The 72,089-nt window shown below is 22.4% G+C and overlaps 3 protein-coding genes and 1 long non-coding RNA gene across 4 annotated transcripts in view; 2 read left to right on the top strand and 2 right to left on the bottom strand.

Annotated features, from left to right (window-relative positions):
- LOC145842073 (uncharacterized) overlaps window positions 1-799 on the bottom strand; it is a 19,533-nt gene extending 18,734 nt beyond the window's left edge. The window contains exon 1 of the mRNA XM_082949451.1: window positions 729-799. Coding sequence (XP_082805577.1) covers window positions 729-771 — 43 coding nt within the window. The 5' untranslated portion in view covers window positions 772-799. The remainder of the gene's footprint in view (window positions 1-728) is intronic.
- Window positions 800-4,450: 3,651 nt separating this feature from the next.
- LOC145846572 (uncharacterized) lies at window positions 4,451-25,490 on the bottom strand. The gene is made up of 12 exons (XM_082953279.1): window positions 25,389-25,490; window positions 24,587-24,734; window positions 21,436-21,578; window positions 20,608-20,700; window positions 14,407-14,493; window positions 9,823-9,932; window positions 7,617-7,707; window positions 6,939-7,034; window positions 6,130-6,627; window positions 5,249-5,279; window positions 4,817-4,898; window positions 4,451-4,623 (listed from the first exon to the last, which is right to left on the bottom strand). The coding sequence occupies exons 1-12, from the start codon at window positions 25,429-25,431 to the stop codon at window positions 4,603-4,605; spliced, it is 1,443 nt and encodes a 480-aa protein (XP_082809405.1). The 5' UTR covers window positions 25,432-25,490; the 3' UTR covers window positions 4,451-4,602.
- A 13,309-nt stretch (window positions 25,491-38,799) lies between these two features.
- Window positions 38,800-60,298, top strand: LOC145842082 (uncharacterized). Its single transcript, XM_082949463.1, has 11 exons — window positions 38,800-38,894; window positions 42,466-42,611; window positions 43,179-43,271; window positions 49,122-49,208; window positions 54,308-54,417; window positions 56,534-56,624; window positions 57,189-57,284; window positions 57,593-58,159; window positions 59,268-59,298; window positions 59,601-59,682; window positions 59,994-60,298. Exons 1-11 carry the CDS (start codon window positions 38,800-38,802, stop codon window positions 60,012-60,014), a joined length of 1,419 nt encoding a protein of 472 aa, XP_082805589.1. The 3' UTR covers window positions 60,015-60,298.
- A 10,681-nt stretch (window positions 60,299-70,979) lies between these two features.
- Window positions 70,980-72,089, top strand: part of LOC145849244 (uncharacterized) — an 11,463-nt gene continuing 10,353 nt past the window's right edge. The window contains exon 1 of the long non-coding RNA XR_014372335.1: window positions 70,980-71,029. This is a non-coding gene — a long non-coding RNA (uncharacterized LOC145849244). The remainder of the gene's footprint in view (window positions 71,030-72,089) is intronic.

Consider the following 72,089-nt stretch of genomic DNA (forward strand, 5'->3'; position numbering starts at 1 on the left):
ACTTAAAGTTATTTTTTGGTAGATTTTTTTTATAAATAACTTTTTATTTTAAGAAAATATTTTGCATCAAATCAAAATTTCATTACTTAACAAGCAAAGTTATTTATAATCCCAGGTTCAGGTTTTTTTCAAAACTTCTCAAATTTTAAGCTACTCCTGGTTTTTTCAGAGCTGGCAACACTGGCAGGTTCAATTTTGCATGTGAAATTGTATAAAAACTTGTGAAAAGATTGTATCACAAAACAAAAACTTTTACAAAATTATTACTAGAATATTGTTATTGGTTGAAAGGAACATGCTAATAAAACAAAAAAAAATATATTATTTTTAATCTAGTTTTCCTATTTTTTAATTTTTTGTGATGATGAGATTCTACAAGTATAAAACTAAGCTATATATGCTATTTTACTTTGAGAAGTACTAATTTTGTCCGATGTATGTTGTTAATAAATAGTATGTGTACTACAACTTTAATGAAATGTTATTTATTTGAATATAAACCATAAAATTTTATCAACTTAAAACTAACTATATTTTTATTAATTTAATAATAAGTAAATAGTATTTTGGCCTAGACAGTAAAAAAGTTAGTTAAAAATTATCCAAATTTTAATATTACTTACTTTAAAATTTATGCTTTTTAGATAGAACTGAAAATTATTTTTTACATTTTACTAAAACAATTTTTACTTAAAGTTTTAAAAGTATTATCAACATAGCAAACTTACTTAAAAAATAAAGATGAAAGAAGAAGAAGTAAATTTTTTGCATTTCTTGAAAATAAAAAACTCTTTAAAGTCCAACATCTAAACCATATTAGTTCAATAAACACTATTCGGTGACAAATTGCAGTTCCTGGCAGGCTATTTTAATTTCAATATTATTATTTTCTATTGTAAGCTCTAAACTTAATAGTAGCATTAGTTACTTAAAAGTTTGTTTTGAAAAAAAGTTCTCATGTAAGGGACTTTCCCAAAATACAAAACATTTCTAAATACTGCCATAACATGGGGTTTAGAAAAAATTAAATTTGTGAAAACTAAACAATTACGTTCAACGAATGGTAAGCAGAAAATCCTTTTCATCATAAACCTGCATCATTTGCTTGTAGACTATTATTTTAAGCATTCTCAGTTTTTATAACGAAAAAAAATCAAAATTATAAATTCTTTTTATTAAGATAAAAAGCTAAAAAAATTTTAGAAAATAAATTTAAATATTACCTAATAAATAGTTCTTAAAACTTAATATTTTACCTTGTTCAGAAAATCAGTTTAGAAATCTTACATGAAATTGTATTTACCGTTGTTAAACTTTGACTACAAAAACTTCGATTACTAATTTATTTTAAAGAATAATTATTTGTAAAAACAAGTAGATTATATCTTATAATTCTAGGACTTACAGAATCTACAAAAATTATTCAACGTCTTTAAAAAAATTACTTTTGTTATGCAAGAGCTTAAGGTATGCAAGCTTTAATTATAATAAAACTATAAAGTATAATATTCGCCAAAAAAAAATATCGATACACGCGTATACATTATAGTTTGTTTAAAATATTAGAAAAATATTAACACAAAAATTTTTTTGTTCCGTTAAAAACTTACTCTTTTTTATTGTTTATACGTTTCTGTTAGATAGATACTAACTAATCAATTTTACTTATAAAATAATTTTAAAAAGTTAAATGCAATTGTTTTATATAAACGTATAATTAATGCAACAAACCTCGAACAAATTTTTTTATTTGTTAAGTGTTCTTATTTTAACAGTAGTTGATAACGGTCTTATTTATAACTATAAAAATTATTCGAGCTGTAAGAGTAAAGTGTTAACTGGTAATTTATGGTATATAGTCGGTTGAAATCTACAAAACAATTTTTTTTGCAACTTTAATTGCAAGTTAAAATGTTTTAAATAAAGCAAATTAGTTACGAAAATCTAAAAAGTCAAATGCACTAGATGTTGGAAGCTCTTTAAAAGCTAGTTTTATAAGTTTTTTCTTTTTTGTTTTGTAAGACTCCACTTAAAAAAGTTTTTGTTTGGTTTAAATACAGATTTATATTCTTATTTTTAGCATTTAAGTTAATTTAGAACAAACTAAACGTGAAATGTGCGTTTTACGGGTTATTTTTTTCAATATTTACCTGAAAAGGGTTTCATGGGCGCAATAAATTGGCTTAGTTTTACAGTTTACTTTTTTTATTTTGGATCAGAATGATCTACTATTTACTTGAAATTATTAAAATGACTTGCTTTTACTACATTGTATGTTTGTAACAATTAAGTTTTTAAGTAAAATTTTAATTAGCATCAGTTATATACATAAAAAAGCTAAACTGTATTAGTTATTGCTAAACTGTAAAGTAAACATTGTTTAAAATTTTATTTTGGAACCTCACAGTTTGCTATATGTATTTAGAATGTAAAGTTTTGCCTATTTTTAATATAAAATTACATTGATCTAAACTTTTGCTAATAATTAAACTTTAACTGTAACTAACAATAAGTTAAGGTTTATCTTACAGAAGATCTATAAGGTTATTCTTAAGCTCTATAAGGTTAGGTAAAAAGAAAATTAATAATCTAAGTTTACCTTAACTTATGTAAGAAAATTAAATACAATTTAGGTTTTAAATTTTTTATTGCATAGTGAAATACCAAACTTATTTATAAAAATTAAGTATACGACCTTTGAAATAATTTATGCTTTAATTAACTTAACTGAATCAGGTAGTGTTAATGAATAACTAGTAACTATGTTTTGCTACTTAACAGCTCTATACACATAAAAAGACTAAAAAATAGTTTTAACGTCTTTAACTTAAGAACAGCTTATGAGAAATGATTTTAATGGTAGGAACATCTCCTAAGTGAAACGGAAAATGATTGCAAGGAAAACAAAAGTGAATGTATAAAAAAATCGATATTTTCTTACAAACAAAAGTTACTTAACAACATTATGTATTTTATGCATTTGCATAATTCACTCTTATGTAAAACTCGAAACAAGTTCTCATTTATACTTGTACAAACTTTATTTTCTCTTCTTGCAATGTTATAAACAAAAATTTCTACTTTAGTTATTGTTTTACTTGAAAACTACTTTTCTTATATGTTTTGTTACGCTACTAATTTACTAATTTTTAAAACTATATGTTTAACCTTTTTCTATTTAAGGTTTAAAATAGCTCAACATATTTAGTCTAGTTACTATATTTGTAAAAACTGTAATTCTTCTATTTACGCTTTCAAACTTGAAAAGACTGTATAATAACTCTTACTCGCATATTTAAACTTCCTGTAATATTATCGTTAAAAAGTTACAAATAAAAAGGAATAATTTAATTTTGCGTACAAGCTTCAATATACTAAAGTTTACAAAAACAAACTTTTGGATAATTTAAACAATTAAGGTCAAAGAATTTATTTGCAGCAAAAAACAAAAACATTTTAAAAACGAAAATACATAAAGAAATAACTTTTAACATAAATATAACTCTTCAAATAAAATAAAATAACACTAAACGAAAAAAAATTAATCATTATACATTTCTCTCATAATTTTAAACATAAATTTTACATTTTATAAAATATAAACCTCAACTGAACATATTAAACACATATGCATAGATTGTAAATGTATTTTCAAAAACCTTCTTAATTATATTAGGCAGCAAAAATATATAAGAAGGCAAAACTTATAAACATGTTTTTAAAAATTACAGTATAAATTCAAGCTTAATAGGTAGTTTTTCTTATAAAATGAACTTTTAATAAACATTTTAGAAAAGTAGTATTAACATTAGAAAAAGTTAAAACCATACAAGTGTTGTTATAAAATAAAATAATTATATAAACAGGTTTGTAATACTTTAATTAAATTGTAGACTTTTTAAAATGCCTTTTATAAAAAGTTTTTGTGAGATTGATAATACCTAAATAAATTCAAGTAACCATAGCTTAAACTACTAACTTAATTTTATAATATAAAATAATTTTAAAAAATTAACACATTTTACATCTTTATAAGTTTAAAGCAAAATCTATAGCAGTATCCAATTTTAGTTCAAATACAAAATTCTGGAAATGAATTTTTGCATTCAAGTATCGACAAGATAGTGCAACTAGTATTTTATATGGAATGAGCAAAATATAAATTGAAGAAGTAAAAAGCAATGTAAGTCGAAAGAATTGCAACGAACTAGAAAAGGAATTTTGTGTAAAGTTTAACAGTGTGTTTATGAGTAGAAGCATTTGTTACTATCATTTTCAAAATTAATTACTTGTTAGTAAAAAACATAATCTTGCAAAGAACTAGATAAAAACTGTTTCATTTGCTACTATTTATTTCAGTTAGAACTTGTTTTGTAAACTATTTAATACAATTTAAGTATTTTTATTTACAACGCAAATGCTTATTAACAACAAATCAGTCTATTTAAGTTGAATTTTAGAGTTTTAAGTTAGTCAAGAAAAGCAACTTAATTGAAGCAAATACATCTCATTATGATTGAACTATTATGACGTCATGTTTACAGCTTTCAATCTTCACTGTGATGTCATAATAAAAACCTCATTTCCATTTTGATTTCATAATCAGATTATTATCGACTGTTTCTGTTTTTTTCTTGTTTAAGTTATTGTTAATTTTTAATGTCAATGTTTATTAAATTAGTTTAATTAAACTAAAATATTTTTTATTAAACTTATAATTATTTAAACAACTATTAAATGTAATTAATGTAAAAGGTTTTTTATTAACAAGTAGACCATAAACTATTTAATATTTAACAAATTTAATTAAACTAACAGGCTTTTTATTAACAGGTAAACTTTTAATTATTTGAGGTCCACTTCCGTCTAATATGACGTCATTTCCTCCTTCGCTTGAACTGTTGTGACGTGATAAACAATTTAGTTTTAATATATTAAAAAAATCTAAATATCTAAACAAATGTTTAGATTATTGGTATAAAATGAAAATTAGTCGTTAAATAGAATTAAAAAGAGATTTGAAAAATATCTAATAGAATTTTACGAGTAATAATACGAGACAATAATGAATGTGACATACTGCTTTAACAATTGATGTTAACTTAAGGATGAACAATTATCAAATTTTTAGTAATTGACTAAAGTTAGCTACTCAAAACTTTTTGAAAATTTATCTAATGTTTTTGCAATCTTATATAGCTAGGTCACTTTTAAATATTTTTTACTAATAAATAAAATGAATAATAACCTGTGCATTATACTTTCACCTCCCGGACATACTGCAAAAATAAATGTTTGTTTATAAAACAGTTTTATTGTAAAATAAAAAGAAACTAAATTATAGAAATTATTGTATTTTTTTTTAATATTTAACAAGAGAAATTATTTAAAACACATTGCTATATAGGTTGTTTCAAAGTTTTTAACATGTAATTTACAAAGTTTTCTAAAAATAAAATGCTAAATAAAATAAAAAAAATAGTGTTTTATTTTCTAACAAAAACATTTTTTTATTTGTTTGTTACAGAAATAAACTACCAGACTGTGTTTGGAAACATTTTACATATATTTTAAAACTTAGTTTTTAATAAATAAAGTTTTATTAAATATTAGCAAAATTGATCTTTATTTAAAGCTAATTGTAAAGTTTTATACATTTTATTATATTACATAATGTGTTTTATATCTTACCGTGTGAATAACATGCTATCAAAAATACTTAATCTAAAAATCATAAATATTTTTTAATTAAAACAGGTTCGTTTTGTATAACAGATAACGTTTTTATATAATTGTAAAAATATGTTGATCTTAAATTAGAAATATAGAAGTTTGTTACTTAAAAGCAAAATTAGATAAGTTTAAAAAGTTAATTTAAATCTAAAATTTTATTCTAAAGTTTCAAGACATAAACTTTGAATTAAACATTACAACAACAAAAACAACATAAAATTTTTTTACAACAAAAAACATCTAGAACACCTTTTTAAAACACTAATGTGTTTGCAACTTTTTATATTGAAATATTAAAGTTTGCTAGATACATATACAAAATTTAAGGATTATTTATCAAAAACTTCAATTTGAATAAGATAGGTTTCTTTAAATACAAATAATTGAAAAATTTACCATAGGAAATATTATCATGACATCTATTATCTCCAACTTTTATATTTGAATAATTTATATCATTCAATCTCTGCTGACCCAAATAATTTACGTCACCTTTCGCATATTGACCCGAATTAAACTCATCGTGACTTACATAATTCTTTTTATCGTGACCTACATACTTGTAATCACCAATGTACTTTTCGTTCGCATATTCTATCTCATTCAATTTCAAATCACTTCTATTATCAACTGTTTTCTGTTTTCCAATGGCGAAAGAATTAACTTTATATTTATGAACAGTTCCAGCTGAACTTTGCTCGCTATAAACTGATGAATTTTGGCGGGAAATATCGGAATAAGAGCGGGAATGTTCGTCATTCTTGATTGATTTTGTGTTGTCATGGATGGGTGATTTTGGCGCGTATAATTCAAGATCTGCAGCTTCAACGTAATATGGTTTTTCTACAAAATCTGACATTTCAGCCAATTGTTTTTCTTTTTCTATTTTCTTACCTGATGATGTATATACAATGATGTTACAACAGTTACATGCAAAAGAAATGAACTAATATTGATATACCTTTAAGACAAATGGTTCTATTTATAGAATTATTTTTTTTTTTGAGTTAATAATTTTTGATAAAAGTTTTATTATACTAGCAATATGCTTAAAATTAACTTGTATAATTATAATTTAAAATGTAGTACTTTTTAAAAACCATGAATATAATCCTTTTAAAAAATCAACTCATAAAAAAACCAACTTAAACAACAAACATTTTCATGACAGTAACATAATTAAAAAAAATATTTTGTAAACTTACATTTTCTCCGATAGAAGTAGAAAAACACTAAAATGAATATCACAAAAATTGGAACTAAAACTGAAGGTAGGATTACTGCTAAGGAATTATGTTTTTCTGTAATAAAATAAAATAGGTTATTTGTTTTATCAATTTTTTTACATTATAAACATAAAAGCAGTAAAGTTTTTTAACTATCCTAATTATCAACTCTTAAAGTAAATAAAAATATATAAATTTAAAAAAGTAAACGTTACTTACGAGTTTATTGATAAGTTTTAGACAAAAACTAACTTAATAAAAACCTTTGTTGTTAATAAAGCTTTTATGCTCTAAAATTTTAGTCGTCGTAAAATGTTCCCATTTATAAGCTTTCTCACCAACTTAATTACCAGATATTTTAGTCGTAGATTAAAATACAAAATTGTTTAGAAAATATTATCAAGCTGGTAACAAGCTTATTAAAAAAAAAAGTTTTAAAAGATGCGAAAGAACATAAACTTTTTAAACCTGATTAACTAGTATTTTTAACACCTCATTAATTATAAATCTACTTTTTGCAATATCATTTCATAATTACACTGTCGAAAATCAGTTGCCCCTTTACTAAATATATATATATCCCCCTTTTACTAATTAACTACCCTCACTAGTTACAAGTAAAAAAAGTTATAACTAGAACAATTTAAATAGACTAACTTGTATTTAATTTGAAATAAGTAGAATAAGAACTGCCAACATTATTGTGAGCTTTACATCTATATACACCTGCATTTGATGGGCTTGTATTCTGAAAAAATTAAAATTAAAAAGTATTAAAATTTATTTTAGTTTAAGTTAACAAGCAATAAAACACAAACAAAAACAACGGAAACTGTTTTATACTTTATTTTAAAATCAGGTTTTGTAAATTATCTATTTGTTGTTTTTCTACATTTTTGTAGATATTTAATTTTGATAAAAACAAAACTTTTAAGCGATAAATTTTATTTTTATCTTTATTGATATTGATAAAGAAAATTGGTATTTTCAACGGAAATCAAAGATAAAGTTTATATACGTATATGGATATCTGTTATACTAAACAATGAAAACTTTTTATTATTGCGACATTAAATTTTAAAAAGTTGTTTTGAAAATAAATATTTATGTTCATAGTTTGTAAACTTAATTTGTTTTTTTAACTGTTTTGTACAAAAAACATTTTTTAAGCGTGAAATTTTTAATTTGTTATTGTTACCAACAGCTTAAAAACAAAAACTTAATTTAAAAAGTACAATGTATTTTCATTATACGTTTTTGCTGTTAACATGCATAATTAAACCTGCAATGATTTAAAAAATGTAACTTAACTTAAATTGTTTTTCTGTATTTTTTTACTATATAGTGCTAAATTTAATTTTTTTTATTAAACATACCATCCACGAAAAAATATTTATTTTGACATACTTATCTGGTTTAATTTTATATGATTAAGTCTATTCATTATTACAAAATGCATTTATATTAATTATTTTTATTTTAGGACAAAATTACAAAAAAATAGTCTTTAAGGACCAAAAGCAGAAGCAAAAAATTCAAAAAGTTGATTACATTCTTGCAAAAAAGTCCTACATAATTTTATTAGTTATTTCTAATAAACTTAATCAGTTTAAGTTATGTTTATAACTTTAATATCCATATCTTTTTAACAACAAATCTGCAATAAAAATGCAGACATGATAAAAACTTAATCGTTTCTATTTTAATCACATTAAATCCCTTATAGTCTGCAAGTTTAACTAAAAAGGTGTAAATCTTGGCACAAAAATGTTATAAGAACTTACAAAAGTTATTTAAAAGTTCAATTTAATTAACAGTTGAAGTTTATTAGTAAAATGTGAATCTAGTGTGTATGTTGTAAGTAATAGAGTTTATTTTATGTTATTTAGAAACGAATCATTTTAGTTTAGATAAATCATTATCTCTAGTTACTTATAAATTATTTTAAAAAGCTTATTTAACAACAGAAAGTATAATTAAACAAATGTTTGAAGATTTGGGTAATAAAACTAAAATCCACTAAAATACTACAAACTATTTCTTTAGCAAGTGTTTTAACACTAAGAATAAGTTTGTATATAAACAATAAATTTTTCGAAACATATTATTTTTTTCTAACATTAATTGAGCACTAAAAAAAATAATTTTTATCAACAAAATACAAATAAAAGTTGTCATACTTTTAAAAGAGAACTTTTAGCAGACTTTAACTAAACTTATATAAAAAAAAATCTATATTGAGTAAATATTTTGTTTGATAAAAATTGAAGTAAATGTTTGGTAAATGGCAAATAAACACTTTAAAATCTGTATATAATATTACAAACATCAAAACTTAATTTCTAATGCATCAAAGCACTTATAAATACTTGAATATCAAACAAGTAGTATTTAAAAACCATCAAACAAAATACTGCATAATTATAATGCACTTACATGAATTTACTACGTTTTATCTGCATTTTATACGCACTTATTAAAATAAATTCATATTATCCGCACTTTTTAATCAATTTAGTCAATCGCACTTGAATTAATTGAGTGCTTTTTATTGAACTAGAATTAAACAATTGAGTTTTTAATTTTTAACGTTTAACACGCTTTTTAAGTGATAAATTCTTGTAAATTAGTTGTTAATTGATAAAACTACAATATATTTTAATTTAATTCTTGAAAGTATACCTTTAAAAAAAATTTAATTTATAGAGTGCATATTTCGATAAACACTAAAACAGAAAATTTTTGAAAAATGCTTTTTTTTTTATTTAAAATTATTTTACATGCTAGTTAAAACTTAAAAAAAATTTTTAAGCAAGCCTAAACAGATTCATGCATTTATAAAGCATAAAAAAAAGTTACAAACCTCAAACAGTAGTACTCCATTATTTTTTATTTGAATATTATATTTTGTTAATAAATTTCCTTTTAATTCTACATCATCTTTGTACCATTTGTATTGAGGAGATGGATTTGCTGTGAAAATTAAACTTGTTTATAATGCTTTATGAAAAAAAAGTATTATTCAACATAAATCAAAATGAAGTTCTTTAATGTTTTAAGAAATAACTATTTACAATTATTTTATCGTTTTACTATCTTATTTTTAAAAGTTAAACTTAGTTATTAAATTTAAGTTTTGAGAAAAGAAAAGATTATTTAACATAAATCAAAATCAGAATGTCGAATGTGAACAGCAAAAGTTATTTACAATTCTTATAAGTTATAGCTGTCTTAAAAGAATATTTGGAATAATATTTTATCTGCATATTTTAAACTCAAGTAAAGTTTAATCAATTTAAGTTTCGTATGTAGTTAAATTAAATAATCAAACATTTTAATTCAGTTCTAATACGTAACTTAAACAATTAGTAAAGAACTTTAGGTATCTAGTTTTAAGAAACTTTATTTTTATTTAAAAGAAAGCAAATAAAAACAAATGTAAGTGTCAAAAACAACAATTTTCTTTTATTTAATGTTTTTTTTTAATTAAGCTATAAAATACCAAAAGTGGACACAGAATAGTGTTTGAACATTTCATATGGTACATAGTTAAAAAAGAATCATCAAAAAAATAACATATATAACAGTAACAAATATTTGAAATACCAAAAAAAAAACAACTAAACAGAAATATAAGTACCAGCTAACTAAAACAACAAAAACTCCCAAGTACAAAACAAGTATAAAACAATAACAAAACAAACTTTACAAGTTTATAAAGGAAATTCCACTTGAGTTTTTAATATGAAAACATTTTATACAAGTAAGTTTTCCACTCATAAAAACTTTTATGAGGTATTTTTCCCAAGAAGATTGCCAAACTTAGCTTTTAAGAAAAAGCTTTCGAATAACTTAAATTAAAAAAAATTATTTAAAACTCTTTATTTTTTTAACTTATATAATTTTCTATCCACACTTATAAATGTTATTAAAATTGAATAAAACTTTAAATGTTTTTTTTTAACAAACATTAAACAAAAAAAAAATTAATGATGAATAGAAAATACCGATGAACTGATTTGACAAAAATAACGTACTAACATTTAAAAAATACTAAATAGTAAAATTATTTGAGTTATTATAAATTCAAGAATATATTTCCAAATGTATAATTGAATTTGCAAGACATTATCACCTAAATTATTTTAAAAACTTATTTAAAACTACAAACTGATACAAAATAATATTGTTAACAAAAACTTCGAAACAATAACTCATTTTAGCACTTCTATTATACAGTACATTAATGTAAAATTTCTAACTAATTTAAATTGTTAATAGTTTTTCAATTTTTAAAATAGAGCGGAATTTAAGGTCACAAAACGAATAATTATATATATATATATATAGGAAAAACAAGTTTTTTATGCAAATGCAACAGGAATACATTTCCACAAATCGATACTCACCGGTTGCTTTATTACGTCATAATAACATTATTACGTCATAATATAACCCTGATGTTACAAATGTTCAGTTAATTGAGTATTTGTTAGCGGTTTAAATAGCAAATCTTTAAGTTTTATTGTAAAGTAAATTTTTATTTTTTAATAATCTAGCTATGTTTGCAGAGTTTTTAAGCACTTAAAACTTTAAAGTACAAAAAAATCTATTTTTCTGTATTGATCTGGGAATTGAAAAGTTATATTTAGTTATACAAACAAATTTAAATAAATAAACAAAAAATAATTAAATATTTGAAATAATACGAAATAATGTTACCCTTATCTTACAAATGTTCAGTTAATTGAGTTATCTTTTAGAGGGGATTTCGAGAACTTAAAATTTTATCTTAAAGTTTAAACTTAAAAAAAAAATTTTTGTACTTATCAGAGTTTTAAGGCTATAATTTAGTTTAAAACACTAAACTAAATAATAAAACAAAAAGCATTAAATTTCATTTTGTTTTCGTTTTCAAAATATATTATATAATAACACAATTCAAACAGTAAGAATTGTTTTTACAACTGGATCTACAATTTCTAGTAGAAGTGGTTTAAAAAGGAATTTGAAAACATACCAAACTCAATGTTAATGGAATTCATTAAGAAGCTGTATTTTGTTACAACATTTAAGTCGTAATTATTTAGTGTAATTACAATTTAACTTATAAGATTACTGTAGTTAGATTCTAGTTTTGCAGATTTCTTATCTTAGGAACGCAACAAAACACTTTAAGTTCTTTTTTTTATCTATTGTTGGCTAAATGAGTTTATAAAAAGTTTTGATCGACGATTAAGTAAATCTAAATGTTTACAGAAATATAAAATGTAATATAAAAATCGAAGTTAATATTAAATATAAACATGTTATACATACATGTGTTTTAATTAAAATTTATATTATTGATATTCTTTTCTTTGTATAAGTAGTTTGTCTAAAACTTCTTAAAGTTTTTAACACTTTTAATTAATTCAACTACATTTGAACTTGAACTTTTTCCTTAATAAAATTTCACTGAATAAATTTTATTAAAGAAGTTAACTCAATTAGTCTGTAAGTAAATTTAACTATAAAAGCTCTGGCAAAACTCGACAAATAGAAAATAAAATTAGAGGAAATGTTCACTAAATTACATCAAATTCAAGTCAATAAGGTAATTTAATGAAGCCGAAATTAAATTTATTTTCTAACTTTTATAAACTCAAAATTTTAAAAATGATGTAACATAGGTAAACCTAGTAATAAAGAAAAATTAAAAAATAAAGGTAAATTAATGGCTTAAATCTTTTGAATTTTAAATGTGTAACGATAAATTGAAATGATTAACTATAATTAAATTAATAAAATATTTTTTAAGTTCATTTGAACTTAAAGAAGCTTAGATATTATTTTCAAAATTTTTGCAAATTTGCTGCGTTTTTTAAAGATACTTAAAGCTGATTTCTGATTTTACAAAAAAAAAAAAACAACCATAAACTATGATACAAAACATCAATTATAGACTTTAATTGTAAACTTTGATGAACATGCTACTAAATTCTATAATCAATAGGTTAGAAGTTTTGGAATTTTTACATTACATGCATCGCATATGTTTAAGTTAATAGCATTTTAGTATATTACTTCGATGATATTCTAACATTATACGCATTTATCTAATACAAATAAATGTTTATCTTTTTGGACTACAACAATATTCATTATGTTCTTCAGTGATTAATTATACAACAAAATTTAAAGATTAAAAATATATTTGTTGTGTTTTTTGCAGGTTTTATTGATTGAGTCTATTTTTATTTTGTCAAAACATGTTGTTCTAAAATGCTAATGTTTCCAGCAAACACAACAGCAAAAAATTTAAACAAATTCTTATAGTTTAAATTTTTCCTATTGTGTATACAATTGTTTAACTTGTTGTCTTAATTTTTGATGTTCTTGTTGTCTGAAATGTTATGTTTATTAAAAACAACGATCACACTTAATATTTTGAAACAAGTTTATTAACATACTTAACAATATTTTGTAAAAATTAATACTATTTCGACAACTATATTTTTACAAAGTCGATAAAAATGACAAGTTTTATTATTCACTTAAAATAATTGATTTAAATTAGTTTAAATACTTGACAGTTCATTACTATTTTAGGCTAAATACTTCAATAAGTTATACATTGACTTTAGGTTAGAAAAAAGTATTTAAAATATACTAAAAAGTAAATATTCCCACGGACTTTTAGCTTAAATTGTACAAATAAGACTTTTATTATTATTTAAACTACACAAGGTTTGATTGAAAGTATAAATTTTACTATAAAACGTTTACGAATTATATATTAAAACCTTTTCAAAAAATTTAAAACACAGCAATTTTTTATGTCTTTCAATCATTTTTTAAATGTTTAATCAAGATATTTTGAATTTATTTTTATTATATATTTTTTAATAGTAAATGTAAACTAAATTAAAAAATATTAAACAACAAATGTAACTTACAAGCTTATCTATATACGTTTAACTTTTAGTTGGATTTAAGTATTATAAAAAATTCGATAAACCAATTATTTTTATAAGTAATATGAAAACTAAACAGCTATATTATTTAGGTTTAATTTCCAGTGTAAATTTTCAGTTATAAAATGTGCACCATCAAATACTGATACTAAATAAAATTTAATATAATTATAACCAAAAAATAATTTTTTAAGGGTGGGCAACGTACAGCCAACAAAGTATCTTATTTTGTAAATATGTTGTGCTAACCAATTATTATTGATCTTTTTGTTAACAATTTTTTTATGTGCTTTTAATCAATAGTCTTTTGAATGAGTTTGTCATTGCAATTTTTTCTTAACAGTTTTGTTCAATTTTCCATTTTACAAAGACAACTTTTTTTACAATTTCAGCAAAAAAGACTTGACTGGTTAAACTGTGGAGCACAAAATTTGCCCCTGTCTGTATTCTAATAGCTGATAACTTCAATAAAAATAATTAACAAACCATACCTTCAGCAGTGCATGCAATTTCTTCTTGATAACCTTCTTTAAGATACCTGCTTTTGGGATATTTGCAAGTAGGTTTAGAAGGTGCATCTGTTTAAATATATTAGTTTAATAAATAATAATAAAAAGAATTACCTAAGTTTAAACTTAATTATATTAGCATACAGGCTTGGATGGTAAATCTAATAAAATTATTTACCATAAGTTTTTATATAATTATAAATATGTAGGTAAACTTATGCATATAGGTTAAGAAACTGCATCTGTTAAAATTAAATTTTTTACTAATAAAAAAAAATTTATTATCAATATCTATACTTATACTGAAAAGACAATTAAATATCGGTATATACAATAAAATAAAGTTTATAAACAAATAACTATATTTATACTTGAACTATATTTGCATATAGGTTAGGTGTATGTGTTAAATTTATCTATTTTAAATAATTAAATCATGAAAATTAATATATTTTTCTAACTTTTATCATATTTCCAATGATACTTTTGTTATGGTTTCAATAAGTTTTTATTAAACTTATTAGCTATATTTTCAAGCAAGTATTTAGAATATAAACTAATAACTATCTTTTCTATTGTAAAAGATCTAAAACTATTAAAGTTATTAAAAAATGACAAATTAATTTTATTTAGAATTAAAACATTAATTTAGGAAGTAAACATTTTAAAATCTTTAATACTACTAAGTTTAAGGCTAATCAAAAACTTATCATGTTAAACAAAGGGATTGTTTTGTTTGTAACATAAAAACAAAGTTTATATCTATGCTTTTTCCGAAAACAGCATAAAATTAATTTAAAATAATCTTAAATGCAAAAATAAACACTTTATCTAAAAAATACACTCCAGACGAACAATTAGTCGCTTAGAAACAAAATAATTAAAAATACATAAATTAGTCGAGTATTTGGTAAAATATATAAATCTGAAAGTGAATAATAACATTAAAAAAAACAAACACATTGACAAAAGATTTTCTTAAACGTTAGCTTTCACATGAATCAATATATTTACTTAACATGTAATTTTGCAAACAATATATTTTCATACATTTATTCTAAATACTAAAAATGGTCTTGAAGCTAGAATACAAATGGAACAATTAAAAATTTATGTCTAAACGGAAGATAAACGTCTATTTAAGCCAGAAAATTATACAATTTAAACTAAGTCAATAAAACTAAACATGCTTCTTAAAATACTGCAATAGGAAAAGAAATGTCAAACAATAAATTTAAATTAATTCACAAACCACTATACAGTAGAGTAAATAATCAATATAATTGTACAGTTACTTACAAATGAGTTAGTTGTTTTAATTTGGACAGCTAAAAAGCAAAAAATGTTCAAATAAAATAACTTTTAAATTTTATTTATTGTAAAACAACCTTTTAAAAAACTGTAAAATAAACTAAATACTAAAACAATTTTTCTAACTCAACTATGATATAAAAAGACTATTGAAGTATTGTAAAATAAAGATGGAGTAGCTTGTAAATATTGTCTAAAAACTTTTTGATTTTAGTTTTTAAAATACTTTAGAAAAATATATATTTACACTTCCTTACTGAAAAACAGTACTTATTTTTTAATACTTAAATGAAGCAAAACGAATATATTATTGTTGTAGTTCTAGGTTTTGTAAAAAAAATGATTTGTTATTTTTATTTTGTAAAAAACACAATGATTTACCATGTTTTATGTGGAGCAAGTAACAAATTAATAATTAATTTATTTTAAAAATTGAAAACAGGCCGTTTTAAATATTTTATTTTTGTTGCAAAATATTGATTATTTTTTAGCTTGAAGTATTCTTATAGCTTTCTAATCTATATTATAAGACTTATGTAACTAAACTTTTTCATTTTCTAAAAAAAAATAATAATAATTGTTTAAATTTTTGTGCTTTTAAACTTAACATACTGAAAAAAACAAAAAAGAAGATTATGCATTGATGCTATATTTTTATTGATTACTTTATAGCTAAGTTGGTCATTGTAGAATCAAAGAAACCATTTTATTTAAGTTTTAATGACTTTTTTTCGTCATTAATTAGTTACATAATTAATCTATAAAAAAACTGTTGATACCACTTTGTTCAAACAGCTTTTTTTAGTTTAGAAACTTTTTAATAAATTAATGTTTATTTATGTAAACAAAAAAGCTTAAATACCATGTCTTGTTTTCAAATATACTTTTGTGGTTTAAAAAATCGCAGTCAAAACTTTTAAATCGTTGGAAAATTTTAGATTGCTACAAACACTGGACAATTAGTTCTTTTAAATTCTTAATAAATATATAGGTCAGTAAAAAATTAATTTTTAAAGAAAGGTGCTAACTCATTGACATTTAACGTATGAAAAGCGTAAAAACAAATGAACAAAAGTGCGACTAAATCGCATAAGATGAGCAGAATTTGCAAAATACCAAGCACAACACAACAAAAGTAAAAAGAATTTTCTGAAGAAAATCAATAAGACTCGTGAAAACCAACAAATATCAATTCAACAAAATTTTATAAGAATGCTTTGTACTGTGAGTTTATATGAATATTGAATATGTATTAAAATTTTTTTGTAAAAATACTTGGACTTTAAAGAAAAAAAATCTTAAAGTCTTGTGCAAATTTTTTTTTACTCGAAAAACTTTTAAAGTTCACTATTTGTTTTCATAAAACTATAAAAAAATTGAAATTGAAATTAAAAAGAGTTAGTTGAAATACTTTTAAGTTGCTAAGATTACCAGTTTTTAAAGTTTTTTGTTTTACATTTATTCAAAAATTTAATATAAAGTCATGTTGAAATTTTTAAATACATAAATATTTAAGTTTGAAAGATTAAGTGAAAAATTATTTAGTCTATATTAATATTTCATTGATATTATTTTTTAGTAATTAAGGATGAAAATTCAAAAATAAAAACATGAATTTCTTTACAATCCAATAAAGTTTATTTTAATAGCTTATCTAAGAGCGAATTTTAAGTTTATTGAAAATAAGTTTACAAAACAACACTACAACTTTCAACAACAAAATTAATTTTTTCATGACTATAAGTTTATTTCTTTGAAAGAACAAAGTATTTTAACCTATTTCGTTAAACAAATGTTAAAACTTAAAGTACTTCGTATTTTAGAAGCCCTTATTGATAGTCAAACTAAGTTTAACAACGGATTTTTTTTTAATTTATTAAACGTCAATTTACCTCATAAGACTTTAAATAAACTATAACACATTAACAACATAAAGTTTTAACCATATTTAGCTATTTCAGTTTATGCAAATTCATAAAACAAAAAACAACATCGTTTGAAGTTCAAAGCAAGTAGTTATAAAAACTATGTTTTAAAAACTTTTATAGCTGTCTTGTAATACTAAACTAAAATTTTAAAACCTTCGAATTTTTTTTTAATATAAATAATTAATACAGAGCACACTTACAAAGGTTGTAAGTACAAATGTATTATAAAAGTGACATTGAACTCAATTTAATTTTAAGCTATTTTGTATACTATCACAAAAACTTTATCAGGTATTGTAATGTTTTTTTGTTTGAAAAATGTATTAATTAAAAATAAAATTACATAATCATTATTATCTTTAGAAATACCTATGATTAGTTAAGTCATTAATTTTATACAAAAAACTTTTTAAATTATAAAATAGTATTACACAATATGCAAACCTAGAAGTTAATTTTTATATTAGTTAATTTTGTTTTTTTTTCTTAAAACCACAGTTTTTCCAAATATTAAATCAATTTTAAAGACGCAAGTAATACAAGTATTATATAGAAACTTAAGAAATAAGATATCGATTTTAACTGGAAAATATGAACTTTATTAAGCAAACTGATTTAGTTTGTTCTAAATAAAAGATTGGAAATTTTTCAAACTAGCTTATGAAAAAAAAACAAATAAAAATTAAGTGATTTAAATTACAAACTTATTTAACACAAAAAATCTTGAATAGTAAAACTAAGCAATAAAAACTGTTGTGAAAATTCGAAATGTCAGATTGATAATGCTAAATAGGTATGGTTATTAAATTATGCTTGTATACTTGAAAATACTTTTTTTTCTTATAATAATTGAAATATATACCTTTAGTACAACAAGTTGTGAACTTAAACAAACAAGTATAAGAAAATATCCAATTTAAAACTATATTAGAAATTAAAAAATAACTAATCAGATAAAATTATAATTATAAAACAACAACAATTTTGAAACAAGTTTAAGTTACAACATAAATAATATAGAAAATTTGTCTAACATAGACTTTTCTGATAATACATAGATATTTAATAAGTGAAAGTTTTCTAGTCGTTTAAAAGTAATAAAGAAGCTTATAAAAGTTAATTTGAAGCTAATAGTATTCAAAAGTGCTTCATTAAACTTTTATACTTTCAAATTGTTAATCAATAATACAGCTGTACCATTTAATTTAGTGGTTTTTTAGTTTATAGCTTATTAATAAGTTTTAACCGCATTATACAAATGCAATAAATATTTACAATACTAACTTTTAATTTGTAGACTTAATTTTTACTGGTTTTAATCAAAAAATAAACTAAATAGTATAGCTTTAAGTGTGCATATGTATAGGTATATTTTTATAAGTTTTTAAAAGTCGGAATGATCTAATATCTTTTTTAACTAATTTATAGGAATTCTCAAGCTTTTTGTAGGCTTAATTTTAGCTTTTTTATTAGTTTCTTTTTTTGTAACCAATACAAAACTATTTTGTACAGCTTTGTATTTTTATTTATAAATTTTATACACACCTATAAAAATATGACACCTTTTTGGCAAGTATCTTCAAACTGAATTAATTTTGAAAAGTATTTATTGCAAAACAAATTGTTTGAAAACATGCCAACTTTTTATAAATAAACTCAACTATACTGAAACCGGCTTTAGAATTTTTTTTGTTTGAAATAAAAATACAGTTTATTGATTACAATTGTAGTGAAGATAAACTCTAAAGAATAAATTATACTATGTGATATAAAGTCTAAAAGGCCTACAAATTTATAAAAAAGTAATCTATAGTATTTACATTAGGGCCATAATGATTTTTTATTCAAATTGAAATTATTTTGTATTTGTAAATTTTATAAAGTATTACCAGGTTATGTTTTTGTAACAAAAAAAAATACTTAGCCTTATGACATATTAAGTTTTAACAGACAGTTTTAACTTGAGTAATAACTAAAAAAAGTTATTTAAAAAGGTCACAACAAGCTTATCTTGACAGTTAGCTAATACAAACTTTAATTTTAAAATAATTTCAAAAAATTATGATAGTGTTTCATAGAAAATTCATAGAAAATTTAGCACAGCTTTTTTGTGACATGTAAATCTAAAATAAGTTTCAAAAAAAAAACTGAATTTTTTGGATTGCTTTCCATAAGCTAAAATATTAAAGAATATAGTACTTTTAATCTCATGGTGATGTTTACTTAAAATCAATATTAAATTCTTTAGTATATTGTTGAAAATTATTCAAATTTTTTCTTGTTCTTAAGAAACTCTAAAATGAAACAATAATTTATTTTTATATCACACTTTCCACAGCTTTTTCAATAAAAAAATAAAAAGCACTTTGAAAAAGTTAGAGGATAAGAAAAGTTGTTGGAAAACTTACTACAAATAAGTTCAACTGTATAAAATTTAATGTGTTATCCTATGTTGTTTACTAAGCATTAATAATAAATTTATAAAGCTTTTGTGAATTTTGTTGGAAAACTTTCAAAATTTTCTTGTTTTTAAGAAATTTTTAAAATAAGTAAAACATCATATTTTTCTATCAATTTTTATGCAGCTTGTCGAATGACAAGCACTTTAAATAAATTTAAGTAGAAGAAAAAGTGGTGAAACAAATAAGTTTAACTGTATAAAATTTAATGTGTAATCCTATGTTGTTTACTAAACATCAATAATAAATCTGTAAAGTTTTCGTGAGTTGGTTGGAAAGTTTTCAAGATTTTGTCGTTTTGTAAAAATCTTCTTTGCTAATGTTTTAACAAAAAGTTCAAGGGTAAGATGTTGTTTTTGGCCTGACTTATTTTTTAATGTAAGTTATATTCAAATTTGCAGCTTAAACTTTTCAAGCTCATATTTTAAGATTATAACTGTATATATTATGATATATAATACTTGATTTTTTTAAATATAACTAACATTGTACATCAAGTTTATAATAAGCTTCTGGATGAATATCATTGTATTTTCCACTAAACCTTGAATTTCCACTGATTTCACAATAATAATATCCTGCAAAGTAAATTATTAAGACTAAATAGTTTTTATTAAATAATTACTTTTTGAATCTTTTAAATACTTTTTATTTCATTGAAGGTGTAGTAAAACTATTAATCTCATAGTAAATACTTCAGTTTTGAATACTAAGCAAAGTACTTGGTTTAAGATAAAAAAGTCACAAAAACTAAATATTTACTTTAAGTATAAACAAAACTTTCGGTAAACTTCAATGTATTTTTTATATAACAAAGTTATTGAACTAGATTTACAAATCGAATCTAAATTTATTGCACCAAACTTTAAAAAAAACTTTAAACTAATAGTCTAACGTAAGAAACTGTAAGATAAAAAATATTAGTAAATCATTAAAATATTTACATATTTTGTTATTAATTTAACAAACTTTAACAATAAAATTAATTTGTAAAATTTTAAAATTGTTTATTTGTAAATAAATAAAAAATAAAATTAATTTTCATTCAATATTTCAAACCTAAAGCCTGACTACTGAAGCTGTAGCTTGAAATAAAATTTTAATTTAAATAACAGATAGCTTGAAAAACCTGCAAATCACTTAAACTTTATTTTTGATTTGTCTTTTTTTACGTTTGGGTAGGTGGGTTAAGAAAAAGTGTACAAATATTTTTTTTTTCTAATTCTGCAAATATGCTAAAAATTTGCATGCTTTGCAAGTTACCCAAAATAACTGTAATATTTATAATTTTCACTCTTTATTTAACTACATACCAGCGTCATTTCTAGTCGGATTTTGTATAATGAGACTTGATCCTCGCAAACTGTACTTTGTACTTTCTTCTATCCGGGAGTTTCCTTTAAAAATAAACTTTACATCATTATTTTCCCGCCTTTTCTTGTATTTCCAAGTTGCCCTGCTAACATTGAAAGTAAAAAATACAAAACAAACAGCAAATGTTAAAAAATAATTTTCTTAGAAATTGTGAAAGTAATACACTGATTAAATTTGAAACTTGCAGTTAAATACTTCAAGACCATAAAAGAATTTTACAAACAACTTATTAAATATCTATCTTTGTTCATTTTTAACTTAAAAGTTACTTTTAGTTTTTCACAACAGTAAATAGCAGATATTTGGTCAGTAACTAATGTAAAAAGTATGACTAAATTGTTTCAAAACGACTTATCCTACCCCTTATGGCCTTAAATCACAATATAAAGTAAATTATGTTTATAAACTATTTTATAAAACTGCTAAATTTGTAGTTTATTTAAAAACTTAATGTTAAAATAAGTTAATAAGTTTTTAAAAAGATAATTTAAACATATAAAATAAAATTTATCTAGGTATAACTCTATATAATAACTAAAACAAAAAAAACTTTTTTGGTATGATTTATAAAAAAAAGTTATATGTATTGTTACTTTTATTTCATCAACTTGTTTTTTTCTAAATTTAACTACAAAAAACATCAGCAGAAGTACTTCAATGTTAGTGATAACTAAAAAAAAACAAAACATGTTCAAAATTTAAAATACTCCCATAAAGAACGAATAGCACACTAAAAAGATTAACAAAATTTTCTGTTGTAAGTTCAAGATTAACCATATGCTGTAAGGCATAGTAAAAAGATTTGTAGTGTTTTACGTTAATTATATAACCAGACAGAAACATGTAATCCATGTTAGATGTCAAAATGCTTTTAGAAGAAAAATTTTACTACATAAATCATAGAGTAGCTTTTAAAATCAAAATATTACTATATAAATGATAAGTTGCTAAAAGTTTACTAATTCTCAGTTGTTAACTTTTGTAATTAAAATTTCTTCAAACTTAAAAATGCTTATGTTTGCTGTCAAAAAGTATACCAAAATGCTTTTAGAAGGCATATTTTACTATTTGACTTATAGTGTAGTAAAATTTTACTTATTCTCATTCGTTAGCATATTTTGTGTTTAAAATCTTTAAAAGTTACTAAAATATTAAGAAAATATATTTGCGGTCTCTAAGTATACCAAAATGCTTTTAAAGGAATAATTTTACTACATAAATGATAGGCTGTTAAATGTAAATTTTTGGCAGTCAGATTTTTTGAATGATACTTTTTTTAAGATTAAAAGACTCGAAATTTACTTATGTAAGCTGTCACAAATCATATATAAGATTTTAGAAAGAAAAAAAAATTGTAACAGAATCTCGTTTTAAACTTGTATAATACTTTTAGGAACTGTAATTATTTATTTTTACTTTAAGAATAAAAACATTTAGCAGTTATAGAATTGTAAATTAAGCGTAATATAATATAAAAGAAGTTATTTATTTTTAAATAAAATTAGTAGTATCATATGTCACCTGATTTTAAATGTAAGTATGTTTGTTTTATTTCATTTTTAACATACCCTAGAGAAAACTGAAAATAAACTGAAGTTAAAAGTACATTTTTCAGGTCAGAAGTTAATTTTATTGTGAGTGTAAGTAGTTGTATCATAGAGAAATACATTTTTAATAATATTTGCAAAAGTTTGACAGTAGCAATTATTAAATCATACTTAACATACAAGTATGGTCATTAAAAAACAGATAATAACTAAAATTATACAAAGAATTGATAAGAAGTTGTAAAAATTTTAATAAATAAAAAATATTTATGTAATACAACGAAATATAATACAAAATCATGAATAAACAAAATAATTCACAATGTTTAAGCTAATGATACAAAACTATACGTATAAAGAAAATAGTTTTAATATAAAAAGCTTAAGTTTAACAAAATATTAACTATTAATGTTAAAATAAGTTAATAATCATGATTTTTTTAAACATTTTGATATTGAGTATATATACTCAATCAAGCTTAGTACAACTGCTGTATTAGTGTACACTTACACTAAATTTTAGTGAAAATCTATGAGTTAAAACTAGTTTAACAAATTTTATAAAAGTAAGAATTTATGAAAAGCTGTTTCAATTTTTGATCGCTTATAAACCACTTTATAAATATAACCAGAAACTTTTTATGTTAGCATAGTAAAATATTTTTAAGACTAATATGAATAATTAGATTAAACGACAATCTTGGACATTGTTATTTAAATAACATAGTCCAGTGCAAAGATTAATAGAAAAAGTGTAATGTAAATGTATATATTTAAGGGCATAGGAGGGGGTTAAACACCCTTTTTTGGTTTTTGATCTTATTTTATATAGTTTTTACTAAGCTACAAGATGCTTTTTACAGATTTAAAAAATTCAAAATAATTTTTGAGATATAGCCGGTCAAAGTCGGAGGCAACAATAGGATCCTTATGGGAGGCGCAAACTAAAACGGCAAATAACTAGAAATCACTAAAAATCTATCTCCTCCTATGTTTTTTGAGATAACTACCTCAAATTTTCAGGAAATGTTCCTTTCAGTATTTAGAAAATTCTGTCGGAAGGAATTTAAAAAAAATTATTAAAAAAAAAATTTATAATAAAAAAACAAAAAAAAAACTGTTTTTTTTGTTTGTTTTTTATATAATATTTTTAATTTTTATTTTTTTTTACATTCCTTCTGACAGAATTTTCTAAATATATTAAGGAACACTTCTTGAAATTTTGAGGTAGTTTTCTCAAAAAACGTAGGAGAAGATAGATTTTTAGTGAAATAGTCTATTTTTGCCGTTTTAGTTTGCGCCTTCCATAAGAAACCTATTGTTGGCTCTGACTTTGACCGGCTATATCTCAAAAATTATTTTGAAATTTTTAAATCTGTAAAAAGTATCTTGTAGCTTAGTAAAAACTATATAAAATAAGATCAAAAACCAAAAAAGGGTGTTTACCCCCCCTATGCCCTTAAAATTGCTTGTTAATGATATACAAATATACTATAGTCATTTATATTGACAAAAAAACTTTACTTATTTAACAAAAACAAACGTGTAGTGTAGATCATGGATACTTTTATCTTCAACATTCCAATCTGGCTGGCAAACTAGTTGAACCAAGTGACCTTCTTTTATTATTTTAACCACGTGGTGGCGTTGTTCTCCTTCTAATAACACTTGTAATGGTGTAGTGACACGTACTGTGGGGTGTAAATAAAATTTAATTTGTTATAAAATTAAATTAAGTACAAAACTTTCTAAAATCTGATTATTAGATTAAAATTTAAATGATAATTTATTTTTTGCAAAGTGATAAAATAAACAACTTATTAAACACCAGTAATTATAAAACTTTTTTAGCTTTAAACTTAGACTTCAGGTGGGTTTGAATAAAATTCAAACATATAAAAAACTTTCTGTTATAAAAACTATGCTAGCATGTTTTTGCACTGCATCTACATTACATTGATTTCGATGTGTGACAGATAACTAGTAGAAATAAGTTTCAACACAAGAAAAATTAAGATATTTTTATGAAACACTCATTTGCCACCTTTTGCATTAGATTATTACTGTTTTGAAAATACTCTAAACTCCTTTGATAACTTTAAAATTCCGTAATATGTTATTTTCCAATCTTTGCATTGTTTTAAAATAAAATACTCTCATAGTACATAAAGTTTAAAAACAGTACAAACAACAGCAGCATTTGTAAACACTTAAAATATGAACATTTTATAACACCACAATCACTTAAATAAAAGCAAACATTAGAGTTATTTTGGCTTTTTTTGACTAAGTGTGTAAAAAATTGGTTATAATTTTAAATAAAAATCAACAAAACAAAAACTTACTTAAAAGAACAAGAGGTAGTAGAATGCTATAAAATTTTTCCATTTCTTGAACAAAACATTAGAGTCTGTGTACACGAGTTTCAAAAAATATTAATAAACCTGAAACTTTTTTAAATTACAAACCTTATATAATATGCTTATAACTATTAAAGTATAAATTAAAGTTTATATATTGTTTTGTTACTAAAATATTTTAAATAAAATTCAAAGCATTTGTTTATATCTATGGGAAAACTTATAGTTCTAGAGAGGTGTGTACTACTTTCGCAAAATATTCTTAAACCTAGAACTGTAAATTTATATGGACTTTTTTTATAAAATAATAATTAACCTTTTAAAAACATTTGCTTGAAAACTTTAGAGCAATACAATTTTTTTGTATTTTTTTTTACTGCTCTAGTTTACTCATTTTATTATTATAAATGTTTAATATTATTTAATAAACATATGAATTAAAAAGAAAAAATATTAAAATGTAATAAAGCAAAAACAAATACTTTTCTTATGCTAGAAACTTATGTTACAAAAATAAAACAATAGTAAAAATAAATTCAGCAAACTAGATATAAGCAAACACTAATTATAATATACTAAGTTTAATTAGCACTTAATAGTATAATTTTATTACTACTAATATAAAACAGTTTACTTAATAATTGAATAAGTGTGTCTTAAATTTAAACAGTTACTTTTAAATTATTTACAATTTGTCCTGAAATTTAATTACATTTACTTAAATTTACAAATATTTGTTAATGAAGGCATGTTAAAGAACTATATTCAAGTATAAAATTTTAAAAAACTTAGCAAGTGCTTAATAAACTGGTTTTACAAACAATCTGTTTTCTAGATATAATTTAATTATTTGAGTTTTAAGTAAATTAAATGTGGGTTAAAATCATCCGAAATTTTTTGACAGTTTCCACATAATTGCATTATTGTTGCAGAGTTGGTTTCACTTGTTTTGGTTTCAATTTTAAGGATTTTCTAGCGGTTTTTGACTTTTAATCATGGGATTTTGACCTTTCAGGTATTTGCCAAATTGTAAGCCATCAAGGTTTAACCAAAAAGCAGTTGTTTTTTTATTGCTTGTATTTAAATAAAAAATTAAGTGGATAGAGTCAAACAAAAAACAAATCAATTTATCATTGTGTAAACTGAATCTTATACAATTTTTTAATTTTTAATAATTCCATTATTTTAATGCCTTAGTAATAACTTTGGTAAACTTGTTCTATAAAACTTAAACTCAAATACTGATAAATAAGCTTAAGGGCATAGGGAAGTCCAAAAATTTTTTACAACAGTTAACATTGACTTTTAAGCAAAGCTTACAATATACAACTATTAGATACTTTTTATATGACACAAAAAATCAATTAACTTTTGAAATATAATAAGTTTAGTAAAAAAATTGTGATACAACCTATGGGATCAAAAAATTTCAAGGCCAATTTCTCAAAATTATGAATCTTTTTTATAAAAATCTATCTCCTTTATAATTCTAAAGCAACTAATTAAAATTTTTAAGAAATGTACTAATGTACTTTATAATATTACAATTGAAGGAATTGGATTAAAAAAAAAACCTATAAAAATTTATGATTAAAATTTTTAAAAAACATTCTAAAATATCTGTTTCCTACAAGTTGTTTGAAATCTATCAAAGGTTACTCTGAAAACTTTTAAAACAATTGCTCAAAAACTGAAGGTGGAGATAGATTTTCAGTGAACCTATCTGTTTTTGCCCTTTAAGTCTGTGCCTCCTATAAAGAACCTATTGAATGCCTTAACTTTGATCTTGTAAATCGCATAAGTTACTTAAAAAGTAATAAGTAGCTTATTTAATTATGTAAAAGTAAGACTAAGTTTAAAAATTTGTTTTATCTCCCCTATGCCCTTAAATGCTTAATCTTACTTAAAGTTATTATACAAAATATATTGTGCTTTTGAATTGGTTACCACTACACTAACACTGTAGTGCACATTAATAACTCTTTCAATAAATTTTGAACAAAAAGAACTTCTTTATTAACATTGTACAATTTATTTAAAAAATATTTTTTGTAAAAGTAACGCCTGCTATGATTTTTATTTTTTGAAAGGCTCTCAAAATATTTTTAGATAAATCTGGCCCACTAACTAGAAAAGATCCAGCTCTTTTTTTGGGATGTAAATATTTTTTTTACAAAAACTAACACTAGATTATTTTTAAAATTAAATGCATGAACTATAAGTCATTTTTATAAAAATACTAAAATTTCAATTAACTTTTAATAAATAGTCAATTTTTTGAACTGTCCCAAACAAAAAATAATTGAACATAAAATGTTCTTGTTTTATTTCAAAATATAAAAATAAAGAACAATTTATTCAAGTATACAATTTTTGTGCTATAAGGTTCAAATAGAAAAGTAATGATAATATAAATGAATTTTTATGTAGCAATTTGTAAATTATTGAGAAACTGATTTTAAATTAGTAGTTTACAAACCTAATAAGTTTAAGTTAATTGTTATAAAATCATCCAAAATTAAATTTCATTAAAATAGTCTTTAATATCTCTTTGGGTTTGCACATTTTTAAGGAACGTATAGAGCTCCTTATCTCTGATCTCTTATATCTTAGACTATACTATTCTGAACTTTACTATGTGATAAATTTTTTTCATAAACAAAATAAAACTTCAATAAAGATGGACCACCATGTGGCCATTAACACATTTAAAATAAGTTTACTGTGTATTAAAGCTCTCATGTAAGTTTTAAAACATTTATTCATTTCAGGCTTTTAGCACGAAATTTCTTTATTAAAATGTTAAAAAATTCTTTAACATCACCAAGACTTATAAACTTTCAATCAAATGTATTACTTGATACTAGAATGACATATTAAATTATCTTGTCACTATTTGAAAATTTAGAAATAAACTATTAATTTAAAGAGCACTTGACTTAAAGATACACTTAACACTGTGTTTCTAAGATAGTGATAGTTATTTTTATTAAGCAGGGTTACCATTCTTTGAGTTAAAAAACTATCCTCAATGACCTTAAACTGTCCTGTGGCATCCTGAGTTTTTAAATATTCTTTTAAAAATGTAAAAACCTCCTTAAAATCAATAAAAATCAAGCTTTTTAACGAAATTGGTTATGTAATAACAAAATACTGTAACTAAATAAACTATATCTCATTTAATATATTAAAAAAAACTAGCCAGATATTTTCAAATATCTTCAAACTTTTTTGAGTTTTTTATAAAAACAAAACCTACCTGAGTTAGCCTGAGTTAAAAAAAAAAAAAAATTCAAAACATCTTAAGTTATTTTCTGAGTATTCTAAGTGTGTGGCAACCCAGATTAAGGTGAATAAATTTGTATTGAGGGAAAAGGGGGGTCCACCTTAACTTAACTATATACTATTATATCCCCTTAAGAATTGTGAAACTTTTACAACTGCTCAACACAGGCGTTACATGTATTTAATGACTGCAAGTAAAACTTAAAAAACAGTAGTTCTACTTTTCATTTCTTCACAATATCTAGTGTAAGTTTCTTTTATTTTTTTGTAAATTCTACCTGAGGCTTTATTTTTGCTTCACTTAAAACCTCAGAGTATCAAGTGCATGCTACAAAAAATTTTGCAAAGTTTGCATACTTGTGGGCTGAATCCAATTTAAAATAAAATTTGTTTGTGGACCACATTTTTAATATTCATTGGCTGCAGTTTGCTGACCCCTGGCTTAAATGTACCACAAAGAACCCTCCATATTTATCTAAACAAAGTATTGTTATTTTTTACATCTTCAATTGTACAATGTGTAAATAGACATGTTTTTGTTACAGTAAAGAAAAACATTGGTCTTAAACTCTAGTCTTTGCAACATAAAAGTTGTTATTAGTCAAGAGAGTATTTTAACATGTAATTGTGTAAATTTTAGCTTTGTTTATTTTAATGTAGTTTGGGGACAATAAATTCACTTATGTTTAATTTCAAATACCTCATTAACATTTATCACTTTAGAACAAAAAAAAAGCAAACTGCCAAACATTTATCAGTCTGTATTTTAAATTTGTCTGTAGTTTATTCATTTTGTATTTTATCTAACCAGTGTTGCTAATGGGATTTATGAAATTTCGTCCAAGTTTTCGAAAGTACAATTTTTTTGGTCTATTTTTAGTATAAAGTAAAATTTAAGGAGAAAATAACTGTGTTAAATTGGATATTAACATTAAAAAAATACTGTAAAGCTATTTTGAAAGTCTTTTTTTTTGTAAAAAAAATTATAACAACAAAAAAATGTTATTTTTATTGATACATCTATTGATTAAAATCAAAATTTCAAAGCTTCAAATGAAAAAACTTATTTAGAATTCCCTGTTTTTTAGTGATTTTTGTTTAAAATTCAATTTTTTTTTTTTTAATTTCTCAAATTTAACATCTTTTTAGCCTGATTTGTCAAATTACAGGTTTTTCTTGCAGATTTTTTGGCAACCCTGTATTATTCTTTCAATAATAATTTATGTTGTTATTTTAATGGCTACTATTTTGTTCACCAAAATTATAATAATATCATTTCTATTTTTATTTCAAAAGTTTTCATTTAAATTAAGTATTTATTTTATTTTATTTTCAAATGCTTTCAGTGAGTTTTTAAATATCTTTAAAATGAACCAAAATTATTTTTTAGTAAAATGACAAACTAAAAAAAATAAAAATGTTTCCTAGTAGTTACATGGCTGATAGTTAAAATTGCATCATCAGCATTTAAAAATAAAAACTTTAAAATATGAGTTCAAAAAGATACTTCAGAACTGAAAAATTATGAAAATCACTTTTTAGAAAACAGAATTTCTGAAATGTGAAATCTGCATTGTATACCACCCTCACAGTATATGCATATAGCATACTAATCAACATGGTAAACTTTTATTGATTTTTTGGGTAATTCCCAGCTCTGTCTTTGATAAATACTTAAGCTAATGTAACTATAAACTTAAGTTTTTTTACTTAGGTTTTCATTTAACTAATTAAACTACGATTTCATTGTTTACACATTCAAAAAATATTTGATACAAGTAAACTACATAAACAATGCGTAAAATAAAAGAACAACAAAGTTTTCTGAAATTTTTAACTTAGGTCGAAACAAATAACGTAAACTAAAGTAAATTGTTTAGTTTTAAAATAAAAGTATCTCTAACTTGAATTTAAAAAATATATATTTATTAGAACTTAAAAATTAAATCTAAAAAATTAAAGTATCAGGTATCTGTCAATCTCGAACTGTTGTTTTAAAGTTATCGGGTTTTAATTGTTTTTTGGAAGTTTTTTAATGATATTTCTTAACTTTTAAGTCAGAAGTTATTAATTATAACAGTAATTTTGAACATTTTTTAATTTAAAAACATTTTATCGGTAAAGTTTATGGCATTTTTTTTAACTCCGTATTTTGAACGTTTTTTGTATAAACATTAATTTTTGCATTTACGACAAAAATAAATTGTTTTTGACATTTCTTACATTTCTCATTTTTAATAACAATCTTTAACGGTAGTTTTGTTTTATTAGGCCAAACTAAGACTATGACTTTTGTCTAAAAGATATAATAAATAAGTACTTGTTAATATTTTTTAAACCTTAGTCCTATGATTAAATCTTTTAAGTGTCATATTTTATCGTTCAATAAATTATATTTAAAAAAAGCAAACAATTTTTTTTTGAATTTTTTATCTTACAAGTATTATTAAAAATTATAAACATGGGCATACCTAGCTATTTTTTGCCAAGAAAGTAAAGATTTTACAAAATACTTTTAGTTTTTCATTTTAATACAAACACGTTTACACTACACGACTTAAAAATTTTTAAATTTAAAAAACGAAATAGTAAGACACCAAAGTTTTTTGCTAAAAAAAAAGCAACTCTCCGAACCAGACATGTTAAAAAGCTCTGCTTTGTTTACTCAAGCGTGAAATTACTAACTTAAAACAAACCAAAAATAAAACACTTCATTGCTGAATTACCATAGTAACTTTTAGCATTTTAACATCTCTGCTCCGAACAACAATTATCATAATTGTTTTTTTTTTCAAGTCATTTCAGTTACTGAAGAAGCTTTAACCTTATTAAAAATATGTAGTACTTTTTATATTACTTAAGTTCAAAAGTTCTTAAGGATAACTTATAAAGCTAAAAGTAAACTTTTTATTATAAGAACTAAAAAAGATAACACACTTTTTACCAACTTGAATATTAAAAGCTCTGAAAAATTTGCTTTGTTTCTATGTAAATAAAATTGTAATGCTTAACATGCCTACTGTCTTTTTTTTTTTTCAAACCAAAACACTAAGTCTATTTATTTGTAGTTCATGCTTACCTATAAAATCTTTTTTAGAGTTTTTGAATTTCAATATTGGTACAAACTAATTAGAATGAAAATTTATATATTAACACACGATAGTTTGCTTTAACTTTGTATAAAACTATAAGTCTTATTAACTTACTGTATGTTAACCTGGAAAAGACGTTCTAAGTCGTGTGCGACTCGATAACCAATTTTTCGTGCAACAGGTCCCAGAACCGAATATTTTGAGCGATTTTATTTTTGTCTTTTAATAAACAACATTTGATGTTAAATTAAAAAAGACATTATCGTATTTTTAAATTTGGGCTGAATATTCTACACATGTGTAGCTGATTGGCTGATCTGTTTTCATAGAGATAAAACTATCCAACCGTAAATATGATGCTATTTATCATATTTTGGAGCTATAAGTTGTTACAAGCTAGCAAAAGACTTAGTTTAAAATTCAAAAGTCTGTTCTCAAGTATTAAACCTTACTAGCTTCAGAATTTTTTTTACAATTTTACTGTAATACATCTGTAGGATGAGAAAAAATTATTTAATAATAATTTAACTTAGGATTATTTATTTTTACTGCTAATATAAGATTATGAGTGGTGGGGTTCATTATTTTGGTTTACAAATTCACAGTAATTACCTAGGATGAAGTTGCACCAATGTCAACCTGAAATTATATTGAATTTAATGTCTTTCTAACCATTATTTTAGGCTAAAAATCAATGTTTTATGCTAACTATGTTTAGCCTAAAATATACTTTGTTTTAAACAAGATTTAAATACATAGTGAGAATAAAATATTTATTTATGAAAAACTAAAGTATTCGATTGATTATGTTTTACAATATCATAATCAATATAAAAAATTGAAAAGATTTAATTGCTTTATATTGTTTAATAAACGCAACTATATATTTAAGTTTTATTAATTTATGATATATAACTCAATTTATGTGCTTATAAATATAAATTTTTAGCCAAAAATTATAATTAAGAATACATCAAATACAATATAATTTCAGTTAGATATTGGCGCAAAATCATACTAGATAATTATCAAATTCACGTTGGCTTTTATGTAATAAAATATATATAGGATTGTCACACACTAATAAGCTCAGAGAAATTTCAAATAATAGAAAATCTCAGGGAAACTCACGAAATTTTTAATTTTCTTAAACTCTGGGAAACTCAAAGCAGTTTTGAAATTTTTAAGAAAACCTCAGGAAATTTTTTTAAATAGTTTATTAAAAGTATTTAAGGATTTAAAAAAACTCTGGGAAGGTTAAGGTTACTCACAGAAGATTTTATGACTCAAAGGATGGCAAACAAGTATATATTAGAATTAATTTATATCATTTCTTGAAGTATTAGCTTATAATTTTTACAGTTATAGTTAGTTTTAATTAAGTTCAGGTTAAATGTATAAAGTGAAGTTCACAGGGTAACTTAGGCCTGTGATTGTTTTTATAACTTTGTTTTGGATCTAAAACTTTGTTTGAACAACAGATATCTAATTTGCCACAAGAACTTTTTTAAGGGTATAGGGGGTTGAAGCCAATCACTTCCATGTTTTTGTTTATTTATATAACTATGATTCTTTCATTAAATAAGCATAAGGAAATTACAGTTGAGGCCAGGGGATTACATCCATGTACGATACTCACTAAATTTTTAAAACATATATGTTTTATATTTAAAGGGTATCTTTAAGAAGTATGCATCCGTGTAAGGTACGCACAAATTTTTCAAAATTTTTATCTATTACATTCAAAGAGTATTTTTAAGAAGTATGCATCTGTGTAAGGTAAGAATAAACTTAGGGGCATTGGGGGGTTAAAACACTTTTTTTAGAAATAAATATTAGTTAAAGGTCAGTTATTCATTAAGAAAAAGTGTATCCCCCCAGTAAAAATAAATTTAGGGACATAGGGGAGTTAAAACACTTTTTTCGTAATGTGATCTTGTTTTGTATAGTTTTTAATAAGCTACAAGCTTCTTTTTACAGACTTTAAAAATTCAAAATAACTTTTGAGATATAGCCGGTCGAATTCGGAGGCAACAATAGATTCCATATTGGAGGCACAAATAAAACAGCAAATAACTAGTATTCACTAAAGGTATATCTCCTAGCATTTTTGAAATAACTATCACAAGTTTTAAGAAAAGTTCCTTGCAATATTTAAAAATACTGGTGCAAGGAATCATTAAAATTATTAAAAAGATATATATAAAAAATAAAACAATTTTTTTTTGTTTTATTGGTATAATTTTTTTTTATTGCAAATGACTTTTCTAAACATTGCAAGGAACATTTCCTAAAAATTTGAGGTAGTTATCTTAAAAAACCAAGGAAAAGATATATTCTTAGTGATTTCTAGTTATTTTCTGTTTTAGTTGTGCCTCCCATAAAGAACCTATTGTTGCCTCCGACTTTGACCGGCTATATCTCATAGATTGTTTTGAATTTTTTAAATCTGTAAATAGCATTTTGTAGCTCAGTAAAAACTATATAAAATAAGATCACATTCTAAAAAAAGTGTTTTAACTCCCCTATGCCCTTAAACTTATCCTTATCTTACACGGATGCGTACTTCTTAAAGATACTCTTTGAATGTAATAGATAAATAATAATTGGCTTTTTATTTATTTTTTATAATTATATGTGGTTACTTAAATAGTTATATAAATAAATAAAAATATGGATGTGGTGGGCTTTGAACCCTAACACAGGTGTTCCTGAGCAAAATTGCACAGCCTTAATCACTCGTCCATGTTACCTGAGGTACAGCAGCACATTTTGCGTTTATTAATGTAAAAATTTTAGCAATTTTTCAAAAGTTTTTGCATTGAAATTTATTCATAAATACTAATTCAATAAAAATATGATAACATAATTGCTCCTATTTTGTTAACATAACAAAACAACTAAATTAATATTTAAATTAATTTAATCATTATATTTCATCAAGTATAATACTTGCTATTTAAAAAAATACAAAACAACAAAACAAAATTATACGTAATACACACAACAAGTTAATACATAAAACACACAAGATAATTGACTTTATTAAATTAAATAAAAGTAATAGTTACTTTAATTTAAACTATTATGCCTAAGTATAAGCTTAAAATTTTAACCTACAATTAATAAACTTTTTTGAATATTACGCCCACCCCTTACACTCATTTTATTTCTAAACTAAATGGATCTCATAAAATTTACTCCTTTATTAAACTAACTCTTAATTATTTTTAGAGTTTTGTTTTTTAATAATTTTAAAACTTTTTCAACTATACTTTTATGTTTATTTTCGTCAAAAAAAACTATTTTAAGTTTATATCAAAAACTTGCTTGAATATTTTTTTTACTATTTTTCGTTTATATGTGATAAAAATCTCGTATCAAGATGTTTTGTAAGCGTTTTGTGTTATTTTTTATTTAAAAATTTGTTTTCTCTGAGTGTTTTCAATAAAAACAGCTTAAATACAAATGAAAAATATTGTTTTAAAGAACAAAGAATTAATAAAATTCATTACTAAACGGGTTATCACCAATGAGAATTTAAAACAAAGTTTTTGGTTGTACGAACCTTGATTTAATTCCTTTGGTAAACCTGTTCTGACCATATATTTAATATTCTGTCATTTATGTATTAAATGGTTATAAGTAGAATTCAAAATGTTTTTAAAGTGTATTCTTGTCTCTTAAAACGTGAAATTTTATAAATACTTAATTTTTCTTTAAACTTCTCATCAAACCATTTTTTAATAATATTTTGATATTTACATACAAAAAATTGATCTATATATGACGTTTAAACGACGTTTTATTGTTTATTTTATTTACAAAATGTACTAAATACCATTGGTTTTATTGAAACTGATTAAGTTGTAACGTTTTTAGGTTTTTCTGAGTTTTAACATAAAAATTTAATCACTATTGATTATTTTATATTTTTTTACCCAAAAGTACGTTTCTTTTAATTGTTTATTTTAAAGTTTACGTAAATTTGGTTTTTTATAGGTCATTATTAAAAAAGTCATTAATACTTAGTGGTTTATAAAAACACTAATTAAATTATTAAAAACTTACTGTTTTATGTTATTTTACTTAAATTAGTTATTTTTCAAGTTAATCTAATACATCTAAGTTTAAAATATTAGAGTTGTTTTAGATTTTTTATTAACTATATATTTGTTTTTTTTAATGTTATCGCATCATTTTGTCCTGGTTTCGTCATAATTAAAAAAATTTAAACTTTTTTATGCTCTTTAGCGCTATAAATTTTAAACAAATCAGCGACGTATTGGTGGAATATTCAGCAGTTTAAATTTAAGTAAAACATGTCTTTAAATTTTAAACAGTAGTGAAACAAAGTTGATTTATAAAAACAACTATGTTTTATTTTTTTACTATTATGTGTTTGGTTTAAAAAAATTGAACGTTTTTGATCTTTTTCTAATAAAAAGCTGTTTTCAATTGTTATGTTTGATTTGAATATTGACTCTTTTCTAAACTTTGATAAGAATTTAGATAACAATAGGGATTTATTATAACTCAAAGTAGTCTGAATTTAATAGAATAGTATTAATTATATAATATTTGAAACTATGATGGTCGGTTTTTTAAATTGTATTTTCTTATTTCAATTTACATTTTTATATCAATTAAGTAATGAATTTTGTTACTATGCTTAGTTCTAAAACTGAAATTTAGAGGGATATTAAACAAATAAAAGAATCTTTTAGAGATTTCTCTAACAATTTTAGCTTGTTTCTACTTTAGTTTTGATATAAGTATTAAATGCACAATAAATTTTAAAATATTTTATTTACTTATTAATATCTCACCTTGGTTCTCTATTTATAAGGATTTAACTTTATGGGACTTACCCTAGTTTGCAATTTTTTTTTTCAAAACAAGCTTAAAATTTGTAAAGATGAAGTTTTCAAATTGCTACAATTGAGGAATATTACAACAAAAAATTTTTAGTAGGAGGAATTTGAATTAGACTTCAACAAAAATGGTTTATTATTTAGAATTTAAAGATCAATTTATTTCCTAAAAATGAAAAATCTTTACAGCATCTTACTACTTCTTTATTTACTTAGTAAGTTTGTTGTTATTATAAATTTCTCAAAATCTTTACTAGCCCTAAGTAAAACATAAAGTTGAGCATTATATTTAAAACAGTTCCATAACAAAAAAAAGATTTATTGTTGTAAAGCTGTATTACTGATATGTTTTTAGTAGGGTTATCTGTTTGAATTTAAAAAATAAAGTCAGACTTAATTGGGCCTATTTAATTTTTTTTTGTGAAAAACTCAGAACAGATTATACTAATTTACATCAAAGTTAGTCAAAAAATATATTTGCTTCATAACCTGAAAATAATTAACCTAAAAACATAGAATACTTAAACCTTTAAAAAAATCCTGAAATTTTAAAATTTGTTTTTTTAAATAGAAAATTCTAAAATTTTGAGCAATTTTTACATAAAAGATAAAAAAAATATGATATGAAATGAAAAATGTTTTATAAACTATGTATGAGATTTGTTTAATTTAAAAAGTTCAAGTACAAGGTGGTGTTATAGTTTTTATTTTACTTTCCTGGACAAGAAGTTGAATAATATCTATGGTGAGCAACCCAAAAAGTTTTTGTGCACCAGGATTAACTATTCTGAGCTTAATTTTTGTTGTTCAATAAACTATATTTTATAAGTTTTACATTATCTTATACAGTTTCATTTCATTAATTTAAATTTAATACTAAATATAAGCATAATTTTTCTCAACTGAAAAAACTCTGGAGAAAAATAGATAACCTAAAAGAAATTTCTGAAAACCAAGTAATCACCCTGAAAAATTGAAACTTTAAAGTATTTTTTTAATTATCTTTAAAAACTTTAACCATATAATTTATATTTTATAATGATTAGTTGCAGTATTATAATACTTATAAGAGAAATATTTTATAGAAATTTTAAGGCCCTGGTTAAAAAAAAATAACACTTTTATAAATCCTTTAAATTCCAAAGAAAAGTAACATAAGTATGTGGTTCTGATGTTTAAATAAAAGTATTATAATTGAATAACTATATCTCAAAAGTTTAAGAATGTTTCACCTTTTTTAAATTTAGAATTAGTTCATACTTTTATATATAAAAAAACCTTTTAATTAAAATCTTCCTCACACATTGTAACATAAGTTAGTTGTCTTTATTAAGGGATGGACCAAATAAAAAGTGTTTTTTCAAGACCATTTTAAAATAAGGTTGCTTTAAACAGGTCACTTTCAAGAATTAAGATTGTTTGGCTCTTTTTTTTTGTAACTATGAAAGTTTTTTTTTATATAGCTTAGTGTTTAAATATCTTTGGAACAATTATCAAACAGTATTAGGGAAACTAATAACAATTTAAAACATTGTATGTGTTAATTAAATAAGTCAATTAACTTCAAAGGTATGTGTTTTTAAGGCTAAATATTTAAATGTTTAAAGTTTATAAGTAAAGTTTTAACAAAACAAGATAACAAAAGTAGCCAAAACTTAAAAAATTGATGTCAACTAACTAGTTTTCTTGAAAAGTTGGTATTTAGTTTAAGTTATTTTCTAACAACAAAAATTTTAAACTTATTGTTAATATGTTTCAACTTATATTTATAAAAATTTCTATATTTTTTATGACTGTTAAAAATATATTCACACAATACTATTGTATTTTATTACAGTGCAAGTTTAAAGAACTATTACCAAACTGTATTTAAACTTAAATATAATTGATAATAATTTTAATTCTATTTAAACTCAACATTACATATCACTACTTTATTAAAATTTGTTATTAAAAATGTTTTATTATTGTTAACTTGTTATTGCTATAATACACCTTTATTTCTAACAGTTCACAACAATACTATTACAATTATAAATGTTTTATTGTTATCAATTTATTATTTCACAAATTAATATTTTTTTTCTAACAGTACAGACAACAACCTCATTACAAGTGTTATTAGAAGGAGAACAACGCCACCACATGGTTAAAATAATAAAAGAAGGTCATTTGGTTCAACTGGTTTGCCAGCCAGATTGGAATGTTGAAGATAGAAGTATCCATGATCTTCATTACACGTTTGTTTTTTGTTATATACAATTTTGACAATGATGAAATTCATTTTTTTTTAGTCTTTATTATTCACATTTATCTTAAAATATTCTTGGGCAAAGTCAGGCTGGCAGAGCTAAAAAAATAATTACAATGTATAATAGTTGCAATAAATAGTTGCAATGTATATTTTAGCTTTTACAAAACTTATGAAGAACAAACATGTAAAATGAAAAAAATGTAAGTGGTCTGAATTCTATAAATGTTGACAGTTATGGTTGTCAAATTTTTAACTTATAACAATTTATTATTTTCTTAGACTTTATTAAAGATGAGAATTTCCCAAACTAAAAAAAAGCTATGACAAGATTTCTCAAAAATACTACCATTAAAAACGCCTGAAACTTTTATTTTGCTTTTATCATCAACTCTATAATGAATGTTGTATTCTCTAAATTATGACATCCTGGCTCCGTGTGGCCTCTTGGCCGGCCCCTTGGCTGCTAAGCTAAATTGACCTACTGTGCTAAATTTCTGTAATGATTCCTAAGAGGGCCACTTGACTTACTTTGGGAAACCCTGTTATAGAGCTTTTCAAAATAGTTCTGCTTGCATAGACTTGAAACAAGTTGGTTGATTTTAATTTTTATCATAAGTTGTTTAAGCTGACTTGAAATGTTTTCTGATCAAATTAAGAGGTTATGTTAATATTTTTCATATAGAAGAACTGATTTGAAACATGGTTTTATTTCATTTGTTTTCAGCTATAAATTTAGTTTAACAAACATAAATTATAGTTTCACAAAAAAAGTACATCCTAATAAACAAGTCAGCAAAGTATAATAGTGGAATAAAGATTTTATTTTTTTAACTTACAATATACTTAAGAGCTAACACTTTTTAACTTGTTTGTGTTAAGACAAAATATTTGTTCAAGGTTATTATTTTTTTTAAATTTGAGTTGTCTAAGCTGTTTTTTGAAATCTATCTACTACCATTAACTATTATTGTTGTAATTTGAAATCAAGTGTATATTGGTTTATATAACAATTTAATTTAAGAATATTTATTTTAAATGAGTTTTTTTTTGTTGTTTTGAAAGTTGTGTGGTACATCAATTAATTTTCTAATTTATAAATTGCATATGTGTATGAAAAGCTGCTTTTTAAATATAAAAGATAAACTTATGCTGTTCAACTTTTGTCATGATTGTTTAAAAAGAACTTCTATATGCTCGATTTAGTTACACATTATTACTTAGTTTACAAAATAATTAACTTTTGACCTTAATAGTATTCTATTCATTTAAAGTTAATGTTTGTCATGCAATACGTTAAAAACTGCATTAAATAACTACAAATATTACATTTAATTTATCAGAACTTTAATATTTTTTACATAATAGTTTACTATGATCATCTACTAACTATAAATTGTATTTCAAGGTTGAAACATTAAAGCACTTTTAGCCATTAAAAAAAATATTTTGTTCATTTTTATACATATTTTTACTAATTTAAAACCTTCTGTCACTTATAACAAATATTAAGTACACAATTTTTAATCATATTACTTTGTGCTTTTAAATAAAGTATATTTCTTCTTAACCATTTAACACAAAATTTCATTTGAAAACAAAGCCATAAGAAATAGTATACACTTGAAAAATTATTAAGTTACTTATTTTATATGTATAATGGGAATTCTATAAAAACAAAATGTTTTAGACTTTTATCAAAGAAGTAGATTATTAACTATGTCAGAAAAAGTATAAAAAGTTAGAAAAAGTTCTTTATCTAACGCAACATTCAGTTTACAAACTTCAGATTTTCTTTTGAAAGTATCATATGTATACTTTTTATTTTTTTACAGCAAACCTTGATATCGTCATAACTCTACTTAGTTTGAATAAATTCAAAGTACAAAATAAGTAAAAGATTGAGAAAAAGTAAAGTTTTAGCATTATATAGTTATATTATCCCTTTAATAGCTACTCTATGATTTATTTAGTAAAATTTTTCTTCTAAAAGCATTTTGGTAAAATTTTTGACAGCTAGCATGCATTACATGTTTCTATCTGGTTATATAATTAGCGTAAAATACCACAAATCTTTTTACTATACAATACACCATATGGTTAATCTTGAACTTACAACAGAAAATTTTGTTAATCTTTTCTGTGTGCTGTTCGTTCTTTATGAGAATGTTTTAAATTTTTTACATGTTGTGTTTTTATTTTGCAAGTTTTATATCTTAAAACCAATTATGTTAAAATAATTTAGCCATGAGTCGGGAATGTTTGCAATTTTGTACTAATTGTGTTTTTATTTTACAAACTTAACAAGAATTGTTGAAAGTTCAAATACACTTTAGATAAATTTGCTGAGAGTTTTGTTATTTACTGATGGGAGATAAAGTTTAAGAGAACAAAAATAGGAAGTTAAATTGTTTACTCCAAGTTCATAAAAAATTGTTTTAATTTTCTTCTCATAGACATCAAATGTAAAACTTTGAAAACTTTTACTTAAGTATTTTAAATTGTTTTTTTTAATTTATTTAATTTAACATTAAGTATTAGAAGACACTGTGAAATATTATAAAAACAGAACTTAATTTAAATTGTGGTTTTATGTATTAAAGCCATGGTAGGTAATAATTTTACATGCAAGTAAGTCTTTTTTTCATGTTAAGGGCATAGGGGGGTCCACATTGGTTTTTACAAGTTGATCTTATTTAATAGAGTTTTATCTGAGATATCAGACATTTTTAACCGCTTATAAAAATTAAAAGTATTTCTTTGAGATATGAGCAGTCAAAGTTGGTGACCTCAATAGGTTCCTAATAGAAGGCGCAAACTAAAAATGTGTAAAAAGACCATTTCACTAAAAATCTATCTCCTCCTTCATTTTTCAACCAATCTTCTTCAAATTTTCACAGAAAGTGTATTATTAAATTTTAAAAAGATTGAATGCAGGAATTTTTTTAATTTTGAAAATAAAATTTTTATTAAAAAAAACAACCTTTTTTTTTGTTTTTTTTAGCTAATTTTTTTTTTTTTTAATATTTATAAGATTCCAACATTCAAAGTCTTTTAAACTATAAAAAGAACGTTTCCTGAAAATTTGAGGTCTCTATCTCAAAAAATGAAGGAGAAAATAGGTTTTTAGTAATTTTTTAAATTTCCAAGAAAATTGACCTCAAAAAACTTGCGGTCCACACGTTAGTAGTGGAAACTTTTTATAAAAATTACAATATTTCAAAGATTATTAAATATTTTTTAATTCTATAAAAACTGGCTTATAGTTTGTACTTTAAGCTTTCTTATAAAATCGAATGTTAGTAAAAAAATGTCGGACCCCCCTATGCCCTTAATCACTAACCTACCAGTTAATTTTTACTGATTTTCAAAATTTAAAGCAAATTTTTGAAATACATGCAATCAAACTTAAAAATTCCAATAAGTTTTTTTTTTAATGCCCCATACGACTTTAAAGTACAATAGAGTAAAGCTGTGTATGTATAACTTAATCAGTGTACTCCATTGACTTTTATTTGTCTATTTGCTGATATTTTTGCATTTTGATCTTTCATTGTTAGCAGGGCAACTTGGAAATACAAAAAAAAGCCCGAAAATAATGATGTAAAGTTTCTATTTAAGGGAAACTCTCGGATAGAAGAAAGTACAAAGTACAATTTACAGGGATCAAGTCTTATTATACAAAATCCAACAAGAAATGATGCTGGTATGTTTAATTCATAACAAAGAAATGTGTATATACATTATAATTGTAAAACTTAAATTTTTAAATTTACAGTTTAAGTATTCAGGTTTTAGGCAATTTAACAAAATAAAATAAATTCAAATGAATTAAATGCTTTATTTTTTTATATTATGTTCCAATAATAAATGATGCTGTAATGCAATTTCTTAAGTTAATAAAAAAAATATAAATATTATAGTTTCCTTTATACTTTATTTTAAAGTTACAGCTTCATCAATTAGCTCATTAGTGTATAACTTCTATTTCATGATTTTCAATTTTCAATTTGATTTGTAAATATATTAAAATAACTCCTTAATATTAAAGATATAGGTTTGCTGAAAGTTTTGTTTATAATTGAAGTAAATGGTTAATTTTTGTGATTTAATTTTAAAACCAAGTATTTTTCTTAATTATCAAAACTCAAGTAATTTTCTTATGAGGTTAACAGTTTAAGTACCCTTACATTGGAATAAAAAATATTAAAATGCTTCATAACATAATTATTTTTTTAAAGTATTACTCCTTATAGTTTAATTTACTTTGCAGGATATTATCATTGTGAAATCAGTGGAAATCCAAGGTTTAGTGGAACTTATAATGATATTCATCCAGAAGCTTATTATAAACTTGATGTACAATGTTAGTTATTTTATTATAAATTAGATTCACATTATTAGTTTATTTTAAATATATCTTAACATATAATGACATCAAAACTTTTTGTACTAACTTTATCATTTATAAATTTGATATATGTTAGTTATTTCGTTTTTAAAACAAAATATTTTTAACTATAATAAATACAATATAATCTTTTATTTTGCGCTTGAAAAATTTGTAAATTAAAAGTTGTCTATTTTTTAATCATTTGAATTTTTACTTAGCTTAACAAGCATTAAGCAGTGGCAACGAACAAATAATTAGATATGAAATGTTACAAGTTGTTGTTATGTCACATATAATTTATATTGTGTACAAGTGCTTATTATTTTGTTTATAAAAGGAAAAAATAAAAGATGCAAGTTTCAATGTTATAAGTTCCATTAAAAATAAGTCTGGCCAAAAACAACGTATTACCCTTAAACTTTTTAATAAAACATTAGCAAAGAAATTTTTCTCGAAAGAACAAAATTTTGAAAGTTTTCCAACAGAATTCACAAGAGCTTTATAAATTTATTATTGATGATAAGTAAACAACATAGGATTACACATTAAATTCTATAGAGTTGAACTTATTTTTGTTATTCAAAACATTTTCTTATCCTTTAATTTACTGTAAAGTGTTTTCAAAAAAGCTGTGTAAAGTTTGATATAAAAATAAGTTTTTTTCTTTCAAAGTTTTCTTAAAAACAACAAAGTTTTGAAAAATTTCCAGCAATATACGCAAGAATTTATTATAAACTTAATATTGATTTTAATTAAACATCACCATGAGATTACAAGTAACATATTCTTAAATATACTAACTTATTTAATCCAGTCCAAAAAATTCAGGTTTTTATCTTGAAAATTTTAATTTTAGATTCACATGTCACAAAAAAGCTGTGCTAAATTTAATATAAATCCACACCATCATCATTAATTAAAATGAACATTTGTATTAGCTAACTGTCAAGATTAACTTGTCGTGACCTTTTGAATTTTTTTTATTAGTTGACAATCAAGTTAAAATCTGTCTATTAAAACTGAATATTCAATAAAGCTTAATTAATTTTTTGTTAGATGAAAAATCTGGTAATACTTTTTTAAACTTAGAAATAAAGACTAATGTCATTTAAAAAAAAAACCTTAGGCCTTATTGTAAATATTTTCAGATTACTTTATTTTCAATTTGTAGGTCTCTTTAGACTTTATATCATAGATATAAGCTTTAAAATAATTTATTCTGCAGAGTTTATCTTCACTACATTTGTCAATCGATAAACTGTATTTTTATTTCAAATAAAAAACTCTAATGCCGGTTTCAATATAGTTGAGTTTATTTATAAAAAGTTGGCATGTTTTTAAACACTTTGTTTTGCAATAAATAGTTTTCAAAATTAATTTATTTTGAAGATACCTGCCAAATAGGTGTCATATGTTTATAGGTGTGTATATAATTTATAAATAAAAATGAAAGAACTGTGAAAAGTCATAAGTTTGTTTAGGTAACAAAAAAATTATAGCAACTTACAAATAACTGTATAATTTCTACAATTAGTTAAAAGTTGACAGTAATTCATTTTAATTTTTAACTTTTTGAAAATAAAACTGATGCACATTTAAAGCAATACTGTTCTAGTTCATAAATTAATCAATGGAAGTAGAAATTAAGTGTAGTAACTAAAAAAACTGGTACTATAAAGTATTTATTGCTACTGTATAATCTAGTTGAACCTCATTTAAAAGTTACATACTAATAAACCACTAAAATTTAGTTGTACAGCTGTATTATTGATTAATAATTTGAAAGTATAAAAGTTTAATGAAGCACTTTTGACTACTATTAGCTTAAATTTAATTTTTATAAGCTTCTTTATCACTTTTAAACGAGTAGCAAAATTTTCAATCATTAAATATTAATTATGGTAAAATCTATCTGTTATAGACTAAGTCTTTAAATTAAACATGTTGTATTTAAACTTTTGTGTTAAAATTGATATTATTTTGTTAGTATTATTGTATCTAATTAATTTAATGGAATATTTATTTTTGTTCCAGACTGGATGTTTGAAACGTTTAACTTGTATAAATTAAATACTTATTGCACTAAAAATTGTTTTTAATTGTTTTAAGAAGAAAAAGTACTTTTAAAAAACAAGTATAATTTAATAACCAAAGCTGCTTTGCATTGTTATACTCATATTTTCAAATATTCACAACAGTTTTTATTGTTTATTTTTAGTAATTAAGATTTAGTTTTTTGTTTTACTTAAGTTTCTACGCTTAATTATTTATTTTTTACTTTGTTATACATAACATATATTTATGGTTTATTATTACTTAGTACCATTTCAATTATTTTTTTCTTGTAATTAAAGCTTTTAAACTATTCTTCAGAACAAGTTAAATCAGTTTGCTAAGTAAAGCTCATTTTTACAATTTAAAATCGATATCTTATTTCTTAAATTTTTTTTTAATACTTGTTATACTTGCGCACTTGGGAATTTGAATTGATGTTTGGAAAGTTGTGGTTTTTAACAAAAAAAAAGATAACATGGTTTAGTTAAAAAAAATTTTAATTTAGATTTGCATGTATTATAAAATTTTTTTATAGTTTTAAAATCTAGCTGTATACAATGAAATTATTTAAATTAATCACAGGCATTTATAAGGACGATAAAAGTCATATATATACTTTTTATTTACAGTTTTTATATTTTAGACAAAAAAACATAAATAAAACATAACAATACTTACTAACGTTTTATAAAAATCATACAAAATAAAATAAACTTTACTTGAGTTCAATGTCACATTTATAATAGTTTTGTACTTACAACCTTTGCAAGTGTGTTCATATTAATTATTTATTTGTCTTTTGAAAATGTTGTGAAGGTTTAAAATGTTAGTTTAATACTGCAAAACAGCTATAAAAAATTTTTTAAACACAGTTTTTTTTTTATTAAATTTGAACAGCTATAAAAGTACTTCGAAACAAATTATTTTTAAAAACATGGTTTTAACTTCAAACAATGTTGTTTTTATGTTTTATGATTTTGCATAAGCTGAAATTGTCAAAAGCAATTAAAACTTTATTGTTATGAATTACTTAAGATCTTAAAAATTATTCAGGCTTTTATTAAAGTTTACAAATAAACTTTATTGGATTGTAAAAAAAAACTTTTTTTTGAAGTTTTTGTCCTTAATTATTAAGAATAATGTCAATGACATTTAAGTATAAACTAAGTTGTTTTGTACTTAAACTTTAAACCTTAAAAATTTGAGTATTTTAAAATTTCAACATGCTTTTATATTAAATGTTAGAATAAATGTAAAACTAAAATTTTTAAAAGCTAGTAAACTTAACTATTACTTTAAAAAGTTTAAACTAATTCTATTCAGCAGCCTTCTGAACTAACTCTATACAATTTCTATATAAAAGAATTTGCAGTCTTATGAAGTTTAATATTGAACTTTAAAAGAGTTAAAGCAAAAGAAAGTTTAAACACAGAACTTTCAAATTTTATTGATAACCAATTTCTAATATAAATTCAAATTCCGTATTAATTCACATTATTAAGTAATTACTTAAAAAAATTTTTGGATCAACTTATATTCCTAGTTTTTAATAAATAATTTTTATTAAATGTTTTAAAATTCCGTATAAACTAATATTGCAAAGTGTTCTTATAAAACTTTATTTAATTGATTTTGTTTGTTGGTTTTGAACGAATCTTACTGATTTTCCTCAGAAGTTTTTTTTACTTTTGGTTTTTCTGCTAATTTTATGTGGGTTAGTCACACTTTTGTTTATCAATTTCTACGCTTTTTGAGCGTTAAATGTCAATGAAATTGATTTAAAAATTACTTTTTTTCCTGTAAAATTTTTAAGAATCTAAAAGAACTAGATGGAAAATGTTTATAGTTGTCTAAACTTCTCCAACGGTAATGTTATCAAATAAATTGTGAATTTTTCAACAATATAGTATATTTGAAAACAAGTAATTAAGCTTTTTGTTTTTTCAGTTAAACTTTGGTAAGCATTTAATTAAATGTCTCTTTATCAAAAAAAACTCTTTAAATAAAGTAAATCGTTATTTTATTTTACACTAGTATTGCAATAAAGTACATTACCTTTCATGACATAAAGTATTGGAAAATTATAAAAAAATAAATGCATTTAAATTTTGATATTATGTATTCGTTGATTTTATAAGAATCTACTTATCTTTAAAGTAATCATTTAAATGCAAATGCATAAACGTATAATCTTCTTTGTATTTTTTTTCAGTATGTTAAGTTTTAAAGCACAAAAACTTCAAACAATTGTTTGGTGTTTTTTTACAAAATGTATAAATTTAGATACATAAATCTTATAATGTAGATTAGAAAGCCATCAGAAAACTTTAAACTAAAAAAAAATCAATAACTTCCAACATAAATAAAATATTTAAAATGACCAGTTTTCAATTTTTCAAATAAATTGATTATTAGTTTATTACTTGCTCCACATAAAAACATTGTAATTTATTTTGTTTTTTACTAAAAAAAGAAACAATGTTTTTTTTACAAAATTAAGAGCCACAACAATACTATTGCTTTACTTACGTTAAAAAAAAAAAATTACATATTAATTTACGAAAGGAACAGTTTTTTTTCTAAAGTGTTTTGAACATCACAAATTAAAAAAATTCCACCAGTAATTGCGAGTTATTCTAGTTTTTTTATGCAATATTTCGATTTTTGTTTTATATATTAAAATGTTTGGAAAACATTCTTCTAACACTCAATTTAATTAATAACATTAAAAGGTTGTTTTAAAGTAAGCAAGTTTTAACAGCTAATTATTTTGAACATTTAACCAACATATTTTTTTCTGCATTTTAGCTGTCCGAATTGAAACAACTAACTCATTTGTAAGTAACTGTACAAATATATTGATTATTTACTCTACTGTATGGTGGTTTGTGAATTAATTTAAATTTATTGTTTGACAGATTTTTCCTAATGCAGTATTTAAGAGGCATGTTTAGTTTTATTGACTTAGTTTAAATTGTATAATTTTCCGGCTTAAATGGACGTTATTTTTCTATTTAAAAATATTTTTTCAACTCTTTGATTAATATTTTTTGTTTTAAAATATAGTTTAGTTTTCTGTATTTAAAAAATAGATATGGAAAAATTTATTTTTAAAGCTACATTTTCAATTAAATATTGGGTCAAAAAATCTAATGCAAAAAAGTTGTTTGTAAATTTCTTATTTACTGTTTTGAATTGTAATTCACTAGTTAAGTTGTTTTATTTTTTCTGTTACAAGCACTGAACTAATTAATTATACATGTATTTTTTTGTTTAATTTATTTTGTTGATTTAAACTACTAATTATTCGTTTTAAGTGTTTTTTCAAAACATATGTTTGTGTTCGAAACTAAAAAATAGTTAAATTTATGTAGGTTTTTAGAAAAAACAAAGATAGTATAGTAAAGCAGTTGATTTTTTTCTTACCTTAACAATGTGTGCTTTTTATTACTTTGTCATTTATTGTAAAGATTCAATAAAAATATGGCTTATTAGCCAATAGTGTTATAGATTAAAAAAGTTCATAATTCAGATATATTTTTTAAGCTATTGTTTATAATTTTAACTAGATACTTATTTAATACTACATAAAAATTTAAAACTTACTTATATAAAGAAAACAAAAATATTTTAATGATTATAAATCAAAATGATTGATAGTTTTATCAAATACCTCATTTTAACATATATGTAAATATCATTGTCATGTCAACTAAAGCTAATTGTTTCAATAATATTTTTTATTTAGTTGTATTTAAATCTAAACAGACGCACCATCTAAGCCTACATGCAAATATCCTGATAACAGATATCTTACTGAAGGTTATCAAGAAGAAATTACTTGTCAAGCTGAAGGTAATGTTTGTTTTTTATAATTATGAAAATTATCTCTTATTAGTTACTAAACAAGTTGTTAGGCTACAGACTAGGGGTGACTTCTCGGCAGGCGAAATATACCAGTAAAGTCTTACTGGCCTTGCATGTCAAAAATTGTTTTTTAGCTTGTACTATGAAATTAAACAAAACTTTTTGAAAGCAATGTTTAAATTGTTAGGCTACAGACTAGGGGAGGTCAAATATTTAAATTGGCAGGCAAAATTTATCAGTAAGGTCTTACTTGCCTAGCATTTCAAAAGTTGTCTTTGTTAATTCTTCTATGAAATTAAACAAAACTTTTTGAAAGCAAAGTTGCAATGATATACTTACTCAGTAATCACTAATGTGCACTAAAAGTAAAACTAAGAGCAAAATTTTAAAGATTTGTTATTAAACATTGCAATCTTTATTGATTTGCGCAATATATTTGCAAACAAAAATTTATCTTTTGTATGTTGCCCACTCCTAAATTTATAGTTACTTTTTGTAAATATTTATATAATATATATTTATTGAAATATTAAAAGATAAATTTCAATGAATTTTCACATTGTTAATTGAATTTAAAAATGTGTTGTTTAGTTTCCATTTTACTTGTAAATACATTTAGTTTATGAAACCTTCTGTATTGCCAAAACGACTATATGCTGAGTAGCTAGTAAATTACTTACTAACTTACTCACTAACAAAAAGCTTATAAGGAAAATTTTACTCACTACCAACAAAGTAGTAAATTAAATAGAAACTTTGTTGAAAAAGTATATCTTTTTACATACTTTTGTGTACAAATATAATGCTTTTATTTAAACATTATAAACATTATTTTATGACATTAAAAGTCGATTTGTTTCAAATTTAATTAAAACTACAAATGTTTGTAAACGCATGAGTGAAAAATTTACAGTGTCAGTCAAATAGTAATGTTGCATATATTTATTTGAAATATTAAAAGTTATATTTGGACAGTTCAAGTTAAACAACTAGCGTGGGAATATTTACTTTTTTGATTTTTGCAACTAATTTTATTCTAAACCTATAGTTATATTTAATTTCTTTAAGTATTAGCTTTAAAAATAATGAACTGTAAAGTATTTAGACTTATTTCACAAATTTTTTCTGAATTATTTCTAAAATTTATCGATTTTATGGACTTGAAGAAATTATATTTGTTCATATTTATAATTATAACTGTTTAAATTGTTTTTATACATTACTATAAACTTTATTTTTTATTTGAATATAATCATAAATTAAAAAAAAATGTTATGTATATTTATTGTTTGTAATAACATTTATAGACTTCAGTTACTTAAAAACTAACGCAACAATTAAAACAACTGTTAAATACGTAAATAAATAAGTAATATTTCAATAATGGAATATGTTTAGTTATTTTTATGTTGTGTTTGGTTGAAAAATTATCATTTTAGAACAACATGTTTTTACAAAATAAAAATAGACTCAATCAATAAAACCAGCAAAAAACACAACAAATATATTTTTAACCTTGAAATTATCTCAATATTGTATAATTAATCACACAAGAATATAATGAATATTGTTGTATTCTAAAAACAATGAAAATTTGTCTTGTATTTCAATGTACATAATATATTGAAATTTTATATGCTATGCAAACATATGCGATGCCAGTAATCTACAAATTTAAAATTTGCTAATCTATTGATTATAGATTTTAAAGAATGTTTATCAACATTTTTATGTTTAAATAAAAGTTTATAACTCTTGTTTTGTATCATAAATTATGATGTTTTTTTGTGTAAATTAGTTAGAAATCAGCTCTAAATATCTTTAAAAAGTGCAGCAAATTTGAAAAAATTACAGAATAATATTTTGACATTTTAAAGTACAAATGAAAAAAAAAGTTTCAGTACTATAAATGTAGTTAATCATTTGAATATATAGTAACACATTAAAAAAACACAGTTGTTATTCAAAGATTTAAAAGCATAAATCTACTATATGGATAATTCTTCTCTATTACTGAGTTTACCTATGTTACATCATTTTTAAAACTTTGAGTTTATAAAAGTTAAAAAATAAATTTGATTACGGCTTCATTAAATAACCTAACTGACTTGAACTTGATGTAATTTAGTGAAAATTTCCTCTTAATTTTATTTTCTATTTGTCGAGTTTTGCCAGAGCTTTTATAGTTAAATTTACTTACAGACTAATTTACTTAACTTCTTTAATAAAATTCATTAAATGAAGTTTTATTAAGGAAAAGTTCAAGTTTAAATGAAGTTGAAATAATTAAAAGTGTTAAAACTTTAAGAAATTTTAGACAAACTACTTATGTAAAGAAAAGTCTATTATAAATTATCATTTTAATTAAAACACATGGAAAACATGTTTTATATTCAATATTAATTTCGAGTTTTTTATTACAATTTTTATTTCTGTAAACATTTTAATTTACCTAAGGGTTCGATCAAAGCTTTTATAAACTCATTTAGCCAACAGTAGATAAATAAAAATACTTGAAGTTTTTTTTTGCGTTTCTAAGATAAGAACTCTGTAAAACTAGAATCTAATTACAGTAATCCTATAAATTAAAATTAAAATCAAACTAAACAATCACGACTTAAATGTTTTAACCAATATACAACTTCTTAATGAATTCCATTAACATTGAGTTTGGTATGTTTTCAAATTCTTAGTAAAACCACTTCTGCTAGAAATTGTAGATTCAATTATAATATCAATTCTTACTGTTTGAATTGTATTATTATATAAGATATTTTGAAAATGAAACAAAAATGAAATTTAATTGCTTGATGTTCAATTATTTAGTGTAGTGTTTCAAACAAAATTATAGCTTTAACACTTTGATCAGTACAAAAAAAATTTTAATTTAAACTTTCAAGTTCTCGAAATCCCCTCTAAAAGATAACTCTATTAACTGAATATTTGTAGCATCAAGGTAACATCATTTCGTAATATTTCACATATTTGATTATTTTTTGTTTATTTATTTAATTTTGTTTGTATAACTAAATACAACTTTTCAATTCCTAGATCAATACAAGAAAATAGATTTCTTTATACTTCAAAGTTTTAAGTGCTTAAAAACTCTGCAAAAGTAGCTAGATTATTTAAAAATAAAAGTTTACTTTACAATTAAACTTAAAGATATGCTATTAAAGTAGAAAAATACCGCTAACATGTAACATCAGGGTAACATTATGACGTAATAATGTTATTATGACGTAATAATGCAACCGGTTGATATTGATTTTGTGGAAATGTGTAACGATTGCATTTGCATAAAAAGCGAATTTTTTTTGTTTGTTTGTGATTATTCGTTTTGTGACCTCAAATTCCGCTCTATTTTAAAAGTTGATAGATTTAAGTAAGGTGAAATTTTGTATTGTCGTACTGTAATATCGTAGTAATAAAATGAGTTTTTGTTTCAAACGTTTTGTTAACAATAATAGTTTGATTGTAGACTGTATCAGTTTGTAATTTTGAACAAGTTTTTACAATAATTTAGGTAATAATGTTTTGCAAATTCAATTTTACATATTGAAATATATTCTTGCATTTTATAAGAACTCAAATAGTTTTTACTTTTTGTTGTTTATATGTTGTTTTTTGTTGAAATCACTTCATCAGTACCTCTATTTATCATTAAAAATTTTGTTTCTTTTAACTTGGTTTGTTAATATAATTGTTTAGTATTTAAAACAGGATTAAAACTTAAAGTTAAATATTGTTAAATTTGTAAGTACATTTTATGGTAGTTTAAAAAAATGGTTTGAATGAGTTTTAAAATAAGTTTTTATAATTTAAGTTATTCAAAAGCTTTTTTCAAAAGCAAAGTTCAGTAATTTTCTCGGTAAAAATACCTCGTAAAAGTTTTTATGAGTGGAAAATTCACTTGTATAAAATGTTTTCAAATAAAAACTCAAGTGGTATAACCTTCAGAAACTTGAAAAAATTGTTTTGTTAATGTTTTATATCTATATTGTTGTTGGGAGTTTTTGTTGTTTTCGGCTGGTACTTATAATGCTGTTCAGTTGTAATCTTTATTTTTTTGTATTTCAACATTTGTTACTTTTATATATGTTTTTTGATTCTTTAACTATGTAGAATATAATATTTTCAAACTTTATTTTGTGTCCACTTCTGACATTTCACAGCTTAATTAATAAAACATAAAGTAAAAAAAAATGTTGTTGTTAATTGTTTGATATATTTATTTGTGTTTGCTTTCTTTTCAAAAAAAAAATGAAAGTTGCTAAAACTAGATACCTATCATTTTATACTACTTGTTTAAATTGCTTATTTGAGCTAAATTGTTCTGTTTTTTATTAAAGTTAATGAAATGCAAAACTTGATTTAACTAACTTTTTCTTGAATTTAAAATATTTAGCTAAAATGTTATTCCAATTATTATTTTAAGATAGTTACAACATAAGATTATTTTTTTAAAATCTTTTCATTTAATTAGACAACGTCAATTTGATTTATGCAAAATAAATTAACTTATACTTGAGTTTAAAGTAAACAGCTAAATTATTGTTCTAATTGTTGTTATAAGATAGTTACACAATAACATAAATATAAAATAACATTTTCATTTAACTAAGCAATGTAGTTTTGATTTGTATCAAGTAATTATATTCTCATTAAAACTGAAACTTGATAAATATTATCTTTACAGCACTTTACACTTTGATTTTCAACAGCTTATTTTATAAAACATAAATTTTAAAAAAATGTTGATTTTGTTAAGTATATCTACTTGTATTTGCTTTCTTTTAATTAAAAATAAAAGTTGCTAATATACTTAACATTTTATACCAAATGTTAAAATTACATATTTGAGCTAAGTCAAATTGTTTTTATTATATTATTTATCGAAGGTCAAAACTTGATTTAACTAACTTTTACTTGAGTTTGAAGTATTATTCCATTTAAACTTTTGAGATAGTTACAGCTTAAAACACATGTAAATATTCTTGATATTGAAATTAAACAATGTAATTTTGATTAATGTTAAATAACTTTGTTTCCATTATACTTAAACTTAATAAATAAAATTTTCACAGCAAATCCAATTCCTCAATACAAATGGTACAAAGATGATGTAGAATTAAAAGGAAATTTATTAACAAATTCAAATATTCAAATAAAAAATAATGGAGTATTACTGTTTGAGGTTAGAAGCATTGTTTGTGTTTTATTTACTTACACATGTTATTTTTTAATTTTTATGAACCTGTGTGATCGAAATATTTGCTAGAAATACATTTAAATTAAATTTGAGACATTTAAAACACAAAAAATAGTTTTCTGTACCATTTATATAAAAATATTATTCTTGAATTATTAAAAACTCTTTTAGGTGTATACTTTAAGGTACTCAATAAAAAAAATATTTATTTTTATCAATTTATCAATTTACAAAAATATATCACATAAAAAGCGTGTTAAACGTCAAAACTTAAAAACTCAATTATTAACTACAATTCAATAAAAAGCACTCAATTAACTCAAGTGCAATTAACTAAACTGATTAAAAAGTGCGGATAATATGAATTTATTTAATAAGTGCATATAAAATGCAGATAAAACGTAGTAAATTCATGTAAGTGCATTATAAATATGCAGTATTCTATTTGATAGTTTTTAAATACTACTTGTTTGAGTACTTTTTAGTGCTTTGATGCATTAGAAAATAGGTTTTGATGATTGTGATAAAATATGTTATTTTTAAAGTGTTTATTTTCTATTTACCAAACATTTTACTTCAGTTTTTATTAAACTAGGTATTTATTCTAATTAAAAAAAGTTGTTTTTATATATACATTATAAGTTTAGTTAAAGTCTGCTAAAAGTACATTTTTAAAAGTATGATATACCTTAATTTGTACTTAGTGGGTAGAAAATTATATGTTTTTAATAGTCAATTAATGTTAAAAAATGTATAATATGTTACCAAAAAATAATTGTTTATTTACAAACTTATTCTTATTACTAAAACACTTGCTAAACATATAGTGTGTAGTAATTTAGTCGATTTTAGTTTTATTACCCAAATCTTCAAACATTTGTTTAGTTATTGTTTTTGTTAGACAAGCATTTTAAAATAATTTATAAGTAACTAAAGTTGATGATTTATTTAAACTCAAATGTTTCGTTTCTAAACAACACAATATAAAACTCTATTACTTACAACATACACACTAGATTCACATTTTACTAATAAACTTCAACTCTTAATTAAGTTGAACTTTTAAAGAAACTTTTGTAATTATTTATTTAATTTTTGTGCCAAGAATCACACCTTCTTAATTAAACTTTCAGACTGTAGCGGATTTAATGTGATTAAAATAGAAATGATTAAAATTTTATCATGTCTGCATTTTTATAGCAGTTTTGATTGTTAAAAAAATGGTTAGTAAAGTTATCAACATGATTTAAACTGATGAAGTTTATTAGAAATAAGTAATAAAATTCTGTATGATATTATTGTAAGAGTGTAATCAACTTTTTGAAATTTTTGCTTGTGTATTTTTGTCCTAAAGTAATGTAGTTAAAATAAATGCATATTTTAATAATGAATAGACTTAATCAAATAAAATTAAACCAGATAAGTATGTCAAAGATCATCTTTTTTCGTGGATGGTCTTAAATGTTTAATAAAAAATAATAATTTAACACTATATAGTAAGAAATAATACAGAAACAAACAATTTAAGTTTATTTATATTTTCAAAATTATTATAGGCTTAATTATGCATGTTAACAGCAAAAACGTGTAATGAAAATACATTGAACTTTTTTAATTAAGTTGAAGTTTTTGTTTTTAAGCTGTTGGTAACAATAACAAATTAAAAATTTCACGGCTAAACAAAATGGTTTTCCTACGAAACAGTTAAAAAAACAAACTAAGTTTACAAATTGTGAACATGAATATTTATTTTTAAAACAACACTTTAAAATTTAATCCTGCAATAAAAAAGTTTTCATTGTTAAAACCGATACACATATACGTATATGGACTTTATTTTTTGCTATCTGTAGGAAATACCTATTGTCTTAATCAATACCAATAAAGATAAAATTAAAATTTATTGCTTATAATTTTCTGTTTTTATCAAACTTAATTATCTACAAAAACGTAAACAAACAACAAATATATAATTTACAAAGCCTGATATTAAAATAAAGTATAAAACTTTTTCCAATCTTTTTATCTGAATAATATTACCTGTTAATGTAAACTAAAATAACATTAAATCATAATTTCAAATTTTTTAACTTTTTTTCAGAATGCAAGCCCATTAAATGCAGGTGTATATAGATGTAAAGCTTTCAATAATGTTGGAAGTTCTTATTCTACTCATTTCAAACTAAATACAAGTTAGTTTATGAAACTACTTTAGTTATAACTTATAACTTATTTTACTTATAACTAGTGAGGGTAGTTAATTAGTAAAAGGGATATGTATATATTTTAAAGGGGCAATTATGAAAATGATACTGCGAAACCTTGCTTAAGAATTATCGAAGTGTCTAAAATACTAGTTAAACAGTTTTTAATATTTTATAATCATTCTTTTTTTAATCTTTTTATGAAATAAACTTGTTACCAGTTTGATAATATTTTTTAAACATAAAATTAATATTTTAATGTACAACTAAAATATCTGGTAATTAAGTTGGTGAGAAAGCTCATAAATGGGAACATTTTACGAAGACTAAAATTTTATAGCAATAAAGTTTTGTTAACAATAAAGTTTTTTATTAAGTTTATTTTGTCTAAAACTTACCAATAAACTCGTAAGTAACGTTTACTTTTTAAGTTTATTTATTTTTAATTATTTTAAGAGTTGACAATTAGTGTAATTTAAAATTTTTGCTGCTTGTATGTTTATAATGTATATAAAGTTTGTAAAACAGATAACCTATTTTATTTCATCACAGAAAAAGATACTTCCTTAGCAGTAATCTTGCCTTCAGTTTTTGTTTCAGCTTTTGTGATATTCATTTTAGTGGTTTTCTACTTCTATCGGAGAAAATGTGAGTTTACAAAATAGTTTAAAAAATAGTTTTATTGTTGTGTAAATGTTTGTTGTTTGAAATGGTTGTTTTCAGTTTTGATTTTTTGAAATGGATTTTATTTAATTATAAAATAATATTATATATTAAATTCGAAATATACAAGTTAATTTTCAGCATATTGCTAGTATAATAACACTTTTATCGAAAATAATTAACTCAAAAAAACTTACTTCTATAAATAGAACTGTTTGTCTTAAACGTATATCAATGTTAATTCATGTCTTTTGCATGTAATTGTTGTAACAACATTGTAAATAAATCATCAGGTAAGAAAATAGAAAAAGAAAAACAATTGGCTGAAATGTCAGATTTTGTAGAAAAACCATATTACGTAGGAGCTGCCGATCTCAGATTAGACGCGCCGAAATCACCCATCCATGACGACACAAAGTCAATCAAGTATGAAGAACATTCCCGCTCCTATTCCGATGTTTCCCGCCAAAATTCATCAGTTTATAGCGAGCAAAGTTCAGTTGGAACTGTTCATAAATACAAAGTTAATTCTTTCGCCATTGGAAAACAAAATGTTGACAATAGAAGTGATTTTAAATTAGATCATATAGAATATGTAAATGAAAATTCCATTGCTGATTACAAGTATGTAGGTCACGATAAAAAGAATTATGTAAGTCACGATAAGGATGATTTTGTAGGTCACAATAAAAAGGACTATATAGGTCACGGTGAGAAAGAATATGTAGGTCACGATAAGTTTTATTCGGGTCAATATGCGAAAGGTGACGGGAATTATCTGGGTCAGGAAAGATTGAATGATGTAAATTATTCAAATTTGAAAGTTGGAGAAAATAGATGTCATGATAATATTTCTTATGGTAAGCTATTTAAAGTTTTCTTAACAAAAAATTTTGAAATAAAAACAGTATTATTTTAAATAGTTACTTTAAAAAGACCTTTTTAATTTAGTACAAGGTATTTACTCTAGTTTTACATTAACATATTTGTTTTAAAATCAGATATAAATATTTACTAATTACCAACAACTGTAATTTTAGTTCAATATTATTAAAAGTACACAAACAAATTTTCATTAAACTTTTACTTAAGATACTCTACTATCTATAAGTGCATAAAGTACTATATCTATTCCTACATATTTATAAAATTAACCTTCTTTCTTTAAATGGATTTAGTTCAAAGTGAAATTTCTAATGTATTCTAGCGAACTTACAAAATCAACATAAAAAGTTGTAAACACATTAGTGTTTTTATAAGGTGTTCTAGATGTTGTTTGTTGTAAAAAGGTTACATGTTGTTTTAGTTGTTGTAATGTTTTATTGAAATTTGTAGCAGTTTGTCAAAATAGTTTAAAACCTTCATATAACTAGTATTTTTAAAATATCGAAATTTGGTTTTTAAGTAATTGAAATGTAATAGTTTTAGTTTAATGTCAATATTTTTTTTTCAATATATGAAAGTATCATATGATGTAGAAAAATTAATACATGTATGTTTTGTTTTAAATACAGTTAATTTCTTTTTCAAGTTGATAGTGTTATAATAGCGTGTAGTTTTACATGATAAACTTAAAATCAAATTATGTAATATCTTAAAAACTTGATAATGCTTATTTATAAACGGTTTATAAAAAAAACCGACTTTTCTTTGAAGTAATATGACTTAATGTTTTTTATTTAAAGTCATGGGATTATTTAACATATGAAAACGTAATTTGAGAATTTATTTTTGTAACAGATAGTATTTTTAGAAAACAAAACATTGTTTTTAATGTATACTATTTTATTTTTAGAAAAACTATAGTTTTCATGTTAAAGTCTTGAAAACAAGTTATGTAATATCTTTAAAATATTTTTATTTTTCAATGTATTCAAATAAATCAAGACAACTTATTCTGATAACCTTGTTTAAATAATATTTTAAAAATTTTTGTAAAGTATTAAAAACTGTTATATTTTTTTGCAGTATGTCCCGGAGGTGAAAGTATAATGCACAGGTTATTATTATTTTATTTATAAGTAAAAAAATTGAAAAGCTAGTTTAAGTATTGTTTTTAAATAAATAAATGATGTATCACTTAGAAAATTTTAATTGTTTGAATCAAATATAATTTTTCGTAATATTTTGCATAAATTTTAAGCATTTTTTATCTTATCTGACATGTGTTAAACTTCTCAAATTAATTATACTCGATATTCAACAGTTTAATTATTTGTTGACATATTTAAAAATATTTATGAAATAAAAACTAAATTTCTATATTACGTCACAACTAAATTGTTTATTACGTCATAACAGCTCAAGCGAAGGAGGAAATGACGTGATATTAGACGGAAGTGGACCTCAAATAATTAAAAGTTTACCTGTTAATAAAAAACCTGTTAGTTTAATTAAATTTATTAATTATTCAAAAAATTAAAAGTTTACCAGTTAATAAAAAACTTGTTAGTTTAATTAATTTTATTAACTATTCAAATAATTAAAAGTTTACCTGTTAATGAAAAACATGTTAGTTAAATTAAACTTATAAATTATTAAAACAATTAAAAGTTTACCTTCGAAAAAAACTGTTAGTTTATTTAAAATTATTAATTGTTTAAATAATTAAAAGCTCATCTCAAAATAAAAAATAGAATTAATTTAATCAACATTGTAACATTAAAAACTATCCATAACTTAAAATAAAAACAGAAACAGTCGATAATAATCTGATTATGAGGTCACACTAGAAACGAGGGTTATATTATGACATCACAGTGAAAATTGAAAGCTGTAAACATGACGTCACAATAGTTCAATCATAATTAGATGTATTTGTTTCAATTTAGCTGCTTTGCTTTATTAACTAAAAACTCTTCTTATCTAAAATAGACTGTTTTATTGTGAATAATCATTTTCGTGGCATATAAAAATACTTAAATTGTATTAAAGCCATAGGGGGTAAACCATGTATTTTACAAGTTGATCTTATTTTATAGAGTTTTTTCTAAGCTTCAAGATGCTTTTTATTGTTTTAAAAATCCAAATTATTTTTTGAGATATGACCAGTCAAAGTCGGGCCGCATAATAGGTTCCCAATAGGAAGGGAATACTAAAACAGCGAAAAAAGACTATTTCATTTAAAATTTATCTCCTCCTACATTTTTCAAGCAATCTTCTTTAAACTTTCACAGTCTAATCTTTATACAATAACAAAAAACGTTACTTTGGAATTTAAAAAAAAAATTGTAAAAATATTTTTTTTTTGAAAAAGAAACATTTTTTTTTTAATTTTTGTTAAAAATTTTTTATTTTTAAAATTATAAAAATTCTAAAGTAGAGTTTTTTCCTTATACTATAAGGAATGTTTCCTGAAAATTTGAAGAAGATTGCTTGAAAAATGAAGGAGAAGATAGATTTTTAGTGAATTTTAAAATTTCTGAGAAAATTGACCCCAAAAAATTTGCGGTCCATACGTTTATATTGGAAATTTTTATAAAAAATTAAATATCTCAAAAGTTAAATGATATTTTTGAATTCTATAAAAACTGGCTTGTAGTTTGTACTTGAAGCTTTCATATAAAAGCCAATGTTAATTTTTGTAAAAAAAAATGTTGTACCCCCCCTATGGCCGTAAATAATTTACAAAAGCAATTTCTGAGATAACAAATAACAAATGAAACAGTTTCTTTTAATGCTTTGCAACTCTATGTAACTTACAAATGCTACTACTTATAATTACACAGTTAAACTTTACACAAAATTCCTTTTACTAGTTCGTTGCAATTCTTTCGACTTACATTGCGTTTTATTTCTTCAATATATATTTTTCTCATTCCATATAAAATTACTAGTTGCACTATCTTGTCGATTTTAACTTGCTAGAATTCATTTCAACAACTTTTTATTTGAACTAAAACTGTTTTCTGCTTGAGATTTTGATTTTGAATTTAAAATATGGAGACTCTATTTGAATAATATTTTATTTAACTGATAATCTCGTTTGACTAGGTTAGACATTGTTTTGGTAATAAAATTTTTTAAATTTTGAATTGATCATTAACATTTTAATTAAGTTGATATCTTTGATTGTTGTCCTTAAAGTAAAAAGTACACAATATGGAGACTATAAAATTACATACTTTAAATTATCTAATTTTAAAATATGTGTCTATAGTTAAACGTGTGATTGCTTAAATTAAAAATTTATTACCAATTTTACTAAAACTATAATTTTTAACACATTTTTAAAAGCTTATCATTTATAAAAAAATTGTTAACTTGTATGTATAAAAAAAGTTATTATTTTAAAATACTTGTATGGTTTTTAATATAAACTACTGTTAATTCTATCATTCTAAAATTTATCTTACAATTTTTATTTCTAAAGTTTAGATTATATACAAAACTACCTGTTAAATTTAAGTTTAGTATTACAAATTTTTACAAGTTTAAATATATTTGCCTTCTTAAATATATTTGCTGCCTATAATAAAGAAGGTTTTTTGACAATATTTTTACAATCTATGCATTCGTGTTTTTGTGGTTATTAGGGTCAATTAACTCTTTTGTTTTTTTTGTTCAAATCTAACGGTAATTAACAATTTATTATAACAAATTATGCTCTTTTCTAATGTTTTATTTTTAATTTCTAATCGAACTAGTTGTATTTATGTTTGAAGTTACTTTGTTTTGATTTTTTTTTTGTTGTGCAAATAAACAATTTGACCTCAACTTTTTGTTATTAATAAAAAAAATGTTTTTAACATATTTCAAATAGATTTTAACGTGTTTGCAAAAGTGTCATGTTCTTATTTTGTTTGTAATTTTAATGATGATACTAAACGAAATATTAAAATTGATGCATAATTTAAAAAGTTATTCTGATCTAACACTTTTTAGCCTACAACTATTAAAACATGTTTAAAGTTTGGAAGCCGAAATTAGTGTTTTATACTTTTTCAAAAATAATAAACGAACTTATTTAATAAAATATATGTCTATGCTTTTTAAAAAAGTTAAAAATATAATTTCAATTGCTCTTAATAATATCATAACAAAAGATAAAAGTTTTTTTAAAGTAAAACATTAACTAGAGTAGAAATTTTTGTTTAGGGAAATAAAAGAAGAGAAAGTGAAGTTCGTAAAAGTTTAATTGAGAACTTGTTTCGAGTTTTACATAAGAGTGATTTATGCAAATGCATAAAGTACATAATGTTCTTAAGTAACTTTTGTTTGTAAGAATATATCGATTTTTTTATACATTCACTTTTGTTTTCTTTGCAATTATTTTACATTTTAACTAGGAGAGATTCTTATTATTAAAGCTTTTTTACAAGTTGTACTTAAGTTGAAGACGTTTGAATTATTTTTTAGTTTTTTTTATGTTTGAAGAGCTGTTAATTAGCAAAACATGGTAAATTGTTAGCTTTTATTGACCAAGATGGTGTAAGAAAGTGCTTGATTCAAATAAGTTAATTAAAACATAAACTATTGTTAAGGTCGTACATTAATTTTAAATAAATTAGTTCGGTAATAAACTATACAAAAAAGTTATTGTTAAAAACTAAAAGGTATTTAATTTCCTGACATAAGTTAACATAAACTTTGACTATTATATTTAGAAAGAACCTTATAAAGCTTAACAATAACTTTCTCTGTAAAATGAACCGTTACTTATTGTTAGTTTTAGCATAAGTTTGATTATTAGCAGAATATTAGATCAATATATTATTTTCTAAAAAATATGCAAAAACTTTAAATATATATAGCAAACTATTCGGTTCCACAATAAAGTTTTATAAAATGCTTATTTTAAAGATTGATAGTAGACTAAAATTATATAAATTTATTGGTATAACATTATATTATTATCATTAAATAACTGAGGCTATTTAAATTTTCAGTTAGAAGTTTAATTTTTACAAACTGTGCATACAATACAAAGTAGTAATATGAAGAAATACTAATATTTTCGAGTAAAAAGTGTTATCTAAAATTCAAAATAAACATTTTGATCAAAAATATAAAACTAACTGTCAGACCAAGCAAATTTTTTTAGCCCATTAATTTATTTTTAGATAAATTATAAAACATGACCCAAAAAAACACATTTCACGCTAATAAAGTTCAAATAAACTTAAATGAAAAGCAATAAAATAAATATCTATATTTAAACCAAACAAAAACCTCTTAAGTGGATTCTTTCAATACCATAAAAAAAAATTATAAAATTAATTTTCAACATCTGTTGCGTTTGACATTTTAGACTTGTGTAAACCAATTACTTTAAATTAAACATTTTAAGTTGTTTTAAAAACTTTTATTTTAGATTTCAATCGATTTTAAAACATAATATTCCAGTTTACACTTTATTCTTTAAAGTTCAAAACACTTTAAACACTTTAACTTTTATAGTTATTTATGACACGGTTTCAAATTACTTTTTAAGTAAGATACATTTTTAAGATAAATAGTTTTGTTCAAGGTTTATTGGCATAAATTGAAAGTATATATAAAACGCTTGCTTTTAGTTTTTAGATTAATTTACAAGTAAAATTGTTAAATTAGTATTTAACTAACAGAAACGTATAAATCAATATAAATAAAAAGTTTTTAAGGAAACATATGTTTTTTTTATTACAATTATTCTAATAGTTCAAACAAACTTTAATGTATGTGCGACGCAAATTATGCGTGTATCGATATTTTCTTTTAGCTTTTGTTGTTTTACTTAATTTTGTTATACAATAAAACTTGCATGCCTTTAACTATGTTAAAAAAGTAATTATCTTTATATTTGTTAAAACATTCAATTTAACATACACCAAAAGTAAAAGTATTTTTTATATAAAATTTTAAAGAAAATTTAGAGATTTTGAAAATCTTTGATTTGTAAAAATGCATTTTACTTTTTTTAAAATTAATTATTAACTTCTTTAGAATAATAAAACAATCAAATTTCTTTAGTTAATGTTTAACAACGGTCAAAAATAATTTTAATTTGTAATTTGAATGTAAGACTTCTTAGTCGATTTTATGCAAAAGTAAACTATTTAGTGTTAAGAACTATTCATTTAGTAATATTAAATTTAAATCTCAAATTATTTTTAACCTTACTATTGAAATAAACAAGATTTTTTTACTAATATATAAGAATTTTTAAAATAATTTTTACTAAAGAAACTTTATACTAATTTATCGAATGTAACTCATTAGTTGTCACAAATTTCTTTTTTTATAATCCCAAGTTATCGCAGTACTAAAAGGTATTTTGTACTTTGGGAAAAACCCTTATATGAAAGGTTTTTTTTCAAAATTAACTTTTAAGTTCACTTAAGCTACTCCTAAGTTAACAGCTTACAATATGAAACAGTAATATTAAATTTAAATTAGTCTGCAAGGAACTGCAATTTGTTACCGAATAGTGTTTATTGAACTAATATGGTTTAGATGTTGGACTTTAAAGAGTTTTTTATTTTCAAGAAATGCAAAAACTTTACTTCTTCTTCTTTCATCTTTATTTTTTAAGTAAGTTGGCTATGTTGATAATACTTTTAAAACTTAAGGTAAAAAATGTTTTAGTAAAATATACAAAATAGTTTTGAGTTCTATCTAAAAATGTAAACTATAAAAATGAATTTAAGTTGATAAAAATTTATGGTTAATATCTTATAATATACTCTAATTAAATTTTTCATTCAGAAACTATTTAGTAAAAACATATTTTAGACAAAATTAATACTCCTCAAAGATTAATAGCATATATAACTTAATTTAAAAATATTTGGGGATCTTATCATCACAAAAAAAACTAGCTTAAAGAATATAACTTTTTTTTATTAGCCTGTTGTTCCTTTTACCCATTAAAAATATTCTAGTTATATTTTTGTAAAAGTTTTTGTTAGGTGATAATATCTTTTCACAAGATTTTCAACAGTTTCACATGCAAAATTGCCAGCTCTGAAAAAATCAGGACATGCTTAAAACTCAAGAAGTCTTGAAAAAAACCTTTAAAAACCTGAACTTCAAACAAAAACCCAGAATAAAAAAAAATTACATGTAAAGTAATGGTTTTTTATTTGAAGCAAAAATTTTATCTTAAAAAAAAGATTTAAAAAAAAATCAATTAAAAAATACACTTAAAGTAACTTTACAGTGTCTTTCAATATTCTTGTACTATTTAAGCTAATTTTTTATTTGAATTTAACTTAAATACTAAAAACTTTTTCTTTAAAAAACTTTGAAGAAATTTAGGAAATCTGGAAATAAAATTTCAAAAACATTTGAGAACTCTGTTCACAGATTAAAAATTCATTTTTGGTTCTCAAACTTTGTCAGTTAGAAGGAAAATATTATAAAAGATTGTAGGAGGCAGTATTTTTCAATTGGTATTCATATTTTGAAAGTATACAAAACAAAGTTCTTCTTTAATAATGTTGGGCGTAAAAAGTAAAAAATAAAAAATATAACTTGCTTTTTACAAATATTTTTTACTAATATTGAAAAAAAAACCTTAAAACATACAGTCAATTGCTTTAAAAATAACTATAGATTTATAGTAAACTTTTTAAAACTAAAAGAACAAAATTATGTTTCACGTCTTCGTATTGGAAAATTTAAATAAAATATTAGTTTTATCATAGAATGTGATCAAACTTTTTTATTCTTTGAAAATATTATATATATACCCTAATGCTAATTTTTGTAAAAATTGTTTAACATCCTATAGCAGTAAAAATTATCTTTATAACCATATCTTTAAGGTGTATTTTAAACTTAAATTAAGCTAATATACATAAGTCTAGCTTTTTACTTAAAGAACTTTATACATATATACTATTATTTAATTTTTTTATCTAAAATTAAATATAGGATTTTAATTAAAAATTATAATATAATAGAACAGCATAACACTTTTCTACATCAAATTATGAATTAAACAGAGATATTGTTTAGCTACTTAGTAAAACTAAGTTTATTTAAATAGTTACTCTCATGCAAATTTAATTATAAGTTAAAATCAGAGAAAAGTTTAAAATAATACACTACAAGTTATTGTTTTACTTAAGAAAATATTATAAAGATTCAAAAACTTTTGAAGTAAAAAAACCTACAATTACATAAGTTAGATAACTTAGATGTTTTATAACTTTTCAAAAAATATAAATTAAAAGTGTCTAATATTAATCTTTTGAGCAGGTTTTCAAAAGAAATAAATAAAATAAAATTGCAAAATATTTTTAGTATATGTTTTAAAAGATTTCCATATACCAACAGTACACAAAACCACATTTAGTTTTATAGTTTATTTGTTTAAATTAAAACTTAAGTTTTAAAGCAAAAATTTAAGGTTCTTTGAGATTAACAGATAGTTTTAAAATTTAATTTACCATTAATTGCAATTTTATTTACAAATTCTGTAGCTGTATAAGTATTGATACACTACTATTATGTTTACAGTACAGTGCAAATTTAAAGAAATACTGCCTGAATGTATTTGATTATAGTTGCAATTAATAAAATTTTTTATTTTATTCACACACTAACAGTACGTATTGTCACTCCATTACAAGTGTTATTAGAAACATTTATTGATAAGTTGTTATTACAATAATTAATAAAATTATCTTTGAACAGTACGTACAACAACCCCATTACAAGTGTTATTAGAAGGAGAACAACGCCACCATGTGGTTAAAATAATAAAGAAGGTCACTTGGTTCAACTAGTTTGCCAGCCAGATTGGAAGGTTGAAGATAAAAGTATCCACGATCTCCATTACACGTTTGTTTTAGTTGATAAAAGTATAATCTACATTACATGTTTATTTTATAAATATATATATTATAATATAAATTATATTTTTATAAAATTTAGTACACATTTGTAATTGTTAATATCTATATGACCTGCACTATACACTTTTTTTGTTAATGAAGATAGTTTTTCATGATATTAAGCAAGCGTTTGTTTTTGTTAATTTTTTCATGATTTCTATAAATGGTTGTTCTTGTAAATATTTGTTTGTGACTATAATCTTAATATATTTGTATAACATTTAAATAAGGTGGTTTGAAATATCATTACTTCAGTTTTTTTTTTCTTTGTTAATGTTTAGTTGCTTTGTTGGATTTAATATTTACTTTGACTATTTGAAAAATAGGTTATTCTGTATAATTAACATTGAATTATATTGTAATTCAAACTAAATTACTAATAATTGTCTAAAAGAGTATTTACTATGCTTAATTTAAATTTTTATGGTTATATTTTTAAAGTAATCTAACAATAGTATTTTTTTCATATGATTATATTTGCTATAAGTTAAGTTAAAATAAATGAAATATAGATAAATTTATAAGTAATATTATAAACCAAAGTACTCAATGTGAAACATAAAACACCCTAGCACGTAAAGTCCTAATGATTGTATTTATTTCGAAAATTTTTAATATAATTTTTAAACTAGTAGCCTACATAATTATACTAAAGTTTACGAGTTATCTTAATTCAAAATTTCTGAAGTCTGAGATTCAATTTGTCAACATTATTCTAGCTAAATATTATTTGTAAAGTATAATTCAAAATAAGTTTACTTTAAAAGTGTTTATTTTTAATAAGTTGTAGTTAACTGTTGTTATAGTTTTGTGGTACTTCATTCTATATTCTTTTGTAAAAATAGTAACATGTGTTTTATAGAGTCATGTTATTTAGAAAGTTTGAATTATTAGACTAGTTTTTGTTGCCAAATTTTTGTCAATATCTGTAAGAAATATTTCTCTATGCTAGATTTATTTAGATACAATCACTTTGATTACAAAACAATTTACTTATGATTTAATGATGTATTATTTTTTGAAATTAAGATTTGTCATGAATTAAGTTAAAACTGCTTTTAATAATTGCACATGGTATATATTCATTTATAACACATTAATAACAAAAATTTTTTAAAAGTCCATCAAACTTATTTACTTAACAGTTTACTGTGACCATCTACTAACTACAACTATTTTCAAGTTTGAAATATGATAGCTCTTTTAGCCAATTAAAGAATATAATTGTACATTTTAGTACATTTTTTACTATTGAAAAACTTTTGTATTGCTTTAAACTAATGTACAGAACTGAGTTTAAAATCACATTACAATGAATAAATATGTTTTTTTCCTTTCATTACACTAAAATATAATTTGAAAAAAAAGCCAATAGCAACATTATTTACTTTAAAAAATTACAAATTTTATAAAAAAAACATAATGAGTATTCTCTAACTACTAAATATTTAAAATATTATACATAAAAGTTGATAATGATGTCAAACGATGTAACAAAAGTTTGAAAATTGATTCTTTTAAAATTAAATGCCTATTTCACAAATTTGAGGTTTTTATCAAAAATTTTAAATGTATACTTATAATTGTGTGACAGCAAACCTGATTATACATCAATATTATACTTGAAGAACTAATTAAATTAAAAAAATAAGCTGAATAATAAGATTGATTATAGTTACTCTTCGTTTATAAAGTAAAATTCTTTATCTTAAAGCATTTTACCATAATTATAGACAACAAACATACAAAATATCAAACATTTTAATCTGTTTGCAGAAATTTTAAGTCTAAGTTAACTAATGAAAATCAGTAAAATTTTAGCAACCTATAGCTTATTCAGTTCAACTTTTTTTTACAAAAGTATATACTTTCTGACAGCAAACATTAATCAAAGTTTTTTTTTACTTGGTTTGAATAAATTTCAAGTATAAAACTAAGTAAATTAATGATAGGAAGTCAAGCTTTAGCAAATTGACATTGTATGGTAAATTGTTTCTTTTATAAGTATTTTATTGTACTTTCGGACAATTTACATTAGAGATTTTAATATTTTACTTACAATGAAAAAATAGTTAAGTAAAAAATAAGTAAACGAATAAAGACAAGTAAAACTTTATTACTTTATCATTTATATTTTCCTTTTAAAAGCTACTCTATGATTTATAAAGTAAAATTTTCCATCTAAAAGCTTTTTGGTATACTTTTTGACAGCTAACATGTATTACATGTTTCTATCTGGTTATATAATTAACGTAAAATACCACAAATCTTTTTACTATGCTATACAGCATATGGTTAATCTTGAACTTACAACATTTTACAAATTTTGTTAATCTTTTCTGTGTGCTATTCGTTCTTTATAAGAATATTTTATATTTTGTACATGTTGTGTTTTTGTTTTACAAGTTTTATGTTTTAAACCAATTATGTTGAAATAACTTAGTTATTTAGAGTTAGGAATATTTTTAATTTTATACTTGTTGTGTTTTAATTTTACAAATTTTACAAGACTAGTTACAAATTTTAATCCACTTTAGATAAACTTGCTGAGAATTTTGTCATTTAATGATGGGAGAAAATTTTTAACAGAACAAAAATATATAGTTTAATTATTTACTCCAAGTTAAATTGTTTTATTTTTCTTCTACTAGACATCGAAAGTAAAATTTTGAAAACATCTACTTAAGTATTTTAAATTTTTTGTTTTTTTTTTTCACTTGTTTAATTTAACATTAAGTATTAGAAGACACTGTGAAATATTATAAAAACAAAATTTGTTTTAAATTGTAGTTTGGTGTATTAAAGCCATGGGGGGAGGGTAAATATTTTTAAGTGTAAGTAATTTTTTTTCATGATAACTACTAAACTACTTGATAATTTTTACTGATTTTCCAAATTTAAAGCAATTTTTGAAATACATGCAATCAAAGTTAAAATTCCAATAGGTTTTTTTATAAAATGCCCCGACTTTAAAGTGAAGTCGTATAGAGTAAAGCTGTATATGTATAACTTAATCAGTATACTCCATTGATTTTTATCAACACTTTATTAAAAATAAATGTCAACATTGGCTGATCTTTTTGTATTTTAACTTATATTGTTAGCAGAGTGACTTGGAAATACAAGAAAAGACGGGAAAATAATGATGTAAAGTTTCTATTTAAGGGAAACTCCCGGATAGAAGAAAGTCCAAAGTACAATTTGCGAGGATCAAGTCTCATTATACAAAATCCAACAAGAAATGACGCTGGTATGTTTAATTCATCACAAAAAAATGTGTATATACACTATACTTGTAAAACTTATTTTTTCAAATTTACAGTTTAAGTATTCAGGTTTTAGGAAATTTAACAAAATAAAATAATTTAAAATGAATTATATGCTTTATTTGTTATATTATGTTCTAACAAGAAATGATGCTGTAACGCAGTTTCTTAAGTTAATAGCAAAAATATAAATGTTATAGTTTCCTTTATACTTTATTTTAAAGTTACAGCTTCATCAATTAGCTCATTAGTGTATAACTTATATTTCATGATTATCGATTTTCAATTTGATTTGTAAATCAAATTTAATAACTCCGTGATATTAAAGATATAGGTTTGCTGAAAGTTTTGTTTATAATTGAAGTAAATGGTTAATTTTTGTGATTGTGTTTTAAAACCAAGTATTTTTCTTAATTATCAAAACTGAAGTAATGTTCTTATGAAGTTAACAGTTTTATTACCCTTTCATTGTAATAAAAATATTAAAATGCTTCATAACATGATTATTTTTTTAAAAGTATTACTCCCTATAATTTAATTTACTTTGCAGGATATTATTATTGTGAAATCAATGGAAATCCAAGGTTTAGTGAAACATATAATGACATCCATCCAGAAGCTTATTATAGACTTGACGTACAATGTTAGTTAAAACTATTTTAAATTATTTTCACACTATTAGTTTATTTCAAATATATTCTTAACATATGATGACATCAAAACTTTTTGTACTAACTTTATCATTTATAAATTTGATGTAAAATGTTAGTTATTTCGTTTTTAAAATAAAATATTTTTGACAATAATAAATACAGTATAATCTTTTATTTTGCGCTTGAAAAATTTGTAAATTAAAAATTGTCTATTTTTTAATCATTTGAGTTTTTACTTAGCTGAAAAATCATTGAGCGTTGGCCACGTACAAATAATTAGTTATAAACTATTACAAGTCGTTGTTATGTCACATATAATTTATATTGTGTACAAGTGCTTATCATTTTGTTTATAAAAGGAAAAATAAAAGATGCAAGTTTCAATATTATAAGTTCCATTAAAAATAAGTCTGGCCAAAAACAACGTATTACCCTTAAACTTTCGTTAGCAAAGAAAGTTTTCTCGAAACAACAAAATTTTGAAAACTGTCCAATAAAATTCACAAGAGCTTTATAAGTTTATTATTGATGTTTAGTAAACAACACAGGATTACACATTAAGTTTTATAGAGAGCTGAACTTATTTGTTCAAAAACATTTTCTTATCCTTTAACTTAATTTAAGTGCTTGTCATTGAAAAAGCTGTGTAAAGTTTGATATAAAAACTGTTTATTTTAAAATTTTCTTGAAAACAAGTAAACTTTGATAACCATCCAACAAACTCACAAGAATTTTTTGTAAATTAAATATTGATTTTAAATAAACAGCACCAAAAGATTACAAGAACTATATTCTTTAATATTTTAAGTTATGGGAAGTTATCAAAAAATTCAGTTTTTACCTAAAAATTTAACTTTTAATTTACATGTCATAAAAAAGTTTAATATTAAAGTATACCAACAGAATTTTTGCAAACAAGCATTTATATTATCTAACTATCGAGACTAAATTGTTAAGACATTATTAAAACAACTTTTTTCAGTTACTAATTATGTTAAGATATGTCTGTTAAAACTAAATATTTCATAAAGCTAAGCATTTTTTTTGTAT

This window comes from Thalia democratica, chromosome 1, assembly GCF_965202585.1.
Source record: "Thalia democratica chromosome 1, ktThaDemo2.hap1.1, whole genome shotgun sequence".
NCBI classification, from domain to species: domain Eukaryota; kingdom Metazoa; phylum Chordata; class Thaliacea; order Salpida; family Salpidae; genus Thalia; species Thalia democratica.

Excerpts from the sequence above, each read along its gene's own strand:
- LOC145846572 (XM_082953279.1), bottom strand. The coding sequence starts at position 25,431 with ATGGAAAAATTTTATAGCATTCTACTACCTCTTGTTCTTTTAA. Across the intron at positions 4,899-5,248 it reads GGTGAAAGTATAATGCACAG|TTCAAGCGAAGGAGGAAATG; the intron begins GTTATTATTCAT and ends ACGTCACAACAG. Across the intron at positions 4,624-4,816 it reads TACCTGTTAATAAAAAGCCT|AAACAGTCGATAATAATCTG; the intron begins GTTAGTTTAATT and ends AGAAAAAAACAG.
- LOC145842082 (XM_082949463.1), top strand. The coding sequence starts at position 38,800 with ATGGTTAAAATAATAAAAGAAGGTCATTTGGTTCAACTGGTTTGCCAG. Across the intron at positions 49,209-54,307 it reads AATTACTTGTCAAGCTGAAG|CAAATCCAATTCCTCAATAC; the intron begins GTAATGTTTGTT and ends AAATTTTCACAG. Across the intron at positions 59,683-59,993 it reads TACCTGTTAATAAAAAACCT|AAACAGTCGATAATAATCTG; the intron begins GTTAGTTTAATT and ends AAATAAAAACAG.